The sequence below is a fragment of the Barbus barbus genome (genome assembly GCF_936440315.1).
Source record: "Barbus barbus genome assembly, chromosome: 7".
In the NCBI taxonomy this organism is placed as follows: domain Eukaryota; kingdom Metazoa; phylum Chordata; class Actinopteri; order Cypriniformes; family Cyprinidae; genus Barbus; species Barbus barbus.
Genome location: NC_136735.1, coordinates 13,205,774 through 13,277,862, shown reverse-complemented (window position 1 = coordinate 13,277,862; position 72,089 = coordinate 13,205,774). Strand labels below are relative to the sequence as shown.

The following is a 72,089-nucleotide window of genomic DNA, read 5'->3' as shown; positions in this document are numbered from 1 at the left end:
GGAGTTGGTGGTCCAGGTGAGATCCTCTGTGATGTGCACCCCCAGGAATTTAGTGCTGCTGACTCTCTCCACAGTCGAGCTGTCGATGGTCAGTGGGGGGTGGTCAACGGAGTTTCTTCTGAAGTCCATCACAACCGTATACATATATACATACGTATAATACAGTGTAATAATACAGTAATACACTCTATAGTACAGATATAGTACAGTGCAGTTTTTCACATCCCCAAGGATAATTTATGTAATTTATGATTGTTGTGGGTGCATGTGGATGTGTGTGTTTAGAGCTAAAGGACAGTGCATGTGTGGAGAATCTAAACTGGTGTCTGAGCTTGGAAGTAATTGGTCCCAGGGGAGGCAGGCACCTTTTTCTTTTGTGGATGTCCTCTACCATTATTTGTCCTCCAGTGTAGTGATTTAACACTGCCTATTTAAGCAGATGCATATCTTAGTCGTCTTTGGGATGTTTGCATATGTGTACACACTTGTCTATGCAGATATTTGTGCCTAACTATGTGTGTAAGAAAAGTACGACAGACTATTTTCTATGCTGTTTATCATTCATAACCTTGTCCTCAAAAGAAAACTATCACAATTCCGTGTTTATGTGTGTATTTTAAGAATATGCTGATAAAACTGCAACTGTGTTGGACAGTGGAGACCCTTTGAGTTATCTAGTCTGTCTGTGGTCACTTGTCACTGTGAAAATAAAAACTATACTTCCGTTTGCTGAGAGCAGCTGTTGTTTTTTAATTGTATTTGTTTCCTGATGCGTGAAGGATTCCCTGTCCATTCATTGACTACATGCTATTTGTAAGCTGGATTTCATTAAATGTTTCTTTTATTAAATTTCTCTCTTATTATTTATTTGTTTATATTTGGAGTTCATTATTGCAGACACTTTTCTGTTTAAAAATGTCACAATTAAAATGATCCCCTAAATGTCAAGGGGCTCAATCATGGGCTTTTATTAGGAATATGCCAGCACATTGATGCTGCTGTCCAAATAAATTTGCAGCAGACTGAGTGAACAGTTAACCATTCATGGCACAGCAACTCTCGACCTCTTAAATCATTTCTTGCTATTTTTCATATTGTTAAAAACATATGCACTTTTTGGAGAAAATAATGGCGTAATATTTTATTAAGTAGTTTGTTTCCAGAACAGTTTTAATTTCATTGTCACATCACCCAATTATCTGCTGCTGTACTTTATCAATGAGATATCGCCTTCAACTATTCCATACCTAGTACGTTCTCACTGCTTTAAACACCAAACCTAGAAGCAATTGAGTATGTGTGTGCTGCAGTCGCTTTGATAGGTGTTACATCAGGTTAGAAAATCTCTGCTGTCTTTCTCTTGCTCGCCGGGAGCTGTTTGTACTTCCCTAGGGTAATAACAGATAAACGTCTCCTTCATAAACTTGTAGAGAGATTGAGACCTGGCCCCTACCCTGCAAGTTCCCCAATAAACCTTGATCAAATTCATGCTTGTTTTTTGGCAATCAAATCGCCAGCCAGGCTTGTGTTAATTATATTGACCTTTGGATAATGTCATTGCTATTGAACACTATGAAAAGGTTCCCAAATCAAATCTCAGAAGAGCTGAGCAAATAGGAATGAGAGGAAAAAGATCCAAAGGGGCTTTTCACTCCACCGTGCTTTTACTGGCATTGTAAATGCCTTCTATATTGTGTTCAATATACTATATGAGAAATATTATTTCTAAACTTCAATAAAGCAGATCCCTATATGCCACAAAAATGCCTGTTGGGATTTCACTGGGTTTCTCCTACACGTCTGACATGTCTAAACTGAGAGCGAATGAGTGAATAAAACTAAAACATTTTTGTTCAAATTAATAGGCTGTTGAGTATATGTCAAGAGTTGAGGATGTTCAAGTTTTTGCTAAATTGTATGTATGTGTTTTATGAGTTGCACAATTCGTATGAATTTGTACGAATGACCTACACCTAACCCCGCCCCTAAACCTACCCGTCGCTGGGGTGTAGACAAATCGTACAAAATCATACGAGTGAGGTTGTACGAATTAGCCACCTCGTAAAATATGTGCGAATTGGTCGTGAGATTGCGTTGGATTAATCCTATTTGAAACACAGTTGTCATGTCTTAAACCACAGTTCTAAACTCCAAAACAAAAGGTGACACTAACACACTAAAAAATATTGTCCCATTTACATAAAAAGCAAAATCAGAAATTATTTATGTTGCAGCAATGAGGCAGTTGTCTTAGATTTATGCAGACACAAAGTGACATGGATGAAACATCATGTAAAAGCTTTCAGTTTCCAATTAGTGATGTGGATTCAGTTTAATTATTTAAAACCTTTGAGCTGTTTAACCATAGATACATTCACTTTTTTTTGGCCCTTTTTCAGGTTACATTATTATGCCAGAAGGCCATTTAGAAGTCTTTGTGTACTAAATGAGTCATTGAATAAGTCACTCAACTCATTAGCGGAAAAACCTGATTCATGGTCTTGTTTATTTTATTGGAGAGTAATACATACTGCCTTACAAGATATCTTTAAATGTACACAACATATGTAATGGGTGCATGTATATATGGGCACATTTAGATATGCACATACGTGTGAATGTAGATATATGTGTGCTTATGTATGAGTGTATTCAGATGTGTAATGTGACTGCATCCACCTATTGGAAATGGAGCTTTGCTTTCTGACTTATCCTTCTTTTGCTTTTTGTTTTGGGTTACAGCGTGTTTGACTTTCTTATTCATCTCTGTAGTTTTGTGGTGGGCGGCAGTTTGAATAGTTTGGTGTTTTGAGATTCCATTCCGTTCCGTTGTGAATAGGCCTTTAGTCTGATGCACAGTTTTTACAATGGTTCTATTTTGTTCCTACACAGCAGCAGAGAGGAAGTTATATCGGTGCAGTTGTTAATTAATTCTTGTGTTAATTAAGCTGCTCAGCGGAAGATTAATGGATGGATGATCGCTTGTCCTCAGAGGGTGCATAAGCTATCAGTGTTCTTGTACAGAACAATAGCACATAAAAGAAACCAAACAATCTGCAAACTCAGATAACTCAACAAGTTAAATACTCCAGTCCAATACAATATATATTCATGTTTCTCTCTGCTCTCTCTCATGCATATTCTAATATTCATCTGGTATTCATCTCTCGCGCTGTTTTTCTTCCTCCTCCACTTATTTTCCTCCTACATTTCCCCTTTCCTCATCATTCTTTGTCCGTACCACTCCACCTTTCCTTTTCTTTTCTTTTTTTAATTGTTTCCTCTCCCACTTCCTGTCTCTCTCTTTAGTTTTGAGAGCATAGTGAAGTTAAATTAAGAAGTCAATTATAGCTCTTTGCCATGTGGCAGTCAGAAAAAAAGAGCAGTTAATTATGATTAATTATGTGTAATACAAAGCATAATGTAGTCAGATACATTGTAGGCGAAAGAGAATAAAAGAACAGAGAAGGACTGACGCAAAAGGGACATTTTTCTGTTTCTGACAGTAACAGTGAATATGGTACTTTTCTTCATCTCCTGCTGATTTAATGGGCTTTAATTCTTCTCTCATACAGTTTTTTTGAAGATATGACATTGTTGATGGAGTGAAATGATGCTGTGAAAACAAAATAGTGTGTCCTTTCTGTGAATGATAGAGATTTAAAGGTGCATATTTGTTACAAATATTAAAACCCCAAAGAAATGAATAGTTCTTTTAAACAGTCGGTTAAATTGCATACACTTATTTGAGAAGAAGAGTCATATCAGGGGCCAAATATATATGTCATATCAGCCAGCAAAACATTACTCAGTGCACCCTATAGGTTTAGATCAAGTCATCTGAACCAGCCAATCAAGGTCTTACTAAGCACACTGAAAACTTCAGGAAGGTGCATTGAGGCAAGCTGGAGTTAAACTCTGCAGGACAGTGGCCCTCCAGGACTGAGTTTGGACACCCCTACTATGGGAAGTGAAAGTTATAGAGAAACAGAGAAAATTGAGGTGCAATGATGAAAACTGTGAGATGAATTTGAGAGAGAAAGGAAAATTGCAACAGAAAGCGAAATAATAGGGAAAAGATCATGAAGGCAAAAGAAATGATAATATTCAGATGACAAAATGGAAAAGAGTTCATTGCAAAAGGGAGAGTTGCGCACAAAACTGAGCTGCATATGAATTATTTAAATGTGACTGTCTGTGTACAATTGTAAATAAAATGTTTAGCTACTACTGTAAGAGAGATAGTATTTACCCTCAAGAGTTGTGTACAGGAACTTTATGTGTGCTTAAATACGTCCATGCAATTTAGCTTATACTGTTGCTCTGTGCAATTATGTTCATACCCCTTACTGAATATGCAACATTTACATTTTTTAATAATTCAATTTTATTTTAATTTTTAAATATTTTTTAAATAATTTATATTTATTTAGTACTGCCCTGATAAAGCTATTTGGCGCAACTGACATTTTCATAATTCAGCAGACAAATCAGACATTGTATCTGTTATTTATTTAACTATTTGTTTATTTATTTTTAATTCATTTAAATACTATAGATTCTGTAATAACAGAATGCTTCTATGTAAACTTATAAGCAGAACTGTGGTCATTCCAAGATTTCTCATGGAAGGCAGCCTAATTGTCATTCCTTTGCAGTTTATGCTCCAGCATAAAGTGATTGTATCTGCATTTACATCTCATATATTGCTGGTCGCATGCGTTGTCTACATTTATGATTCTCTCTGCATGGGTTCTACATGGCTTTCACTTGACAATCATTAATGATTAATTCTACTCATAGACACCTGCTGATGCACATAATTTCATTTTTCCTGACAAATTCTCAGTGCAGGATGCCGAGTATGAGAGGACAGGCTAGTGAAAGTTTGGGAGGGACTGACAAATTGCACGGCAGGAAATTCAGATTGGTTTAGTACGCAGCCACATAATAACATAATAGGGTCCCTCCGAGCATCTAACACACACACACAGTTCATTATGACAGACATATGCATATGCTGAAATACAAACACACACACACACACACACACACACACACACACACACTGGCCGTAATAGAGACAGAGATAAGAGTTATTTTGACTGACTCATAGAGCAGAATTTATCAGCTGTGTAATTGATCTATTGCTTGCTTCCACACACTCTCTCTACTTTCTCTTTATAGATACGTGCATATGCCTGCAATGCTATAGATGATATTCTATGTGTCTTTTATACATCTTTCATTTTATGATTGTCCTTTTGAAAGATTCATTAAAGCCACAAAGAATATAATTTTCAGCAGCACAGTAAAGAGCAAATAAATATATATATATATATATATATATATATATATATATATATATATGTGTATATGTGTATATATGTATATATGTGTATATATGTGTATATATGTATATATATATGTATGTATGTATATATATATATATACATATATATATATATATATATATATATATATATATATATACATACATACATATATATATATATATATATATATATATATATATATATATATACATATATATATACATATATATATATATATATATATATATATATATATACATATACATATATATATATATATATATATATATATATATATATATATATATATATATATATATATATATATATATATATATATACATATACATATACATATATACATATACTTTCTGGTTTATTGTTCAGAGAAAATGAGAAGTACTAGTACAGTGATGAATTCTACACAGACCATTTGCATCCACTTCTCTGATTGGCTTCACAGAAAGAATCCCGGAAATCCTTCATTAAAACTAATTATAGTTTCATAATTGTATGATCATAAAATGGATAATAGATAATCAAGCCTTCCTTGAAAAATTCACTTTTTTGGCAAATTTGGCCTTCATCTATTTTGCTTATCATTTGGCATAATGGAGATGCACAGTCACAGCCATGAATACAAACCCTTATATATCTAATGACATAAAAACTATACATCACATCATATCTACCCTATAGATCACATCATATTTATGCTGTACTAGACATCTCACATATACAGTATGTATCACAACTCCATCTCATTAAGTCTATCCAATATACCTCATTTATATACATTATACATCACATTATATTACATATTATCATATTATACATCATATCTACTCTACTCGCCCCGATCCTGTACTCCTCCTTATTCTAGACTCTAAATAATGAAATCATATACAGATGAATAATTAAAAGCACATTCGGTTACTGAAACGGTGCAGCCAGCATTTTTTTTCTCAAGCACCTATTGACCTGTAATATTACATTTTACCATGTGTTTTTATGAAGTGCTCCCTGCTGCACAATACAAAGAGAAGAAAGGTTCCCTTTTTTATTGTAAGCTGCTGTGCTGAAACATCTTCTAATTTTATATGTGCCATTGCCATTTATTTGGATTAGTTGGATTAACTACAGTTTTGCATATTAAAATCTTCTGCAAACAAAATATCTGGCTTGTTGTTGTTGTTGCTGCTGCTGCTGGCATTGCGTTAAGATGAGTAAACAGTAAAGACAGACTATAATTACATAAGATGCATGTTGTCTCCTGGATTTGAAATATGTCTGAGAAAAAAAAAACGTATGGCCTCTTAATCAAGATTAAGAGTGTTAATAGAAGTGTAAAGGCCTCTCTTCTTGACCCCAATAAGAACACAGTGCTGTAATCAGGACACTGTAAATTATACACCGGAGACAGATGTGATTACATAAAGCTTATAACTCTTTCTTTCTCTCTATTTCTTTCTCTGCATTTTGTCCTTGTAGTTTAATTTTAGCTAACGTTGTCTGGCTTAAAGTTTCAATCAAACTAAACATTTAGCATATGTTAATCACTCAAGAATATGTTTCTTCATTACACTTGTCTTTCTGCTTAGTCTAAAAATAGAGACTCATATTTTCTTTTCTCTGCCTGTGAACATAAAAGGCCAAAAGGTTGCATTTACATTTGCATATCTTCTATAGATAAGATATGCTAAGGAAGATAAATTCCCATATACTGATTTAACTCATTCTAGGATTAGCTTGTGTACTTGCTTTTCTGCTAATTTGTTTGTACCTATTACAATTAATATATAACAAAAGACTTCTGAAAATGTGATGTTTTTAAATTTGGGCATTTACCATTTACCTGTTATGTGTTTGATGGGCTTAAATAATTTTACATGCTATGCAGATCAACAGGAGACTGAACGCCCATAAACCGGTCTTTAATTTTCTGTCATTCAAAGGACATTTGAGATGTTTGTCAAACATTGTTTCAATGAATATTTCACACAAGAATCGTGACTGACTCATTGTCCTGACTGTGAGGTTATATTCATGGCATTTGTCTTCACATTGTGAATCATAGTGTGTGAGAACAGTATAGGGATGCACTGCCAGGAAGTTCACTAATTATTATTTGATTATCATAGAACAATGAAAAGATACTAGATACTACATGTCCTGCACACATGCAAAAATACCAGTGCATATAAGAGCCATTTTGTCCAAGAAGACAGAGATTTGTTTACTTTGTTTTAATAAACTGTATGTTAAAATAAATCATAGGCATCACTTCATTTTTGATAGTCAACTTTAGATGTACTAACTCAAATGCAAATACATGGCAAATGATTCTACTAACCCTAACTCTAACCTAACAGTCCACTAATATTCTAATGAGAGTTAATTGACATGTAGTTGCAAATTAATGAAAGTTAGTTGGAAAGTTACTTATAGTTAGTAGAATGTCTAAAGTAGACTATCAAAATAAACTGTAACCAAATCATAATATAGATATTATATAATGCTGCCTTGGTTATTTGCATAGTAAATGACTTTACATTTTGACCTGGAACCCTTATAAAAATTAAATGGAACTGGAACATGAACATGTTTTTTAACATTTTCCACTTCATTTCAGTCCACCACACATACACTACATTACATTTTTTAAAATATTCAAATAGAAAGTAATTTTAAATCGTAATGTACGGTTTTGTAATTGTGCTGCACATTCTATCAAATAAATGCAGGCTTAGAGACCAGAAGGGACTTCTTTAAAAAGAATCTTACTGTTCAAAGGATTTTGACTTAGTGTATTTATGAATACATATTCCTGCATTTATATATAACACAGAAGTACATCCTTTCGCATGCTGTCAGACTCTAAAATGATTGCGACATTTGAAAATGTCACCCACAATGACACTCATAAAGGTAAGCCACTATATCCGCAGACATCAAACGGAGATGGGACTTATTTTATCTTAAATGGGGAGAAACAGGTAAATTGAGCTGTTTTGACAAAAATGGCCCAATTTGCCTGAATCCATCTTATTCATACATAGAATAAAGTCAGTGCTGCTCCTCACTCAGTTAGTCTGGAGACGCACACACACAAACACATATAACTAGAAACAGTGCAATGCAATGATCAGATGTGGGTGTTTAACTCCTAGAGGAATTGAACTACTAGATATGGCCAACCCACAGAATGGCAGCTAACACACGCACAAGAGGCTTACATTTTAATTTACTGATAAAATTGAAAACGAGTGTCTCACCTTTTCATGACTGTGACAAGCTTTGTTATAATTTATAATGATGCCAGTCTTCTACTTGGCTCTTTACAGGGACTTCATTAATTCTGCATAAGCCTGTTTTTTAGCGTGTTTTTGTCAGTTTCCCACCTTTTCGGAGTCAGTTAGTTTTGGTAACTAAGCACTTGTGGGAGATCAAAGGGGCCAACTGGTACTAATTATTTTGCTTCAGAAATGTACCAAGACTTATCCCACTCTCGCTCACTTTTTCTTCTGCACAGGGCAAATTATGAATGATTTAAGCTCTCATCTGTCATGTGGAGACCTGTGTCACGCCACTTGGGGGTGGCTTGAATTCTGCAAGGGGAATTAACACGGTTGTCTCTATGGGTCAGTCTCGACTGCCCCTTCTCAAACCTTTCTCAAGGGCCCTACGTGCTTTTCTTGTGCTTATACATAATAGTATTAGGCTTGACTTTTTTACAACAGTATTAGGGTTTTTTCTCCATGTGAACAAATTCAGACCAACTGATCTCAGTCTAGAAATGGATTTTAAATGGGCTGTCACAGCACAAGACATGGTATAGGCAAATAAGATCACTTTTAATCTGTGATTTTAATGTCAAATCCTATTTCAGTCCTGAATGTTACATTTAATGACTGTTTATCCCTGTGAAGGTTTTAATTCAGCCAGGTTATCATAACATGTTAATTAATGAAGCCACTAAGTTGACAAGAGACAAGCAGAATCTATACTAATCTTCTACCACAGACTGTGTTTATTTGCAAGGTTATCATTGGTATATTTTTGTATTATGTACATTTCTATAATGACAACATGTCAAAGCATGGTAACTGATTTGAAAATGTTTATGTATTTGGTCTTGGCAGAATAGATCTGCTACGCTACGCTGCTGCTGTTGATTTTTGCTGAACTTAATACTGCCAATACATACACTGATACGGTGCTGTGAGTATATAAGACATACTGCTGCTGCAAAAATAGCATAAATAATAACCTGTAGCAGATCTATACAGGTGGATCTGGGAAAGGTGGAGGGTTTCAGAGGAACGCGGAACTCGGAGTTGCTCTAGTGAATGCTAACCAGTCATTCAATGTAAAGCAGCAAGCTCACTGGCTGCGTATGCAACATGAACCAATCATCTTGTACCAAGTAGTTCAACACTGTGAATATTACATTAAGGAACCATCAGCATGCACCTTCTAGAGTTTCATGGCAGAACTTGGCATTTATCTGTGGCAAATTCAAACTATTAAAAACATGCACATTTGTATTGTATTAATTAATTTAATTTTGACTTTGTGTAACTTATAAAATAGTTTATATGGCATTGGAGAGCTGAACCTCTGTGAGACTCTTGTCATCATTTACTCAACCTCATGCTGTCCCAAACCTGTCTGATTAAATTTCTTCAGCAAACACAATGAAAGTCAGTGGGCTCCAAAACAACATTTGACTCAACTGATTTTCATTGTATGGCCAAAAAAACATGTTACAGTCCCTTTAAGGCTTGCTGAATTTCTGTGAGACTTATTTGTTCCATAAATGGATGAAGATAGTGAATGCAATACCCTCTAAAAGTAATGCATAGCTAATGAGCATGCTGAATTCTTTGGCTTTCTTATAAACCATACCAGCACTGTACAGCCTCTTCCTGCCCAACATCTTAATTTAGCGAAAAAGTTTACAGTTTAGCTGTGAAAAGGTAAAAACGTAGCAAAAACCATGCACCTGATGCAAAATAAACTTCTGAACCATGTATAAGCATAAAACATCCAAAGACCACTTTGTAAGCTGTTATTCTGTAACTATTAGTGATGTTGCACTAATAACTACACAATAAACAGCTTACAAAGCAGTTTTTTCTTTTTATAACAACAGTGGAATTTCCCTTTACACAGTTTTGCTTATCTGGATCTTTAACCATATTTGTGCTGTGAGGGATTTCCAAACATATGCATTCAGAATAAATCCATTTCTGCTTGGTTTATTATCATAGGCATTCTTCTGGCTGCACACAGCCAGGAATTTTGCATTGCTTTAATGACTCTTGCAAATATTTTCAACATAATTATGCATTTGTTGTTGACAAAGATTGGCTTGCCCTTATCACCTCATTGCGAAACGAATCTACTAAACAACAATTTATGTAAAAACTCCCTTCATGTCTCACTATCACATGGCATTAAAACAGAAAAGCAACCTGCCAAAAGATGCAAGACTTTGCTGAAAGCCTCTAGCCAGAGCCAGCTGACACATCCACATAAAACACACAAATGTGATAATCAGCCAGTACCAACAGCCTGCTGCTCAGATAGATCCAGACAACACTCAGTGAAAGTGTTCAGCTTTTGAAACACTGATTTCACTGAAAAAAAAAAAAAAAAAAGTTAAAATGAGGAGCAGTGTGTTGTTGCAAAGTAATTAGGTTTGTCTGTGCTGCAAAATGAAGCGTCCCACAAGTGTGGTTTCGTCCTGATGTCTGACTCATAAGATTCATAAACCCAAGAGATATTTAATTGTAATTCAGTTATTCAAATTGACAACAGATGTACAAGACATGACACGTCATTCTGGCTTCTGTTTTCTTTCTTTCTTTTCATTCTTTTTCAACACTTGCTAATGACAATTGCTTACCTTGATGTTGGCCCTCAATGCTGATTGATTCAATAGCTGTGTTTTATTGTCTACTTCACATCATGAATTCACAACTGTATTCATAATATAGCACAGCCTCTCATACCTTATTTCTTACTATAATTTATAGCTTTTGTTTAGCTGTTTTGCTATGCAGATCTTTAACAACTTTAAACTGAAGGTCAATGTTTCATTTAAAGCTATTGCAAGGAGTATCACAAATATATATTGAGCTTTGAACATGAAAGTCTTGTCACTTGTTGAAAGGCTTTGAAATGTCATTAATTATTTTCAGAATGAATTGTTTCTTTTGGGTTACATCATGTTTAGTTTACAGTACTATAGCAACACCTAATTTCTTACTTTCCCTACTCGTTCTACACCATATATTTTCAGATTCCACTAGAGTAAACTAGGCAGTGTGCTTTGCCTTTGAATCCTAGCTGCTCTGAGAGATGAGAAAAGGCGAGTGAAAGAAAGGCCAGTATATAGGACAGTTGGGACAAACAGGCCCTGATTACACCTGGTATTACAGTAATAACTGTCTCTGGATCATGAGAGGGATGTTATAACCCATACGATAACAGTTAATGAGGTTTGTTTTGTTTTGTTTTTTACTGAGTTTTTATTTTTAGTGTTTTGAGTACCTCAGTGGGTGTAAAAATGGCACAGGTTTTTGCATTACTCATATGTTAAGCTATTCTTTTTGGTTCCCGTTTTATGTTTTCACTTTGCCATTTATGTAGAATTAAGGTTCTTAGACAATTGTTCTGGATGATTATCTACATAAGAGCTTTTGACATTTCCATGTTTACTTTGCATCGGCATTGCTCATTATTTAGCACTGAAATGTCTGAAAACTGTGAATTGTAATGGATTATGTGACCGATTGACTTGCCGGTTCATGCTTGGCTGACTGCTTTATCCTGATAAAGATTTGTAGCAACCAACTGATGTAATCCACCATTTCACACTCCATTCCAAAACCCATAAATTGAACACATAAATTTAGCCCCAGAATCAGTCTGGTGACAAATGAAGTTCAACTGAGGGTTACACTAAAAGAATAATCAATTAAATTTGGCACTGACATTTTACAAGAGAGCAGCAGTTCAGCGTAAAGTCACATTTTATCTTTCGCACAGGGTCACATTGAGTTTATTATTCGGTTGTAGCTGAATAAAGGAACAAATATTCAGATTTACCAAATCTGAGTGAACAGAATTCACCAGCTATGAACAAGCTATACTGTAAATCCCAAAGATCGGGCAAGCAGAAATTACTATGTGATGAAAATCAATGCTGAAGTTTGCCATTACAATCCATCAATATCCTGTGCTAGTAAATCCTCTTCTTTCCCATCTATACCCCTTCTGAGATTTAGTACTGAACAATCCATTTTGATTTTTTTTTAGTTGAGAAAAATGCATTATGGTGATCTGGTGCTCCTTAAATCTTCCGGGTGACGCCTTGTCTAACCAAAGACTGTGAGAGAGATATGAATCTGGCATTGGACATCAGCCCAGAACTCCTTTTCTCTTCAAGCTTAATTAATATACTCAATTAATTCTAATGGGTTTTCTCAATCTGTAAATGTAGGTTAAAATGGGGTTGAAATAACCTAATGCAGAGCAAACTGATGCACAGCCAAAGTAGATATACAGTATGGAGGCATAAAATATGATATGCAAGTAAAAATACTGTAAATAAGAAGTTCTTAATGAGACCTGATCTCACAGTTTGACAAACAGGTCATTGCAGGTAAACAGAGTGTTAATCATCTGATTTATTTGTCAGGCTTTCCTTTATGTGGGGATTGATGAATGATTGAAATTTTTTATTGATTTTTTTTTTATCAAAAGGTCAACATTTATGAAAGCCTGTTTCTGCCACTGAATAAAAAATAAAAAAGGTAATTATGACATTTTATCTCACAATTCTGACATTTGTCCTTGCATTTGTGAGCAGTTCTGACTTTTTTTCTCAGAATTGCGTGATATAAACTCGCAGTTGCGAATTATAGTCAGTAGGTTATTGTGTGATATAAACTTGCAATTGCAAGAAAAAAGTCAGAATTGCGAGGAAAGTCTAAAACAGTTTTTATCTCGCAAGTCTGGCTTTATTTCTCGCAATTGCAAGTTTATATCTCAATTTATAAGTCAGAATTGTGAGATGTAAACTCGCAATTACGAGAATAAAAGTCAGAATTGTGACACAAAAACTTGCAATTACGTTTTTTTTTTTTTTTTTTTTATTCAGTGGCAGAAACAGGCTACCAAAATATCTCTTCTTTCAGAGTGAACCATGTTTGAGTAATGATATTTTAAAATGGGTGCTTTGCTGATTCTGTCATCATTTCATTGTGTAGTTAAAATAGTCTCAGAAGTAAGGTGTGCATGGCCATCAATATTTAATCTATTTCCTCATTTCAGATTCAGTGAATGTCCTGTTTAGGGTCACATTAATATTGACACTGAAAGATTTTTTATCAGTCCAGGTTCAGACAAAATTACAAAGTCCTGCCAAGCAAGGACTTTCCTATATAGGCTCAATCTGTAATGCTTTTATTTCAGCAACTGCTACTTAAAATTGGGCATGGGGCAGCTGCACGGCTTTGGGTTTTTGGGTACCAGCATGCTTGAAATGAAAGATGTTGTGGACCATGTGGAGTCATGTCTGCTAAAGCAGCATATCGGCACAGTGCAATTGCGCTCTCTCACTTCCCAACCCCACAAATTAATCACAAAGTCCCCTGTGAATTTTAACAAGGCCAGAAAACTTTTTTCATCATTTAGTGTTTAACAACCCCTTAAAGCACAAACTCATAGCTCTTCTTTGAAGGACAGTGTGGCTATGCTACATTAATACATTCATGTATCACTGTCTTTGTTGTCATTTGCATTTGTTACATGCCATTTGTGCTTTTGAAATGTTGCAGAAGTTTGCCTAAGCACTGAGTCCTGTAGGCTACAAAAGCCATTTATTGTTTCTATTTCACTTCTGACTACTTAGGGCCTGAGGTCAAACATAGGGGAGAGAAATAAGCAGAAAAACAAACAATTTGTTGATGAAACAACAGCCTAAATGAATGAGGTGGAATAATAATTGAAGTTGGACAGCATCTGGTCTGAAAAAAGAGCGTATCTGTATCAAGGCTAGAGGAAAGTTCAAAAGTTCACAATGGGGAAAAAGAGACAACAAGTGTTTAGCCTCTGGTTGTTGGAGTATGGACATTTGTAAGGTCCAATGGCACCTCTGATGATTGGCATCCACTACAGTGGACAAATCTGTAAACGTCCTTTTATCCATTAAGGGTGTGATGATGCATCCAGCCACCATGGTGTGATGGGTGATTACCCTTGACAATTAGCCATAATTCTTTATGACTGTCCTCTTTATTTGTCATAGTGAATTTTATTTACAACAGCATAAATTCCATCCACACCAAGTACCTCTAGGGTATTTACTACTATCTTTTATTGCACAAACGTCTCAGAAACGATATCAAATGCTGTATATCATTATTATAATGGTCATAATTACATTTCAAGATCACAACAATAAAAACTCTTCCAAGCAATGACCAGTGAATATGTTCAGTAAATTGTGCAGAATCACCCATATTCTGAGAACATAACTCTTGTCATAAGCAAAGGAAATGCAAAAAAAATTATATTATTTTATATAATAATTGGATTTTAAAGATAAAAACAGGTCAGAATCAATATTTAAGTCATTACTGATTACAGTTTTTTTCTCTCTCTATCTTTAATGGCAGTTTATATTGACAAAGTTTTGAGTAGCCTGTTCACCATCTGCCTGCTTTCCGAAGTTCACTCGGATCTTCAGAGCACCTTCTGTGCCTGAGTTCATGACTGCAGGGACTGTAGCCAGAGCAGACGCCCCATTACTGAATGTGCAATGCTCCATCCAAGAGACATCATGACACTGAAGCATCTCATACTCTGAAATATTCAATGCCAGCAGCTAGGAAGATTCTTTTATTAAGAGGAAAGAGTCCAGCTAATGAAAATGTGCATGCACGCATGTATGTGTCAGTGTATAGCTGTGCATCTCTGTATGTTAGTCTGTTGAGGTTATTGGTGCATTTGAACTTCCCAAATAACATTTTGAGAGGGAACCAAAATTTCAGAGGTATCTAAATGCAACTCAGTCTCTATCAGCTTAGAGACTCCCTCTCATAAATTCATCACAGCCTCTTCTTTTCTCTTTAATCTTTAAGCATTTTGTCTCTCTAATCATCCATCAAAATGAGCAAATGAGCTTTAAAAATAAAAAGAATCATGTTTCATCTTGTTTCTTTTTGATGTCAATCATTTTTGTCAGCCAAATTTCTTAAATCACAGACACACCAGGGCACAATACAATTTGGAGACACCTGTCTGCATCCTCACTCGTGAGCTCAATACAATGTATTTGCGTTCCAGTGAAAGCAAGGCTGGCAGCGAAGAGGACATGAAGGTACAAATTTGCCAGTTTTGATCATGTGATCTTAATAAAAGCTGGAAGTGATTTTTAAAATAGTGACGGTTACTTTGAATAGATTTCATTCTATATGTTCCCTAGCTAGTAGGCCTACTGATGTTCGGTTTGATAGGGTAGGGAAGAAGAAATCAATCTTTAATCAATTAAGCAATGGGACTAAAATGTGTTTTAAAGCACTGTTCCACAATTAATGGGGCACCAGAGCACAGCTCTTTAAATCACACACTGGAGAACTAAACTAATTAAAAACTCTACTAAAACTCATCCTATAGTTCAGTGAGTTGTCACGTAAATCATTCCCACTGAAAAAAATAAAAAATCACTTCAAGACTAAAGCACCAGCTTAAGTCCCATTTACTATAGCTTTAGTTTTCTCAGTTGCCCTAGGGCTGTAGACTCATGGAGCAGTGATGCATGTGGAATACTAAGATGGAAGTAGTAAGAAAGCATTGGACTTCCTGCTGTCCTCTCGGATCAATGTATCCGCGCCCCTCAGGTTTTTGAAGTAGATTTTAAATGCATAAAAATGCAAATATTTTGTATATAAAAAGGCAACTGATCTTGACGGGTATTGATCAGTAATCATTTTATGTGTAAAAAAAGAACATAGCATATTCCATCAATCTATCTAAATGGCTGTGGCAGAAATCACACAGTCCGTCTGAGTTCACTCGCTTTATTATAGCTATCCTTATGGCATTTGAAACATGTTATTTTTTTATTTTTTTTATTATGGTATATGATATTACCCATGACCTAGAGGACAAGCGGTTTGAAGAATGAATGGATGGATGGATAAGTGGAATATGATATCAAATCTGCTCTTTTTTTAATACACAAAAATGCTTAACAATCACTGCCTTTCAAGATCAGTTGCAGTTCATATATATAGTATATCAAAGATATGTGTATTTGAATATCTATGTACATTTGTGTGTGTGCCGTGTGTCTGAATAAATAGCTCATGTGTGCAAGCAAATACACCCCACACATTTCATAGTCGTTCAAGGGCAAACCCGCTTCTTTTTTTTCAGATTCTGTCCTTACTGGCAAAACTGCAGTGTCAATGCTCAAAACTTGACACGGTAACACTCTATACAAAACACACACAAGCACACATACTGTAGGACTTTCTTTCACTCTCACATGAGCGCAGTCACACACACATACTAACACACACAAAGTTCCCATCTGTGCCGTCTGTTTGTGCCGTAGTCATGTGAGCGCATCACAGCAGGTAGCAATGATAGCCGAGTGAGGTGTCAATGTGAGCTATGAAGATATGACAGGTTTTATAAGTTCACTGCCAGACCGTAGACTCATAGGTACCGTCTTGTTTTACTGCCTCGCCACTGAGCTCACCAAACCTTAACCACCGGCATGGCTTTAAAGCTGTACAATGACATTTATTGTAGTAGTTAACGACGGGGCCGCTGCCACATTGGAATATTTTCTTTTTGATTACCTTGACGAAATCCAGTAGTTGTCATGGTGATACGTAGTTTCTCAGGGTGAGCTCACGCAGCATTTTTCACTGTGTTATGCTGACCCGCTCACTCTATGTGACACTGACTTACCTTAGAGCCAGCAGAGTGAGTACCTTGACAAACTGCCAAGCACACACAGACTTTTTCTCTCTATATAGCTGACACTGCTACACCTCAGGCCAACAGAACTGAAACACAGGAAGTCATTCTGTCCAAATGATGCTCGGTTCTTCAGTCAGGAGCACAAAATGCATCTAGTCGTACATGTATCTCCTCAGTGTTACAATTCTCGTGAGACAACAGAGAAGTCCATATAGATTTTGAAAGAGAGGACATAATGTTTCAGAATGGCCCACAATTACCAGTGTAATGAAGCATGTTGCCATGAATTTCTATTTTTCATTTACCTGCAGTGTGTATCACAATCATGACTTTGTTTTCCGTTTAAATTCCCTGTTGTCATTGACGACGTGTTGACTTGTATGAGGATTCCCATTGTAAGGACTCCCACTTCTAGTCAGTAGCTGCCGCCTTATTATTTTGGCATCTTATTGCTTTCCATCTGCTGTAATTGCCTGCACAAGCCAGTGGATTGAAATTTTGTTGGTATTGTGTGTTGACTATGCACTGATATTGTGGAATATGTTATCATGCTCTGCCACAATTTGTGCTCCTGCAGAAAATAAAATGTTAAATTGAAATGGTAATAATTAAACGGTTCCCATAACACTAAAACCATGCATGTCTTATCAACTACAAAGGATTGGATGCAAAAAAATGGTGCTCCATTAAGTACTATTCACATCATTCTCGGTCTTCCCTTAAATAAGTCTTCAGGGGTTAAGATCAGATAACAATTTTGAGTCTATTCGTATAAAACTCAGATAACGGTTTCATTTATTCTCCTATCTTGTTGGTAAATGTCAGGACATCGCAACAAATACTATTTCACAATATACCTGAAAGTGGCCTGAAGTTCTGTTTTCAGTGAGGCTGTCTGTGAGGACAAAGAAAAACAGAAAGATCATCAGTGTGGAGAAGGATTAGCATGTTGCAGAACATAAGGCTTATCTCTACTGCCAACTGCAAAAGTCATAGAAAACTATCTGTCACAGCTGATAAACCAATCAGCTGTGTTCAACCAAATCACTTTAAGTAGATATACTGATGTGATATTCTATATTTATTTTAAATTGTGGGAGGTTTGCTTTTGTTGGTTAGCTCATGAGCAGGTGAGGAAATCATAGTTTGTTTGTTTTTTGTTTTGTTTTTTTGAAGATGACCAAACACCATATTTTCCATCGCTTGCTTTTACTACACAAAATGCCTCATTTTGTGACAAAAAAAGTATGCTTTATTTCATTTGATATACAGAAAGGTGAAAAGTAAGTTGCATTTCATCATCACAAATTTATAGTCAGCTCTATAGTTCATGCACAAATGCACATGCTGAAAGGATGAATGTTCTGTTCATATTGTGAATAACAGAAAGCTTTCTGCCATGGTGTATAGTACTTTTAATGAAAATACATTTTGTACACAAAATGCTGATTTTGAATTAGATTTATTTTGTCCACACAAGTGCATTTTGTATAAAAAGTTTGTGCATTGAGCATGAAAATTAATGCATTTTGTGGAGAAAAAAGGTATTGTACAATTTTTGTATTTTGAAAAACACTGACATTAAGGGTTAGTTCATTAATTACTCACTCTCACGTTGTTCCAAACCTGTAAGACCTTCACTCATCTTTGCAACACAAATTAAGATATTTATGATAAAATCCGAGAGCTCTCTGACCCTCCCATAGACAGCAAGGGTCCTAACACGATCAAGGTCCAGAAACGTAGCAAGGACATTGGTAAAATAATCCATGTGACATCAAGGTTTCAACCATAATTTTAGGAAGCTACGAGAATACCTTTTGTGGCAAAAGAAAACAAAAATAATGATTTTATTCAACAATTCACCAGCTGGATCACCAGCTTTCTGACAGATAGGCAGCAACTAGTGAGACTGGGGAACAGCTGCTCCACCAACACTGGTGCCTCTCAGGGCTGTGTTCTCTCCCCATTGCTCTTCTCCCTCTACACCAACGACTGCACCTCTAAAGACCCCTCTGTCAAGCTCCTGAAGTTTGCAGACAACACCACACTCATCGGCCTCATCCAGGACAGCAACGAGTCTGCTTACAGACAGGAGGTTGAGCAGCTGATTGTCTGGTGCAGTCTTAACAACCTGGAGCTCAACACGCTCAAAACAGTGGAAATGATCGTGGACTTCAGGAGAAACCTCCCTGCTCTCCCCCCACTCACCATCATGAACAGCACTGTGACTGCAGTGGAGACATTCAAGTTCCTGGGGTCCATCATCTCTCAGGACCTGAATTGGGACACTCACATCAACTCCACTGTAAAAAAAAAAAGAAAAAAAAAAGCCCAACAAAGTTTGTACTTCCTTCGCCAGCTGAGGAAGTTTAACCTGCCACAGGAGCTGCTGAGACAGTTCTACTCAGCCGTCATCGAGTCTGTGGCGGCAAAATCTCCAAAATTACGGTCGAACCCCTGATGTCACATAGACTATTTTACCAATGTCCTTGCAACGTTTCTGGACCTTGATCGTGTTAGGACCCTTGCTGTCTATGGGAAGGTCCAACGTTATCTCACAACCAATTCGTACGTATTTTACTAGGTGGCTAATTCAAATGAATTCATACCACCTCTCTCATATGATTTTGTGTGATTTGTCTAGACGTCAGTGATGGGTAGGTTTAGGGGCGGGGTTAGGTGTAGGTCATTTGTACAAATTCTTATGAATTGTGCAACTTGTAAAATACGCATGATTAAGCAAAAACCGTATGAACTTGTAGGAATGAGGCCATACGGATTAGCCACCTCGTACAATATGTACAAATTGCCATGAGATCAGGCTGGAGGATCAGAGAGGTCTCAGATTTCAACAAAAATATCTTAATTTGTGTTTCGAAGATGAATGACACGAGAGTGAGTAATAAATGACAGAATTTTCATTTTTTGGTGAACTATCCCTTTAAGTACTTTTATGGTAGTTCTATCAGTCTTTGTTGTTATAATGTGGAAACAAGTATCAGAATGATTCAGAATTTGTGTTTTACAATGATAAGGGATTTGAAAAACATAAGTAAATACTGTTTACAATTTTTGGATGAACTATTGTTGCAAATAGGAAAGCCACACAAAAATTTTCTCTTTTTTTAATTTTATCTGTTTTATTGGTCTGATTGTTGGTTTGTAGTGCGCTTGAGCAATAAACAACAATTGATCTGGCTTGAGATACTGCTTTTGAGCAACTATTCGTGCTCAGACAACATTTCACCTTCTCTCTGTCTTTCTCACTCTCGCTTTTTCTCAATTCTCCACTTCACTCTCTCCTACACCTTGGTGACAGTGGACTACAGATGAGGCTGGTGGGACGTGTACTCTTTTGACTCAACTCATACTGCATGCTGATAAGTTTATCAGATTTATTCATGTATGCATACATAGTCTTTTTCTTCACTAATACATAAAAAATAATGCAATAATTTAAAATAACCTGTGTATATGTATAGTCATTTAAATATTCCTTGGTTAAAAATAAAAGTGTGATGTTCAAGCTCATGAATCATGCCTAATGGCTATTTACAGATAGGCAGTATGATCTAATATCTTTTATACGTAAAGATGAATGATGTGCTCTGGGAAGAATCTTATGGGTTTTATTTATATCCCCATATAAGACCTAGAAACTCCATTATGAAAATGATTGGATTACATTTATATGCAAATATCAGGATGAATGTTGTGGGCAAAAGTTTTTCACTTTTTTGTATTCACACATACAGTACAACATATATGTAAGAATAGATGTCAACTTTCGATTTGAAAGCTGCGCCGTGGAGAGTTATTGGGTTACTTTTCCTCTAAGAACTCTCTGTTCTGTTCTTAAACGGCTCTCCTGTACTTTCTTTCCTCTTTTATTCTCTCACTTCTGAGGTACTTAAGCCATCTCCAGGGCCAGAGCCCTTAGCCTGTCGCTTATTGATTCCTTCAACAACCCTCCTGTTCCTGTTGGGCTGAAATTGAGCAATTTTACATCTTCCCTGTTTTACTTTGCCCTTGCAATCAGTACCTAGTCAAGCAGAAAGTATCAAGCCCTGGCGGTAGTGATTAAGGAAGAGGACATGATGATGAAGATTATTGCAACACCTGGAAAATTCTCCTGTCATTGTCGTAATGCTCATCACCAAGGGACCTTCTGGGATGAGGGTTGTCTTGTTAAAATGTTGGCAATGTGAATTTTAGTGCTCAGCGAGCCGTAGTGTAGTGTCCTTTCATTTGCGTAGCCCTTTAAAAGATCACTGCATCAGGACTTTGAGAGAGCACCCTGGAGATTCAGCTTTGGTGAACTGGCTTCAGGTTCCACATAAACAATTGATGAGAGAAAGGAAGAGGAAGATGATAGAGAGCAGGTAGCAGCTTTATGCTAAAGAATTGAACTCTGGACTCATGCTCAATTTTCTACATTTATGCAGGAGGTTTTGTTGTTGTTGTTAAGAAATTATCTACTTTTCTATATAATGCTGGGTCTGTTTAAACACATATAGCTGTTATCTGTGTCGTCAGATACTATCTTCTTCCTTTTGCAAGTAAATAGGTTTAAATTACGAAATGGTGCTGAATGAACTATGGATCACTTGTCTGTGTGCTAAAGTGTACTGTTGCTGATATTTCTGTTTTAAGCTGAGCGTGTTGTCTTTTTTTATTTAAACTCATCGTCTGTGTGAGACTGAGACATTCAGTTAGCCGGCATGATGCAATGAATAAAAGATGAACGGTTTCTCTCTTTCTCTGTCTCTTTGCTTAAGGTGTTATTGCCTGTTCTTTGTTCAGAGAGGATATTTTGCATAATTACAGCCATCAGACTGCCAATCCACCCATACAGTTGAAGTGACCTCTATGGCTTTACACAGTTTTACTGTAATAGCCTAATTGGTGCAGTCGCAAATATCAGAAGTAGCATTTTTCCTTTTCCTTGACTAGGTTACATAAAATAATGAAATTTACAAATATAGTTAAGAAAGTTCAGGAGAATGCAGCATAAATGCCTTTACATGAGAATCACAACTGAAGAAAAAGAAAGAAAGAGAGATTTCATTTTGCCGCTGTATTGTCATTATTGCTCATTGAAATTACCAAAGCTGCAGATGCCAATAGATTTATATGCAATTATGCAGAAATCTTTCTACTCATTGAATACCATGTCTTTTGCCTTTGGAGTTACCGTTTGACACAATTCTCTCATTAGAAATGCATTCACTCACTCATTTAAATTGGACAGCAGTTCATTATTGTTCATTAATTCTGCTAGCATTGGTCATAGACATGATTATTACCAGTTCATGTACACATTGTTCTTTTAAAAAATTGAAGGAGCTTATAGTGAATTGTGAATGAGCAAGATGACAGTAAATCAAGGATCAAAGATTACCTTGGTTTGCTTGGACCAAACTACCATGGATACCAATTCATCTTCAGTGAAAACCAAATAACAGACTGAAGAACTATTATCAAGGCTATATAAGCTGATTCTGCAAGCCACTCAGGTGTAACAGTCTCTTTGCATTAACAAATGCGGTTCATTGTCAAGTAGTACTTTTGTAAGAACACTGAATAGAAAGGATGAATCAATAGAAAGGATAAATCAGAATCATGGGCCTGTACTTTATTTTCAAAAACATTTTAAAAGCACCAACAAATAATCTGGGTTTTGGATCTGAATTTAGTTCTCATATTCCATGCTTTATTTCTGCAGGGTGCAACTTCACAGACGTCCTATTTTCGTCATTCCTCTGCCCAATTGGCTGTGACGGACCACCACCGCGAACCAATCAATACTATCAATACACAGGGCAAGCAGCAGCAATGTGCCTCTGCTTGCCTCCCTTATCTCAATAAACAAGTAAAACTTTGTATAGACCGTGAGATCAGGTGTACTTATCTATTCAATGCAGGGCCTTGAATGCACGACAGTTGGTGTGTTAAATGTTTTTGTCAGTGGAAATCTTCTTACATATCACCTTGAAAAGTTTCCTATTTTGAAAAATACTCTTACAAGGACAATTCCATAATCTAGTTTCTGGGAACATATATTTATTTATTTTTACTTGTTAGATCATGCAATATGCTCTTATGAAGGAAACGTGTTGTTTTGAAGGTTAATACAGGTATATTACATTGTATAGTTGTGTCTTTCAATTACTGCCTGCCTGGTGAAATGAAATTCATTGTCTGTGAATATTTATTTAGTCGTCCAGCTCCCTGCTGTGCTTAAACCCTCTTTCTTTCTCATTCTGTTATATGTACTCTTTTGCATAAGTTTCCCTTTTTTGTTCACTTCACAGAACAATGAGCAGTCACTTCAATACTTTGAGACTACAGGATAAAGGTTTCAGTTCCATCTATTGAATTTTAACCACCCATAAGACAGAAAATTGTACTAAGCTAACAGCCTCCAGTTTTGACAAAATAAACAATAATTATTGCAAATAATATTGCCTATCATATACTTGCACATATTACACAAATATATGACAGTGTTGACAAAACGTGGCAAGATTTGTGTAACCTTATTAAAGGTATATTAGTAATAGTATTTGCATATACAGTATATACGAACTATGATCTCACTATTTGTTTGATACATATCTGTGAGGGATAATGTAATGTCATAAAAGAAACTAAAAGCCATGGAATAGAACAAATGGATAAAATAAATAGAAAACCAATTTTTTCAAGACTTTCCCAGCAATTTTCAAGTGGAAAAGTTGCTATTTTAAAAACTACTGAAGAGTTACTTGTGGGTCATGTTTTGTTCTATGAATCAGTGTTAATTTCTTCAAAACAAGGCTATATTTTTAAAAAAGTAGGTATATTATTACAATTGGAGATTTATTGTTCCCCTTCGCCATCCACTGCCACCGCAGGAAAGAAAGGAGCGATAAAGGTTGCACAAGACTGTGCCTGAGGCATACGAGCAAAACATTGTTTGGTGAAAATTACCTGCTATCATTGAATCAAACAGCATATCATGGTGAGGACAGGAGTGCAGCATAAAGGTCACTGGAGAAGGAGACTGTCAGATGATTATTGAATAAAGGATAGACATTTAAAACACCCTTTAGGGTAGCCTACTAACAGCATTTATTTCTTGCTTCTTTACTTAAGATTTGATCCATGTGTAAATATGCAGTTTGCAATCCAATATAACGTGTCAGTGGAATCAACTGGAAGGATTCGTATTGATGGAACTACTGAATAACTTTCTGAGCTGCAGTTTATTGGAGTCTCTGATGTGAAAATACTGATTTGGCTATAGTTGGTTGTGTGTGTGTGCGTGCGCGCATCTGGCTGTCAATGCCAGACACCTGTAAACAACATTAACACTCCTCCTAGACAAGAGCGTGCTGAGTCTTCTTGTAGTTGACTTATGTGCTTTGTCTTTCACTTTCTCTCCTCTTCTTTCTCGCTCTCTCTCTCTCTCTTGATTGAAAGGAAACTTCAGCACCATCTACAGGTGATGAATAATAGACCAAGTTCAGAGATGTTAAGAATAGCGACAGCTCTTCATTTTGCTATAAACCAAGGACACAAAGGGGTAGGGCTACGTAACATCTTTCTAAACTCATGTAGGCAGGGTTATCAGACAGCATGACAGTCTTTCTTAAGTAATAGGAGGCTCTACCCTGCTGAAATGACCAATTTAGACCAGCATAAATTTAATATGTTCTTAAAAATAAAGGTTCTAATAATAAAAGTGGGAGGTTTCATAGCAGTGCCATTGAAAAAAAAAAAACATTTTGGGTTCTTCAAAGAAGCTTTCAATGATCACTTCTTAATTTTTTTTCTTAGTGTGAAGAACACATTAATAATCTGAAGAACTTTCTCTGGTTCACTTTTAAAAATAAAGGGTCTTAATTGGCATTTATGATTCCATGAAGTACCTTTAACATCCATGGAAACTTTTCATTGCACAAAAAGTTTTTATGTATTTAAATAATCTAAAGAACCATCTACTATATATCACACAAAGAAAGAAAATTGTTCTCTTAAAGGGATAGTACACCCTAAATTAAAATTCTGTCATTAATTACTCACCCTCGTGTCATTCCAAAACCATAAGACCTTCGTTCATCTTCGGAACACAAATTAAGATATTTTTGATGAAATCTGAGAGCTTTCTGACCCTCCATAGACAGCAATGTAACACGTTACGTAACATTACATAGCTCTCAGATTTCATCAAAAATATCTTAATTTGTGTTCCGAAGATGAACGAAGGTCTTACGGGTATGGAACAACATGAGGGTGAGTAATTAATGACAGAATTTTCATTTATATGTGAACTATCCCTTTTAGAACTGTTCACTGAAAGACAATTTGGGGAACTCAAAATGGTACCTATATGCCGTGTTGCCAAGTTTTAGCATTTGGGCTGGTTTTGTTTCGCAGACCTGGCAACCCTGCTCCTATGGTATCACTGCGGGAGGAAAAAAACACTTTTGGATTCTTTATTTTCATGAGTGTTGTGCAATGGAAAGGTTCCATGGATGTCAAAGGTTCTTCCTGCAACCATCAATGTACTTAAAGAACCTTTATTTTTTAAGAGTGCACGTAAGCTGGTTTGTTCCAGTTTGGTGTTGGTCTAGCTGGTGGCTCAGCATAAACATGTCTAGCCTTTCTGATAAAGCTGGTTAAGGTAGCCTGGTAAGGACACCAGCTTTGAAAACACTGTATGTGTTTCATTAAATCTCCAGAAGAAAACATTAAAGATCTAGTCTCTGCCTTGTGGTGTGGATCCTCAGGGTTGAACTGGAAGATTTATGGCTTGATATCTTAGAAACTCTGTGTGAATATTCTGCCTAAAAGATACGGAGAATAAAACTGAGAAGCTGTTAAAAAGCAGTGGTCATTAGTGTGTGCTGTATTCTGATAGCAGTGTGAACTAGTGAGCGGCTGATCCCCCATCACCTCTTACATCTGTATAATGACAATGTTCAAAAAAGAAGTGGACGACTTGTCCGAAAATCCTCCCTAACCTGTTTAAATAAAGATGAATGGATGGAGCAGAACGTCCTTAAATGTGATGTTTGCTCGCTTAATGATGGTGTTTGTTCCCGTTGTCTGTGATTGAGTGTATTCATTAGGCTTGATGCGCCCACAGACGTCTCTGGCAGTGAAACACAAAGGCCTTTGACCATCACTGTTGCACGTTAATGGAATCTGAACTACATTAAAGGTCGAGAAACCGAGAACAGCATCAAACTTTATGTAATGGAATCGCTTTAGGCTCCGGTTTCCTTGCTCAGTGTCCTTTGCTTGTATTCATTAATAATACTATACATGAAAAAATACAACATTAGGGGAGAGAAGTGTTCAATTTAGAGCAACATGAAAGATAATGAAGATTTCAATCTTAACTGGTCTGATAAAACGACCAAAAAGAAATAACTAAATTACATGATTTTACACAATTGGTTGAGGGCCCTACACGAATTACAGCTACATTTCGAAACTTACTAGATCTCATCTTTACTAATAAACCAGACAGAATTACAAAAACTTTAAATTTTTTAACTGGAATATGAGATCACAATTTAATACTTGTTCCCTATCCGTCGGACACTACGAGTTATGTCGTGACGACATTAGGGGATTCACCTGGGAGCCTGATAAGAGCTTTTCTGATAAGAGAAAATGCCAATGAAATTGGCTAGTGGATTTTGTATACCTGAGCCACTCCCCGTGCATACGGGTATAAAAGGGCAACAGGTGCATCCACTCATCAGATTTTTGCTTCGGAGCCGAGTGGATGAGAAGAGTGCTGATCTCCACAAATCCTTTCCACCTCTTTATTTTGTTCCCGGTTGGCGTTACGGTGCAATCAGCGGAGTCCCTCGCAGCAGCGATTCCCCTGGGCACTTTTTAAACAAATTTTAAAAGAGCAAATCACGGACGGCTCGCGTCTTTTTCAAGATGCCGTTCCGTCCGTGTCCTCTTGGTTGCGGTTGTTACCTGTCTGCGGATGACGGACACGATCGTTGTCTTCAGTGTCTGGGCATCCAACACGCTGAAGAAGAGTTCATGAATGATTCATGCGCCTGGGTGTATGAACATGACGGCGCTGCGATCTCACCTTTCTTTTCTGAAAAGATTGGCACCCTCTGCCGCCACCCACCCCGGTCTTTCTGAATCGAGCAGAGGACCGTCGGCTGGCACTCTGGGAGATCTGAGGTTCACAGTAAGAGCTTCTCCGCCTGGTACGTCCCCACTGACCTCTTACTCCTCATGCAGCGATCGTCCTGTCTGATTGCTAGGTGATTTCGCTGGTCCGTCCCACGGGACCGCCAGCATTTCATTCGGCGCGCCGCCCGAGGATCAGATGTTGATCGCAGCATCAGGGGATAAGCTTTAGTCCTCTGAGGATGAAAGTTTGGCGGGGCTGCCCCCCTTGGGTGTGGTCGCCACTACCGAACCGAACCCGGAGCTGATGGACATGCTTGCCCGGGCAGCCGCGGGGATCGGGTTGGAGGTCAACAGACCGCCCAGGCCCAAGCCCTCGTGGCTGACTGATTGGTTTATCGGTGCGGGACGCGGCTCACAACCGCGTTCTGCCCTGGTGCCTTTCTTCCCAGAGGTGTATGAGGAGCTGACGAGCACGTGGACGGCCCCTTTCACCGCCAGAAGCTGCTCGTCTGCCTCCTCCGTCCCCACTACCCTCGAGGGTAGGTCAGCCAGGGGGTACGAGGACATTCCCCAGGTGGAGAGAGCGCTTGTGCCTGCAAAACGCCGCCACTTGGAGGAACCGTCCGCGTCTCCCATTCAAAGCCTGTAAGCTGACAGCCGCTCTCGCGGCCAAAGTTTACAGTGCTGCGGGCCAGGCCGCCTGCCATGGCTATCCCTGCAGGTTCACCAAGCCAAGGCTCTAAAACAAATGCACGAGGGTAGTTCCAACCCTGGGTTGATGCAGAAAGTAAGTAAAAAAGTCGTGACGTATTGTCAAGTATGGTGACCCATACTCGAAATTGGTGCTCTGCGTTTAACCCATCCAAGTGCACACACACAGCAGTGAGTAGTGAACAAATGCACACACACACACACACACACACCGTGAACACACACCCGGAGCAGTGGGCAGCCATGCTGCAGCCTTGCATGGCTGCCCCCTGAATTGGGGGTTCGGTGCCTTGCTCAAGGGCACCTCAGTCGTGGTATTGAGGGTGGAGAGAGCGCTGTACATTCACTCCCCCCACCTACAATTCCTGCCGGCCGGGGACTCGAACCCGCAACCTTTCGATTACGAGTCCGACTCTCTAACCATTAGGCCACGACTTCCCCACAGCTGCACACGGCGACTCGACATTGTGGTCCAAGAACGCCATCTCTGGCTCAACCTGGCAGAGATGAAGGACATTGAAACAGCATGCTTTCTCGACGCTCCCATCTCCCAGGCGGGGCTCTTCGGCGACACTGTCAGCAGTTCTCGGCAGTGCAGAAGCAGACTGAGGCGATCCAACACATCCTGCCCCGGCGTGATGCACCGTCAGCCACTGCTGCCCCGAGGGCCAGGCCTCAGTCTGATTGTTGCCGTGGGTGCCCTCCTGTGTCCTCCAGAGCCGCTCCGTCCCGTGCCGAATCAACACCTAGGCCGGGGCGTCGAGCCTCTCGCAGGAGTGCGGCGTCCCCCGCGCCTCAGCCGGCCCCCAAGTCCTCCAGGAAGATGACGAGGCGGCCCTGACGCTGGCAACCCGGAGATGTGGAATTTTTCTCTTTCCCAGGAGACACGAGGACAGCGTCGCTCCATCCCCTGGAGGAGGGCCGGGTGGAGAATCCTGTGTTTCTTTTTGTTTCTGTTCCACCTTATCCTCCGGGTTCTCGGGTTCGCGGGCTGACAGAGTGTGACGCGCTGCCTCCTCACTCTCGCCCACAACCCATCTTGCCAGCTGCCAAGAGAGTGCAATTGGGGTACACAGTGCCTCCCCACGCACCTCTAGCCAGTCCCTCCAGGGACTCAGGGAGTTTGGCGAGGATGAGTCAGAATGCAGAGCCTTCTGTACCATCCCAACTCGCTCCCCTTCGCTGCACCACTGCGGGTACATCGATTGTTCCTTTGGTGCCACTTGCATGGTATCTGGGGGTGTGGCTTGCACTGCCCAACCCGTCTCGCTGGCTCATTCACATAATTCGACTTGGCTACGCGATTCAGTTCGCCAAGCGACCTCCCAGGTTCCGTTTTCGAGACTTCAGTGGCAGTCCGAGACGCACCTGGCAAAGGATGCAATCGAGCCAGTACCTCCAGCCGAGATGAGGCAGGGGCTTTACAGCCCCTACTTCATCGTACCCAAGAAAGGCGGAGGCCTTCGATCAATCCTGGATCTGCGAGTCTTGAATTGGGCCCTGCACAAGCTTTCATTCAAGATGTTGACGCAGAAGCACATTATCCACAGCCATATCACCCTGCATCCCAAGATCGGTTGCCCACTGAAGCTAAGCAGGGTTGAGCCTGGTCAGTACCTAGATGGGAGACCTCCGGTGAAAACTAGGTTGCTGTTGGAAGAGGTGTTAGTGAGGCCAGCAGGGGGTGCTCACCCTGTGGTCTGTGTGGGTCCTAACGTCCCGGTATAGTGACGGGGACACTATACTGTCAAAAAGCACCGTCTTTCGGTTGAGATGTTAAACCGAGGTCCTGACTCTCTGTGGTCATTAAAAAAATCCCATGGCACTTCTCGTAAAGAGTAGGGGTGTAACCCCGGTGTCCTGGCCAAATTCCCTCTACTGGCCCTTGTCTATCATGGCCTCCTAATAATCCCCATACACTTGATTGGCTCAATGACTCTCTCTCGTCTCCACCTGTAGCTGGTGTGTGGTGAGCGCACTGGCGCCGTTGTGCTGTGGCTGCCGTCGCATCATCCAAGTGGATGCTGCACGTTGGTGGTGGTTGAGGAGAGACCCCCGACACATGATTGTAAAGCGATTTGGGTGCACATCAATACACAATAAAAGCGCTATATAAATGCATCATTCATTCATTCATTCGTTCATCAAATGCATCCAGCCCTGGGATTGGTTTGCAGCGATCGACCTGAAGGACGCTTACTTTCATGTCTCGATCCTTCCTCGACACAGACCGTTCCTACGGTTTGCGTTCGAGGGTCAGGCATGGCAGTACAGGGTCCTTCCCTTCGGGCTCTCCCTGTCACCCCATGTCTTCACGAATATCACGGAGGGTGCTGTTACCCTGCTACGGGAAGTGGGCGTCAGGATCTCGATGACTGGCTCATTCTGGCCCGGTCTCCAGAACAGTTGTGAGGTCACAGGGACCTGGTGGTCCAGCACCTCAGCCGGTTGGGGCTTCGGGTCAACTGGGAAAATAGCAAGCTCTCCCCTGTGCAGAGAATCTCGTTTCTCAGTGTGGAGTTAGACTCGGTGAGTATGACGGCGCGTCTCACGGACGAGCGTGCCCAATCAGAGCTGAACTGCCTGAGTTCCTTCAGAGGCAGGATGGTGGTTCCACTGAAACTGTTTCAGAGGCTCCTGGGGCATATGGCATCCGTAGCCACAGTCACGCCGCTCAGGTTGCTTCATATGAGACCACTTCAGCACTGGTTACACTCACGAGTCCCGAGATGGGCATGGCGCCGCGGAACACATCGCGTAACCATCACGCAGTCGTGTCGCGGCTCTTTCAGCCCCTGGTCAGACCTTGCTTTTCTACGGGTCGGCGTGCCCTTAGAACAAGTGTCCCGGCATGTGGTTGTCACAACAGATGCCTCCAGCACAGGTTGGGGCGCTACATGCAACGGGCAGGCAGCCTCATGGCTCTGGACGGGGCCTCGACTGTTTTAGCACATCAACTGCCTAGAGCTGCTGGCAGTGCACTTAGCCTTGCGGCAGTTCCGGCCACTGCTGTTAGGCAAGCACGTCTTGGTCCATACGGACAACACTGCGGCTGTTTCGTACATCAACCGGCAGGGAGGTCTACGATCACGCCGCATGTCACAGCTAGCCCGCCATCTCCTCCTCTGGAGTCAGACACAGCTCAAGTCGTTGTGCGCCATCCACATTCTGGGGGAACTCAATCGTGCAGCCAATGCGCTCTCACAACAGCTCACGTTCCCCCGGAGAGTGGCGACTCCATCCCGAGACGATCCGGCTGATTTGGAGTCAATTCGGGGAAGCTCAGGTAGACCTGTTCGCTTCCCGCGAGTCCTCCCACTGCCAGCTGTACTACTCCCTGACCGAGGTCCCCTCGGCACGGACGCACTGGTTCACAGCTGGCCTCAGGCTCTACGCAAGTATGCGTTTCCCCCAGTTCAAGTTCAAGTTTATTTGTATAGCGCTTTTTATGATACAAATCGTTGCAAAGCAGCTCTACAGGACATTAAGTTTCCACAATATACTACCTCCTTTAGTGGAAAAGTCCAGAGTCTTGCGACCTTATGGAGTGGGTTGGATTGTAGCGTGGTAGAAGACAAGTTAGGTACGCAGGAGCTAAACCATTTAGGGCCTTATAGGCAAGTAATAATATGGAACTTAATAGGTAGCCAGTGCAGAGACTGTAAAATTGGGGTAATATGATCATATTTTCTTGACCTGGTAAGAACAGTAGCCGCTGCATTTTGGACTATCTGTAGCTTGTTTATTGAAGATGCAGGACAACCAGCTAGCACTGCATTACAATAGTCCAGTCTAGAGGTCATGAATGCATGAACTAGCTTTTCTGCATCAGAAACAGGTAGCATGTTTCGAAGCTTGGAAATATTTCTAAGATGGAAGAATGCTGTTTTTGTAACATGGGAAATATGATTTTCAAAGGACAAGTTGCTGTCTAATATAACACTCAGATTTTTTACTTTAGAGGACGTAAAAGTGCATCCATCTAGTTGTAAATTGTAATCCAAGAGATTCTGTGTAATGTTTTTTGGTCCAATAAGTAATATCTCTGTCTTATCTGAATGTAATAGGAGGAAATTATTGGTCATCCAATCTTTTACATTTTTTACACAATCTATTAGCTTAGATAGTTTAGAAGTTTCATCTGGTCTTGTTGAGATATATAGTTGAGTATCATCAGCATAACAATGAAAATGAATCCCTTATTTTCTAATAATATTACCAAGAGGCAACATGTATATTGAAAATAGCAGAGGACCTTGGACAGATCCTTGTGGTACTCTATACTTTACTGGTGATAATTGAGATGACTCCCCATTTAAATGAACAAAGTGGTAGCGATCGGACAGATAGGATCTACACCATCTTAAGGCGAGACACGGCAGGCAAAAACATCGTTTTTTTTTTTATTGGTCAATTTTGAGATTTTTGGATATTTGTCTTCAATAACATGTCTTCTTTCAGACTTGTGGTGAAAAAAGTCCGAAATACACATTTAGGTCTTTATTTTACTGCACTTTGTCTGTTTGCGTCTGTAGATTTCTCATAAATTCAACAAAAGTTGGCGTTCTAAATCAACATGCTGCTCCGCGATCTCTGCCTGTACCCAGTCATCACGTATACTGCTGGAAAGCTCTCTCTCTTCTCTACAATGCTGTCGGATCCAAATATGGTTATTTCCTTTCTATCAGCAACCAATCGTGAAAGTAAAAGAGGGGATTTAACTCTAAATGCGCAATCTCATTGGCTGAAGACAATTTCTGACAACGTGATTCGTTCAGAATCGTCACATGACATGGTATGCGTTGACGCTTCCTTGTTTGGTTAAGCTTTCCGCGGGATCTTTTGAGTGAATTAATGAAAATGACTTCGCGTCAATCATCGAAAAGAGTACAGCAGTTGTCACTTGCAAGGGGGAAAAGGCAAATTAGTGATGGATTACCCAGTGAAATGCCCGCCTCGGGAAGCGCATCTGAACGTAAGCTGTCGATGGGAGGTTTAGAATTTCTAATGTCAGAAATAGCCCAATACGTGTGGCTGTTACCACCTTCTAACATATTATAACATTACTGTAACAATATTTGTTTTGTATGGATGAAATATTTATTTATTTATAAGAATAGAATAAAGTGCCATCTCATTCATTATGTTGTGGTGGTCAGTTTTACTTTTACAGTACAGATTTCTGTGTGCTGTATCTATAAAAACAAAACAAATGAACAGTTATTGATACAATACACATTTCATTTTAGCGGCATAAATTGAGAGAGGTCTTGAGTCACTTCACAGGACCAGGGAGCAGGTCAGGCAGGCTTATGCAGATATTGATGCAGATGTGGCAGAGTTGCTGAGAGAGGATGCAGATGCGGTGATAGATATCAGTGTGTCTTTTGATGGCACTTGGCAGAAAAGAGGGTTCACATCACACTATGGGATCGGGGTGTGCATCCATATTTTTACGGGACTGGTGATCGACTTTGAGGTTCTATCCTCCTATTGCCGTGCTTGTGCCCTTAAAGAAGCTGCCAGGCATGAGGGAAAGATTACAGATGAGGAAATTGACAGCTGGAGAGAAACGCATGACTGTGCACAAAATTTTAGGGGCTCAAGCAAGGCTATGGAGCAGGAGGCAGCGAAGAGGATGTGGGCCAGGTCTGTGAGTCGCCACCAGCTGAGATACATTCAGATGCTGTCAGATGGGGACAGTGCTGCATTCAGGGAGGTGGTATCCCTCAACCCATACCCTGGGCATGAGGTAGTAAAATTAGAATGCATCAACCATGCCCATAAGCGTATGGGCACAGCACTACGAAAATTAAGTGCTGAACGCAAATTGGGGGGGAAAGGTCTGGGAAAATTAACGGCCAAAAAATGTAAAACATTACAAAATTATTACAGGGGGGCAATTTTAAATAACCAGGGTTCCATAGAGAAAATGAAAAATGAGATCTGGGCTGATCTCCTCCATAGCATGTCCTGTGACGAAGTCCCCTTGCACACCAGGTGCAACCTGTCCTGGTGTTGGTATAGGAGAGCGGAGGAAAATGGAGAAACTCCAGAGAGCCACAGGCTCCATGCAGGAAACTTTTTGTCTTGGGAGGTATACCTGTATACCACCGCATGTCAAGTGACAGCCTGCTGCAGCGCATGCAGCATGGTGGCACTCAAAATGCGAATGAGTGCCTCAACTCCGTCATTTGGGCCCGCTGTCCAAAAACAGTGTTTGTAGGTAAGAGTAGAGTTGAGGCAGCTGCAAGTATGGCCATTTCAACTTTTAATGAGGGGGCCTCTGCCATGCTTGCCATTATGGATAAGCTTTGGCTGGAAAGCACTGTCGTTACCGTCACCACCATCAGGGAAACCGACATGCTGAGGATCACAAAAGCCGAATCCATCCGGTCTGAGAGTGTAAAACGTTGCAGAAAGACTCTGAGCACAGCTAAAAAGCTGAAAAGGCATCAGCAAGAGAGAGGTGAGGGGCCTACATGTGGTGCAGGCATGGAGAGCTAGGCTCTCAACCCTCATGGGTGAACTTTGTGTTCCGATGGACATAGATGACTAGAGTTGCAGTTCTGATGATAAGTTTGTGTCTGTATTTGTGCTTCTCTGTGGTTAGTTGAAGGTCTTTTTTGGCAATGTTGTTTTATTCAGTTGTCATTGTTCATGGTCTACATTGTTATAAACAATTACTTGGCCAGTTGTTTTGCTTGTTAGCAATGTTTTCATATAAAAATGTGTGGATTTTTACAATATAAATCTTTAAAGCCCGTTTTCTCAAAATGACTTTTCTCTCATACTCCAAGTCCGAAATCTCCACTTCAGTAGCACCTGTATACACCAAACTTTCCAGTCTTGTACCTAGTTATATTATGAAGACAATTACAGAGGGATTTGTAAATATATTATTCCTAGCCTGATTTATATAACATTTTATTCCAAAAAACATGGCGAAAATACATTTTTTAAGGCTATTGACAGTATATTCTGATTTACAGGATAACAAAAGTAGATATCCATAAATCCCTCTGTAATTTTTTTCCCATCTCATATGTGAACACAATGAAAAAAGAATTTTGAACCTGGCTTTATCCAATTCTGAGATTTCGTTTTTTTAAATATATGCAAATTAGCGCATATTTAATTAGATAATGACTAATTTGCATATTTAAACATAAAATTACAGAAACTTTGTAATACATTTTTTTCTCATCTTAATGTAGGTAATCAACTGGGAAAGTTTCATGGTGATATCTGCTAGTTAAAAATTTTACCCTATTCACCTGTAGTGTCTCGCCTTAAAGCCTGCCCTTGAATACCAGTATAGTTTTGTAATCGATCTATGAGTATGTCATGGTCTATAGTGTCGAACGCAGCACTAAGATCAAGTAATACTAGCAATGAGATGCAGGCTTGGTGTGGAGCAAGAAGCAAGTCATTTGTAATTTTAACAAGTGCAGTTTCTGTACTATGGTGAGGCCTGAAACCTGACTGAAATTCTTCATAGAGATCTTTTTTTTTTGCAAGAAGGAGCACAATTGAGCAGACACAACTTTTTCTAAAATTTTAGACATAAACAGAAGATTTGAAATGGGTCTGTAATTTGCCAGTTCATTAGAATCTAGTTGTGGTTTCTTAATTAGAGGCTTAATAACCGCCAGCTTGAATGGTTTTGTGATGTGACCTAAAGATAACGATGAGTTAATAATATTGAGAAGCGGTTCTTCTGCTACAGGTAACAACTCTTTCAGTAGTTTAGTGGGTACAGGATCGAATAAACATGTTGTTGGTTTAGATGCACTGATAAGTTTATTTAGCTCTTCCTGTCCTATAGTTGTAAAGCACTGCAGTTTTTCTTTGGGTGCGATGAATGAAGCTGAAATACTAGATGCAGTAGAATCTACATTTGATATTGTATTTCTGATGTTATCTATTTTATCAGTAAAGAAATTAATAAAATCAGACAGAATGAAGTTTTTTGAAAATCTAAAAATGCAGAAAGCTTTCTGTGAGAAGTAAATTTAGGAGTAGAGTTAGGGAAAGGGAATAAAAAATAGGCCTACAGTTTGTACAATATAAAAATCACTACACCTATGCAATGTCCCCATAAAACATAGAAACGTGTGTGTGTGTGTGTGTGCGTGTGCGTGTACACAAGCAAGCTTTTGCAATATGTCAACATAGGACAAGATAGTCTGTAAAAGAGAGAGAGAGGAGTCAATCAATATGAATTTGTCTACAAAAGGTCCCCTAGAGAGCTGGTGTTATAAAGATGATGACACCTTGGATAGATATTACAGGCATTATGGATTTTATGTCAATTTGGTTAGATAATGTAAGCATATTTCTTAATGTGATGGGATAACAAGAATGATCAACTAGCTCTGATACAAGTAGGCCTATGTTGTAGAAGTACAAAGTTTTGAAAAATTGAAGTCCCAAGCTCTCTCTCAGTAACACTTGAAGTTGCTGTTCAATAAATATAACAATTTGTGTTTCATAAATTTATCCAGTTATTTTATGATAAAAAAATAAATGGATTAACCACGCCATTATGTTGTGTTATTTCTTATTAAGATAAAGATGTCATTAAATATCCTGTAGCCTATATTAGGTTATTTTTTTTAGGTGTATTTAATCCTTCAGTAGCTATAGCGTTGGAGACACAATTTGATACAAACATATAAACGTGTAGTGTCCTGATAATTCAGTCATTTTATAGTAGCCTTTATGAGGAATCTCAGTTGGTCTCATCTTGTTTGCTATATCAATCATTGTATTATCTCCAGTCACTGAAGCAGTTAGTACTAATACTAGCATTCAAACTGGGAAAATTGGCAGAGACAAATTACAATTTAGGTAGCAGGCTTGACCAAGACAGATTGCAAAATTGTTCCCACCTCTGATAACCCTGTTAGAGCTGATAATAATGGGTGAATTTTGCATCCCAGGCATTGGATTTTATTTATTTTATTTGAAATCCAACAGATGGGCTAACACCCGGGAATTAAAAAGTAGTATTAGCCATTTGAGATGTCTGTGTTTATGAACTAATGAGATATAAAATCTAATCTTGTGGGCAGTTTCAATAAGCAGATGGCTGCAAGTGGGCTTCGCTTCATTCCCAGTGCGTGGATTGATCTCATTTGCTCGAAGCCCCTCTACGAGTTGTTACTAGGTAACGAGCAAGCAGCGCTGTGTGGGATTTGAAGTCTTTAAACGTTCAGTCACTCGCTCCAAAGCGCGAATGTCTAAGAAATGTAAAACTACAAGACCCATGATGCAATGCGCAGTGGCATGTGAAAGCCATATGATTGTCGTAGCGCTTCCTGAATAGTGCTGCAGATGCTCAAGAAAACATTACACACTTTCATACCTTTTGTAACTAATTTGCTTCTTGTGTGTCAAAATGAAATTGCAGATTCTGATTTTGGTTTCTTTGTTTGTTGTCGGAGCAATGGCGGGGAAGTACTCAAAAGAACAAAAAATATCTGATAATAACAACAATCAGGTGGAATTCAGGATTGCCAAACTAAATCAGGCTTGGGAAAAGGCGATAAGAGTAAGTAATGTGACAGATTAAACATATACAATATATAATAAATATACAATAATTCATTTTGGCCAATGTTGTGGGATATTCTGCTTGTCCTTTTATCATTGTGTTTAAATCTCTGTACTATAGTATTTCATGACTGCTCAGATTTTATAACATGGTTTCTTTTGAACATTATATATAACATAATGTGTATAACTGTCCATCTCCATCTCTGCTTCAGATGCAGCTTGCACCGGTACGACTCTCAGAACTGCACAGTGACTTGAAGATCCAAGAGAAAGATGAACTTCAGTGGAAAAAACTGAAAGCAGAAGGGATGGATGAGGACGGAGAGAGAGAAGCCAAGCTCAGACGCAATTTTAATAGTAGGATTGTTTTGTGGGATATGATATTCAAAGAACTCATGAAAAAGATTGACAAATAGTTTTCTTTCATTTTGTTGACATTTCCTATTGCTATTGGCAGGGACAGGCCATATTAAAGAGAAAATGCTATTGTGTTTATGATATGAAGCAAACAGGTAACTAAAATGACTGTATCTTTCATATAATAAATAACGTTTGTTTGCTCAGTTATTTTAGCAAAGTATGGAATGGATGGGAAAAAAGACACCCGGACACTGGACAGCAACAGACTGAAAGATCATGATGTTAAAGAGGGAGACACATTTGATGACCCAAGGCTGGACAAGCTGTGGAACAAGGTAACTGATGGGACGAAATAACTACTAGAGTATGAATGTGTAACTCATTTGCAGGTTTACAGATTTGTTCACTCATTTACCAACTTTGCTTAAATGTTCGCTTCGACCTTTGGTCCTCAGGCCAAGACTTCTGGAAAGTTCTCTGACGAGGAGCTCCAGACCTTGCAGAGAGAATTCCAGCACCACAAAGACAGAATCAATGAGTACAACATTGTCATGGACACTGTCAGTCGGACCGAAGGTTAGAGTTTGATCGTGTTTAGTGCCAAGATGTCATGTAGGATCTGTAATAGTATGAAGTTCTAAGAAGATAAAAGATCCCTGAAAGGCTATAGGAGGCAAGACTATTTCTAATAAGTTGTTTTTTGCCAGTGTTGATGAACACAATGAGAATTTAATTATATACTGTAGTATGATGTTTTATTAGAGCTAACTAATCACAACTGTTTCCCGAAAACATAGTAGCATGGTCAAACCTCTGTTTAAATAATGTTGGTTTAACAATAAAGGACTCACATTAATAATGTCAAATGCAAGTGGTGGAGTAATAGCTGCTAACTAATTAATTTGAGAACATAAGTAATATTAAGTTATTGTTGTTTCTGAGATGTTGCTGTAACGAACATGGCATCTAAGGACTAATTCAGTGTTTTTATTCCCTGTCATTTTGCTTCAAAGTTTAATTCATTGCGGGTTCCTTCTTACGCCTATGCTGGTAATAACAGACCTTGCGACCATAGTTGGCTAACGATGCTTTTGGGAAGTTTAATAATGGGGCTGTTTAAATTCTAACCTCCTGAGCAGAATCTCACAATCTTTTTCTTAGAATTTCAGAACCTGCTGAATAAATGCTTCTTGCACTGTTCTTTCCATCAGAGATCCATAAGAACGTAATCAGTCCTCTGGAGGGTGACATGAAGGAACATGTTCTTCATCAGAAACACGCAGATCTGAAGCAGAGGATGAAGGACCTGAACCAAGGCTTTGAACGACTCCGCAAGATCACCCATGAGGGTTACAGTGCTGACAGTGGTGGGGACCTTTGCTAAGGTTGAATTCATGTTTCATAAATGAATTGCCTCATGACATTCTAATGCTCTCGTTGTCTATGGCAGAATTTAAGGAGCCACGAGTCATAGAACTTTGGGAGATGGCAAAAAGATCTAATCTCAGTGAAGACGAACTTGACTCTCTTAAAGTAAGCTTTGCTTATGTCGTAACGTGAATACCATTCAGATTTTTACTGCATTTTATTAAATATTATTATATAATATATATTAAATATTGCATTTGAGTTTCATTTTAATATGCATAGGCTTTATATTGGTATAAGGATTATTTTCAAAACTTCTGAAGTCTCTTTATTTATTTTTCTGCTGTCCTTTAGGAGGAACTTAGACACTTTGAAACAAAGGTGGAGAAGCACCAGCACTATCAGGAGCAGCTGGAACTGTCTCATCAGAAACTGAAGCATGTGGAGGCCCTGGGAGACAAAGATCACATAATGAGAAACAAAGAGAAATACAACACTCTTGCTGAGAAAGCACGAGAAATGGGATACAAGGTAGAACTGCAAACTAGGTTTTAGAATAAGAATTTTTTTGGTCATTGTACTTTGTGGATTTTGTCAGGCATATCATGCAAATATAATTTCTTTTAACATAGTCATTAAGAAAAGATGCGTCATGGAGCGAATTTTAAAATCTGTAATAACACTGTCACACTTTTTTTTCTTTAGATGAAGAAACACTTGCAGGACTTGATGAATAAGATTTCCCGAAATGGATTGCAGCACAATGAACTCTGAATACCATTTTTGTCACGATGACAGCACTACTGTTAGCTATAATTGTTTCACATGCTGTATTCCAAAATGTTATCCAACACAGATGGGCCAGGGTTATAAAGGTAGGGCCTATTGTACATTAATTTAATATTTCCATTGGGAAACCAGACTACATGATCATTTTTTTAAACGGTACTAATAAAATAAAATGTGTAGCATCCCACAAACGTGGGTGCAAAAGAATTCAACATTTCTCCACAACATGAGCACAGAGAACACATGAAAAAAAGCTCTCTAGGGTTTTCAGTATAAACAGTTAAAGCTTTCATTTCAGTAATTCTCCTGGGTTTTTTTTTCTTTCTTAAGCCCCAGTCCTGAACATCCTAAGATTTAAACTGAATAATACTCATTCATGAACAACTGTGCTACCCCTGTACAGGCGTGATTTATATTAGGATAATAGCAAAGCCTGACAGATTCAGGAAAATAGTGTGCTTCTGTGAAAAAGGCTAAAAAGGCTGGAGTGTAATGGAGAAAGCCGAAACAGAAAAAAAAGCCAAGCTCAGGCACTTAAATAGCTGGATTTGGCAAGGCAGACCTTGAGACAACTATGATATTGACTGAATCTCCAAATAGCATTGGATACAAAGCCCATTACCATGATTGACAGTGTTGTCCGAAGATAGACTTGAATCAACATCCTAACTGTTTAAACCGTTCCATCAGTTAGATTTTTGAGATTTGCCATAAATCTAATATAAACTGTGCACTATTTTTTTTTAATTCTACTGTTATTACTAACCGGTTTGTGACTTAAAATCCTCATATTCATACAAATATGGTAATCCAGCATTGAAATGAATTATCATGAATGTGATCGCCATAAATAATAGGATCGCTTTTGTACAAGTCCACGTTCTGCTCATTTCATGTTACACTTTTCATAAAACAAACTTCCAAAGCCTTGTGTTTTCTATGATGTCAAATGGTCGCTATGCTGAGCTGTAGACAATTACATCAAGCATTTAAGAATGAGCAACGCTAGTCACTGATGTATCATTTTTATTACTACTGCTATAGTCAACATAGAAATTTCAGAAAATATTTGAAAAAAAGTTTATGAACTATTTAAATGTGTAAATGTACAGAACAAAATTGGTCACCAATTAAAGTATATATTTACAGTCAACAGTTGTTACATTTGGGATCTGCTTTCAGATTTATAACCTTTTAATTCCACATGAATTTTAACCATGGAAAATAATACATTCGTACACAAAGTAGTACATAATATACAATGCAGCAATACACAAAGGGATAGTTCACTGCGTGTGATTTACTCACCCTCAAGCCTCATTTATAAAGTTTTAAATATGGATATTCTTTTTAAACAAATGCATAGATTTGCTTCTTTGCCTTTATTAACCCCCCAAAGCTGTGTTGAGCATATGTTATAATAGATGGATGCACTTTTTTGGGCTTTAAACCCCAAGAACCAGAGTCTTAACGTCTGAGAGACCACTGCCTAAAATTATTCTAATATGCATTTCTCTGCATAACAATTTGAGTTAAGCTGAATAAAAAAAAAAAATTTTTTTAAAAGTTGAATGAATTGAAGAATCTACAGGTGCATCTCTAAATTAGAATATCGTGGAAAAGTTCATTTTTTCTTGTAACATTTCAAAAAGTGAAACATTCATATATTTTAGATTCATTACATGTAAAGTAACAAAAGTTTTTCTGTTTAATTTTGATGATTAGAGCTTACAGCTGATGAAAGTCAAAAATCAGTATCTCAAAATATTATATTTACATTTGAGTTTCAATTAATGACCATCCCTACAGTATAAATTCAAAGGAGCCCCTACCAAGTATTGAGTACATATACAGTAAATGAACATACTTTCCAGAAGGCCAACAATTCACTAAAAATGTTTTTCTATTGGTCTTATGAAGTATTCTAATTTGTTGAGATAGTGAATTGGTGTGTTTTTATTAAATATGAGCCTAAATCATCACAATTAAAAGAACCAAAGACTTAAACTACTTCATTCTGTGTGCACTGAATTTATTTAATACACGAGTTTCACAATTTGAGTTGAATTACTGAAATAAATGAACTTTTCCACGACATTCTAATTTATTGAGATGCACCTGTATTAACATTTGCTGTCTCTCTTTGTTGCTTTAAAAATGACAAATGGCATGTGAGCTGCATGAACTCCAAACGTTTGTGTAAAACCTGATGATGAACGTTTTGTGCTTCAGTGGATGCAAGAAAATTATTAAAAGTTGTTTTCAAAATAGTGCTCAAAATTCACAAAAGTGTTCTAAGTGACATATGACACCATCTTAAAATATTATATTAAATATATAAACATTTTTAAAACGCACAAACCCGGTTTTAAAAAATCTGATACGTCTCATACGTTTTGACTCCACTTCATTATATTTTCAGGTGAGTGTTCCTCTCCTCTTCTGTTCTAGTTCCTGTAGTCTCTCCTCTCGGCTCTGTGCATGCTGGGCTCCCACCCTCTGTGCTGTCTCAGTCGCAGTGATGTCAATGTGGGCGTATTTAGTGCTGGAGCCGGCTGCTGTTCATAAACACACACAAACTGATGTATATAAAACTTTATTTATTTATGTGCAATAGCCTTTAAATATTTTAGAATAATCTCAACAGCTGGAGAGTCATTTGTTTTCGAGCCCAAAATAGACAAAATTATAGATACTAATAGATTAAATTACTGATAACTAAGATTTTTTTAATTGACAGAAATTAATTTTATTTAATTTTATTGTATTCACAAGGATGCATACATTAGTTAAAACTTAGGTTATACATTGTTGCAAAAAATTTTTTTAAATAATTGCTGTTTTTATGCATTAAAAATATTAAAATCTTTGGGTGGAAAAAAGTATCAGTTTTCACAAAAAAAAATATTAAGCAGCACTGCTGTTTTAACTCTGATAATTACTTGAGCAGGAATTCAGCATATTAGAATGATTTCTGAAGGATCATTGTTACATTGAGGACTGGAGAAGTGATGCTGAAAATTCAGCTTTGCCATCACAGGAATAAGTGATATTTTCCATTTTATTAAAATAGAAAAGTTACTTTTAATTGTAATAATATTTCACAATATCACCGTTTTTACTGCATTTTTGATCAAATAAAGGCCATTTTGGTGCGCACACACAGCGTTTTTTTAAGGTTGGAGCCATAATCAAATATGTGTAGTATATATATGAGAGGAACAAAGTGTACCTCTGACAGTGTGGCTTGACTCTGGACGGTCCTGCAGATCTAACTCCATATAGTGCAGCTGGCGTTTAGATGTGGGACTGATGGGGATATTCACATAGTTAACAGAATCACCTTGAAGTTTGTCAATAACTGTCAGTCCCGCCTCTCCTGCAAGACCAGAGCACAAATCCAATTCATGCGGAGTTACCAATGAAAGCAAGCGAAAGAAATGCAGTGATCAGATGGCGATATACTGTATAAGAGGGGCATCTCAATTACCATATTCTCCAGCTCTGAACTGTGGCCACCTGGATGCATCAGTCATGAATTCCATCTGCTCATAATTGCCTTTTGGATCAGCTGAGAAGGACAAAAAAAACCAAGAATGAATCACAAGTAAGCCATTCATTTAGAATCAAAACACACGGCTTCATTTATGCTCAGAAATCATGAAATTGTTAATCAGCAGAAAACCATCTGACTTGGCATATTGCACACACAAACATAAGATATCCAGTGACAACAAAGCATCACAATTTCTCCTCATGGTTACTATGTTTAGCTATAACATGTCGATGCTGAGACTAGAATCACTTTATCCGTTCGATACAGACGTGGAGGTCTGGTTGAAAGCTTTATGTACTTGGGGATGATGCACTTCCTATTGAAATAACATACAAGTATCATTACCTGACTGAAGGACAGTGTCCTCAGACGCCTTAACCATCATTATCATTTCAGAACCAGGGGCCTCATTTGTAAAATGTTGCGCAGAAACCATCCTAAATTTGATCTTTCGATCATCTCTCAAATATGCGTACAGTATGCGTGATTCATAGAATGAACATACACACAGAAAATATATGTACGCCTCTCTTTCAGATGTGACATATGAATTGCAAATGATCTTCAACTTGCACGCAGCACAACCAAAGACTATAGAATACCCTCTTAAAGGGGTCATCGGATGCCCATTTTCCACAAGTCGATATGATTCTTTAGGGTCTTAATGAAAAGTCTATAACATACTTGGTTAAAATTTCTCAATGGTAGTGTAAAACAACACCCTTTTTACCTTGTCAAAATCAGCTCTGTTTTCGTTTTAGTGCATGTTCCTTTAAATGCTAATGAGCTCGGGTGATGAGCCGTTCTCATGAGACTGTTTACTTTAGGCGCAAAACTTGCTAACTAGCATGTTATTAGGAAAGGCAATTTGCAAAGATTCATAAAAGAACCTTATAATCACTTCTTCTGTAGGTGAGGCTGGATCACGAATGATTTGTGTGAACATGAACACATTTAGGTAGATCAGGGGGCGCATTCCCTTCACAAACAAAAGTAATCTACTGCTTCTTCAGTGGCTCAGACGTCGCAAGTAAATAATGACTGCTATGTTCATCATTACATCCAACAACAAAACACCTCAATCACTTAGGAGACATTCTTGTCTACACCTGCTCCGGCATCGAAACAATGGCGGACTGATGACAGTTCACTCAGGGCGGGTCTAAGGTTAAATGCTAGTGTCAATCAACTATCGTGAGAGGGGCCTGGGTCTGTGTGACGCATTTCACATCCGATGACCCCTTTAAAGGGACTTTGGCGCAACTGAATGGTTTCAGCTATCTGCCTTGTAAATGACTCCTAATTAATGCCATTAACATATAAAAGATCACCAGTCATCGTCCAAATCCTTTAATTTAAAACAGCGAGCAGCAAGAACAGCTTACATTTCCAAAAACCTGCAGTACTCGAACAAGAAAAAGTGTGTACGTCTGCTCAGACCCGACGTGACGCTAAGCACTTTTCCACGTCAAAGGCAGTTTTTACAAATATCCTCCTGACTACCAGGAAAAAAAAGTTTTGTGAATTTAGTATTTTTTCATGTTAATACATTGTTTAAAGCATAAGAAAAAAAAAATCTAAATGATATTTTATCCATATGTTATGCTATGTCCTCTGTAGAGGACATCAGGACTTAAAAAATTCCTCCTTTTAAAAAATAAAAAGACATGAATGGACATGAAAAGACAAAAACAGTGGGACTTTTGTTTTGATCACAAATCAATTTTCATTTTTTATACCAAAATTTATATAAAAATTATTCTCAACTATGTTACAAAAGATATTTTAAAAAACATTTTTCTTTATGCAAAATGAGTGTAAAATGGCCATAAATGGGGTTTCCCATTATATACAATGTATCTAACCTGTATCTAATTTGCATATTGATGTGTTTTTGGGGCAACATAGACTGAAAAAATAAGTGCAATAATGGGAGTAATAAATAGCAAGAGTTTCATAATAATATCTAATATTTCATAGGAATATTGTTATATAATTTTTCCCTATTCATTTGTTGTGTCTCCCAAAATGTGTAATAAACACGCTTTAAGTCCTGGTGTCCTCTACAGCATTACAGTCCAATCTTGGTGTCCGGACATGTAAATCAATATCCTGTTTCATAATAGAAAGTCATATTTTGATTTGAAACCCGATAACATTTTCCTGAGATGTTTATTTATGAGAAACAAATGGAAAATTAGTCAGATTTAAATGATAATTACAAAATATTATCATTTTTCTATAAGTGTGTTAAATTTGGTCACTAAATTAATTTCGCCCATTTTTAAAGACCAAGGAGAGGGAGTGGTCATGGTGAAACATCCAATCATTTGGTATCTCTGAAAAGCCCTGAATGTGCTCTGTACAGGACATCAAGACAAAACTGTGACATGTAAGGTCTCAGAGAAATCACTAAAAAATTATGTCAAACCTCCATTGTCAGGAGGATTTGAGCGTTGGCGTGGATTTACGAGCACACACACTCTAAGATCAAATCTGAGCGTACGCACACTTTATAAATGGGGCCCTTTAAAACTGTATGATGCTCACCGTCAGACTTTTGCTCCTCAGAACTGCTTCTCATCTCACACCTGCTCCTCTCCTCCACCTACAAGAAACACAGAAGTGATTCAGAAATCCCAAAGCAGCTGCAGACTTGTTTAATGGTGTATTTATCTTCTTTATCTGACTAAACTAGCTATTTCTGCTTCTTCTGCTGTTGTACAAATCACCAAAATATTTCAAAATCACTGTCAATTGTCAACCAAACAATTGTGGAAAATATATTATCGGATCATATTTCTTACCGCTTTAGCTGTTGTTTAGCTGTTGTTACTTCTATAAATGTAATTTTACAACTAGCATCGACCGACTACACCAACACCCAGTACAAGCCTGAAGATGTGCTTCTGGCCACAATAAGCAACTGAAAATTTACCACTATTGTACAAAAAAGTATTGAATGCTTTAAGCCACAGTGCTGAGAGTGAAATGTTTTTTAGTGTGAAATATTGATTGTCCTGAATAGAAAAACGTTAGGATGTTTGGTCAAAGCTGGTTGTTTTAATAGCTTTTTATTGCATTCTCAGATCAACTTGGAGCGTGTGGCAAGATGACAAGCACATTTAAATTCATTCTGCAAACTGATTGTGCCTCCCCACTCATGCATCAACGTGATGGCTGAGTATGATCCAGAGACACAGACGGCTGGAACAGTCTTTGGATTTGTGCTGGAACGCTGGATTCTGCGATTAGAGGAGTGCATAACGAAAAACTGATGCTCAATCAACACTGCCCTGATCTGTTGCAGAAGTCTGATTTTGTTGGTAAAGTTTTAGTCCAAATCTAGAGAACAGTTTGTCCGCATATTTTGACAAAAGATGCATTTAGACTCAGAAATAGCTGAGCAGTTATCCGGTTTAATCAAAGCACATTTGTTTGGGAGTTAGAAGCTTCACTGATTTGCATTGTTTGCTGTATAATTTCTTTACATCCAAGTTCACTAGGTTTCCATAGGCATATGGAAGCTAAAATGTTATTTATAAAGACCATTTAGAGTAAAGAATGTAACCTTTCTGGTTACAATTCCTCTAAGCAATTCTGGTTCTGTATGGTTCCATTAATGATACTTTTAGTAGTGCTACACCTCCTCTAGAGTTAAACAGTTGAGCTATAGCTGGGGACTACTTTCAGGCGCTTCTTAATATCATTGCCTGCTGCACCCATGGTACGGCAGCAAAGTTCCTTGATTATTACGCCGCAATGAGAGTATAGTTCCTAGCCATATCGACCCATATAGCAACTTTTCATTTTTTGTCGGTCTTAGTACACGATGTAACTACAGAAGAGTCAAGCTTTAAATAGGAAAATTATTGAAGCTCTTTGGTCATTTTTGATGATCAAATGCTAACGGTCTAATCCGATTCAATTATTTATGCTAAGCTAAGCTAAAAGTGCTAACGCCAGACCCGGAGATCAGCTGAATGGATTCAAAAACGGTAAAACTCAACTGTTTAACTCTAGGGGAGTCTATTTACTAAAAAAGTGGAGTGTTCCTTTAAAGATTAAAAGGACAAACTAAATGCCATTGTATTTGTGAAGAAGGTGTGTTTACACAGTCCTTTAAGAAGTGACATTAATGCAATCCTATTAAATTAAACAAAATGTGGTAACAAACTGCTGTTCAAATGTCTTGTGCCAGTAATTTTTATTGAGCAAGGAGGCATTACATTGATAAAAAGTTGCATTTATAAAGAGACTTCTATTTCAAATAAATGCTTTTCTTCTGAACTTTCAAATCAAAGAATCCTGAAAGAAATGCATCACGGTATCCACAAAAATATTAAATAATCAGCACAACTGTTTTTAACATTGATAATAATAAGAAATGTGTCTTGAGCACTAAATTAGCATATTGGAATGATTTCTTAAGGATCATGTGACACTAAAGACTGGAGTAATGATTGCTGAAAAATCTGCTTTTCCAACACAGAAATAAATTACCTTTTAAAATATATTAAAATAGAAAACAGTTATTTTAAATTGTAATAAAAATTTCACAATGTTATTATATACTATGGTATGTTACTTATAATACAACGGTGTTATACTTGTGGTTAAATAAGCACTGCAGCATTTGGTGGGCATATCTTTCAAAAACATAAACAAATAAAATGTGTCTGTTGTCATATTAACAACTAGTCAGAACTACACGGATTTAAACTTGATTAACTAAAAAAAAAAGCTGACTTTTTAGAGTCATTCATTCTGGGATCAACTTACACTGTTTGCGCTGTATGTTTTCTGATTCAGTAAAAAGAATCGGTTCATATGAGTGATTCTTTCTGAAATCGGATTATGCTGTTCTGTTTCATGCAGTTGATTCTGTGGGGGTTTACTTAAGTAATACAGAAACTCTTAAAAGAAAATTTTAGTATGGTGTTCCATCGAAATCAGCTGAAAAATCTGGAACCGCTCACAAAAACAGAAAATCAACAAGAAAACAAATCTTTTTACCTTTCCTCCCCCACAGTCAGGACAGATGGCAGGCTGTAATTGCAGTGTAGTGGAATCTTCAGAGGGCGCTGCTACTTCACCACCCCAGTTGGATCTCTGTAGGACAGTTTGTTTGGAGGTGGCATCTGCAGGGACGCCCTCAGGTCCTAGAGCTCCCCATTCAGGTCGCTGCCCCTGGCTTGCAGCAGTCAAAAACTGCTCCTGATGTTTTAGGAGCCTGCGGGGGATGTCGTAATGCTGCAGAGGTGGAGTGGGAACCTGGTACATTTGAGCAGCCTCTCTGAGTGGACACACACACGGTTGGTGCTCAGGAATTAGTGGAATCGTCCGTACTGGAGTGTTGATAAGAGAGATAGAGTTTGAATTGAGGTTTTGAGGGAGGCTTGTTAAGGATCCAAACTCATCAGTCTCTCCATGCCCAATATCCACACTACCAGTGTATGAGGAGAAGCTTCCAGAATATGAAGAGTGGCTTCCGGTGGCAATACCACTGTCTGTTGAGCTCTGGCGTCCTGCCTCTTGAAGGCCTCTAGGGTGAGGAGGCTTAGATGGGGGACGGAGCCCTCCCATCATTGCTCCATATAGACGCTCGTCACTGGACATGCTGACAGAACAGGCTGTACTCTCCCTAGATCCCGCAACCCCTAACAGGGATGATAATGATGATGATGATGGTGGTGGTTCGACAGGGGTGGGGTGTCTGACCGGCTCAGGCCATATCGTCAGGCGGCTGCCCAGGCTGTTATCAGAATGGCTGGCCTCAGAGGAGGAGCTGGAGATGCTCCGATCATCTCCTGCCAAGGAGGCGCCATAACTGAAGGTGGAGGCTGACCAATTATGACAAAGAGAGGATGGGATTAACATATGATTGCCTGGAGACTGGCTTCTTGTTAGCATTGTACATGAATTTCAATAAGGTGTTGACAAAAAAACAATTACGATTTAATTTATACAATGTTTTTTTGGTGATTTTTTTGGTGGAACACAAAGGAGAATTTTTTAAAGAATCTTTGCACCGCATATTAGAATGTCTGTAAAGTCTTTTAAAGCCATATGATCTGCGAGACAGACTAAACTTTAAATCTATTACTACGTTTTTTTCTGGAAAACTTTATTCTGGTTGGCCAATCGCTGCATTCTGAGGTCAAGTATTTTTGAATGACCTGACAACCAACATGGCTAGTTTCAGTTCTTTTGCATCACTTTGTGCTCGCTTTTATATATATATACACAGGTCAAAAAATTAGCATATTGTGATAAAGTTCATTATTTTCTGTAATGTACTGATAAACATTAGACTTTCATATATTTTAGATTCATTACAACACAACTGAAGTAGTTCAAGCCTTTTATTGTTTTAATATTGATGATTTTGGCATACAGCTCATGAAAACCTCAAAAAATTAGCATATCATGAAAAGGTTCTCTAAACGAGCTATTAACCTAATCATCTGAATCAACTAATTAACTCTAAACACCTGCAAAAGATTCCTGAGGCTTTTAAAAACTCCCAGCCTGGTTCATTACTCAAAACCGCAATCATGCATAAGACTGCCGACCTGACTGCTGTCCAGAAGGCCATCATTGACACCCTCAAGCAAGAGGGTAAGACACAGGAAGAAATTTCTGAACGAATAGGCTGTTCCCAGAGTGCTGTATCAAGGCACCTCAGTGGGAAGTCTGTGGGAAGGAAAAAGTGTGGCAGAAAACGCAGCACAAGGAGAAGAGGTGACCGGACCCTGAGGAAGATTGTGGAGAAGGACCGATTCCAGACCTTGGGGGACCTGCGGAAGCAGTGGACGTAGTCTGGAGTAGAAACATCCAGAGCCACCGTGTACAGGCGTGTGCAGGAAATGGGCTACAGGTGCCGCATTCCCCAGGTCAAGCCACTTTTGAACAGAGAAGCAGCACTGGACTGTTGCTCAGTGGTCCAAAGTACTTTTTTCGGATGAAAGCAAATTTTGCATGTCATTCGGAAATCAAGGTGCCAGAGTCTGGAGGAAGACTGGGGAGAGGGAAATGCCAAAATGCCTGAAGTCCAGTGTCAAGTACCCACAGTCAGTGATGCTGGTGTTGGTCCACTGTGTTTTATCAAGGGCAGGGTCAATGCAGCTAGCTATCAGGAGATTTTAGAGCACTTCATGCTTCCATCTGCTGAAAAGCTTTATGGAGATGATTTCATTTTTTAGCACGACCTGGCACCTGCTCACAGTGCCAAAACCACTGGTAAATGGTTTACTGACCATGGTATTACTGTGCTCAATTGGCCTGCCAACTCTCCTGACCTGAACCCCATAGAGAATCTGTGGGATATTGTGAAGAGAAAGTTGAGAGACGCAAGACCCAACACTCTGGATGAGCTTAAGGCTGCTAACGAAGCATCCTGGGCCTCCATAACACCTCAGCAGTGCCACAGGCTGATTGCCTCCATGCCACGCCACATTGAAGCAGTCATTTCTGCAAAAGGATTCCCGAGCAAGTATTGAGTGCATAACTGAACATAATTATTTGAAGGTTGACTTTTTTTGTATTAAAAACACTTTTCTTTTATTGGTCGGATGAAATATGCTAATTCTTTGAGATAGGAATTTTGGGTTTTCATGAGCTGTATGCCAAAATCATCAATATTAAAACAATAAAAGGCTTGAACTACTTCAGTTGTGTTGTAATGAATCTAAAATATATGAAAGTCTAATGTTTATCAGTACATTACAGAAAATAATGAACTTTATCACAATATGCTAATTTTTTTAAAAGGACCTGTATGTATATATATATATATATGAATGATCAAATATGGTAACACTTTAGGGACCAATTCTCAGTATTAACTAGTTGCTTATTAGCATGCATATTATTAACATATTGGCTGTTTATTAGTACTTAAAAAGCTTTTATCTGCATGACCATATTCTACATCCCTAATCCTACCCAATACCTAAACTTAACAACTACCTTGCCAACTATTAATAAGCAGCAAATGAGTTGCTAATTGTGAGAATTGGACCTTAAAATAAAGTGTGACCTAAAATAATTCAATATTTCTAAACGGATTCAAAATAAGCAGTAGTATAAAGTCAGTCGGTCATCAAATGAATCTCTTCAGAAGATGTTTCAGGCTTTAGTTTGACTACAATCTCCCTTACAAAACCTTGCCCTTTGACATATAACGATAATAGCGAATAACAACTTCAATTTCCGTCTTTTTTCCACACAAAGCATATAAGTGGGTTTTATGTGAAGGCTTTTATGGTCCTTTTGGAGCTTGACAGACATTGCTGTATAAAATATGTAAAGACACTTCGAAAAATAAAAAAATAAAACAGCCAACTTTGTGTATATTTCATGTATGGCTTCTTGTAATACCTGCACTATTGTGGTGACTACAAATGGACAGCATACTGAGCCGTTTCTCAAGCTCACTGGCCTCCTGGTTAATCCTGTCTTCTATAGATAATGGGTTAGCACTGGGGTCTATGGAGACAGAATCTCATTAAATTGTAATTAAACTAATACAGTGAACATTCATCATTCATACGCACATGCACCAACATATATCCTTATGATCACACAAACATGCACCAGACAGCACTGATTTGTTTCTGAGCATTAAGTCATATATAATCCATCACTGTTGTATCACTGTCTCTGCTGGCAGAATTACTGGAGCCACTGGCCGCATTTATCAATTTCTACTGGTACATCACAGACAAAACCTCACAGCAATAATCTCTCTCACAAGCACTCATACACACGTGTATCCACACTCACACACAGGATGCTTTGAGACCTCCTTTTGAATATGGCAGAAGGTTGGCAATAATTCTCCCTCACAATAAAATAAATCAGGGCACTGAACACAAAGTGCTCAAATGAGACAATAAATCAGTCAGGGGAGAACAAATAAATAACGAGTCTCGAAAAAAGCACAACTGGAACAAAACAAGAGGAAAGTAACCGCTGAATATAGCATAGAACAGTTGATATGGAGGCATAAAGACTTTGCACAGTTTAGTGGTAGATATTTTTGGAAATCTTATTAGCATGAAAAGTCAATTTCAAGCTGGTCTAACAGTGCAACAAGCATTCAAGCAATGCTACGGGCAACAAATAGACTGAAAAGTCAATATTTCACAAGCAAAAACAAAATCGCAAGTTGCTTCTATACAGCAGCTCTTTAAACAACTGCACAATATATTTGAGTTAAAATACTTATACAGTTTGAATAAGCTGCTCCTTTTTGTGCATGTGCAGCTGAAGAACAGTACTGAGAATGTGAAGATAAAAGGCTAAAAGAGCCTTTGCTTTTTGCACATTTAAAGAGGTTTGTCAATGTACAATTTATCTGCTCTGTGAAATTCCTCCGCAGAATACAGAATAAAGTGAGAGAAGCTGAAACAGAAGAGTGACTTGGATATCAATAACCTGTACACCTTGTTTATCACTGGCAAACTCTTGCACAACCTTCATTAAATGTCAAAGTTTAAAATGCATCAAGTGCACTTAATTAATGACACATAATGACAGCAAGAACTACTGCCCTGGCATCTCAGTGTGATGGACAACAGATGAGAACTTAATGCAATGTGGCTTTACATTAATCTGTGAATTCAAAGAATGTGTTGTCATAAACATCGAAATAAACTAACTTTAAGGCTTTTGATTTATATATTCATACTATCCTACAGCAATCATTGAGGAAAAGAAATACTGGGAAAATGTTCAACATGATTACAAAGCAAGCTATTATCATCATCATCATCAAAACAGTGCTGAAAAACATTGTGTTGTCTTCATTGTTGGTCCACAGAGAAATACAAAAAGATCTTTACCAATTTTGAATAATCATATTTTTAAGGCTGTGGTACACAACATCAATGTAATGAAGGGGGAAAAAATTACACCTGTCAAAACATAAGTTTACAAAGCATAGATCAACTCTGTAAATGGGTCTATGTAAATGAGGAGTCATTTAACACACACTTTTTTTCCAGAGCAACACGGTACATTTTTTACAAGGAACAGACCAGGAGCACCCTGGGCATAATATCGAAGCCTTGCGGATCAATCTTTGTAGGGTTTGAACTATTCTACATGCTCTCTGAATATGTAGAAATCCATTTAGCTTTAAGCCACTTCCTATCCATATCCTTCTTACATGTTACTGACCGTGTGTCAGCTCTCCACAGGTTTCGGTTCACACAAATCATGGCAGCACACAACCTTTCTGCTGTATCATTTTAGCTCAATATCACTGGCTCAGCAGCTCAATTAAACGATTCTCTGTGTTCCAGTGTGGTGGGTTGATCTATAAAATGATATGTCAAACTCATTAAGGTTTAATATACTATTATGCTTAATACGTGGTAAATCTATCTAGAATCGATCAATAACTAAATGTAAATCTTACATTGATTTTCAGGACAATAATTCAGTATTCGGGAAGTCATGTTAGGTTCCATTAAAAAGATATGCACCACATAGATATTATTATCCTCCGTCAAGATGGAGCCATTGAGATTCAAAAAGCGACTGCCATTACAAAGTAAGACTCATTGAAGTTCATTAAACTTAATAAACATGATTTACTATGGCATCCTGCTACAGCTAGATGTAGAAATCTGGCAGTGTCTTTTCAGTAACAAAAATATTACTTTATAGCTACTGATAACTGTGACACAGTCACAGAATTAACCTAATAAAAACAATAGAACAAATGTGCAATTGCTATACAAGTTTATTAAAGTTTTATACAAGTACATTTTACTAATTTAAATGAGTAAGCGTACTACACTTCATAATTCATTATGAAACCTGAAACTAGGGACATAAATTCATTATACAGTTTCGGAATAATTTATTACCTCTCATGTTCTGTTTGGGGTCTCAGAGACTCAGGAATATTTTAAAACTCAAAAACATATTTAACATCAAATTGACTTAAATATGAGAGCTGATTATGAACAAAATTTCAATTTGATAACGTTTCAAATGCCTTGTCACATTAAAAATTTTACATTACTTGCAGTGTGTTGGAGATCTCAGGGAATCCAATTTAAAAAATAATGCAATGCTTTTACATAATAAAGTTCTGAATCAGTACACTAATTTCACATTTCTGAGAAGTGTATGCCTACTGCTTGGCAGATATTCAATAATACAATATTCTTATTATTATTGCATATACATAATTGGAGTCTCTGGGACTCCAAACACTGTGCAAGTAGTCGATCTGAGCATAAAACCAGTCCAGTCAATCTGAGCAGAACATGAGTGTTCTGGGAGAGATAACGAGAGAGAGGGAAACTTGACATCACATATCAATCGTACATAGAGCTTAGACACAGATATGCGCGCACAGCTGACAGCTCATGCACATGAAGCTAATGAGGCCAGCAGTGAGGACATGGCAACTGTGAAATCTTTGAACTGAGATCTTACATCACACACCTCCACAAATATGAACTCACCTGGCAGGACTGGACGCAGTCCAAACGGCCCCCTGCTTGGCGATATGCCACGAACGATGCAATCGAACAAAAAACTGATCTGTTCTCCTTCTGCACATGCAAGGAAGAAAACACCAGCCCCTATAGAGACAGCGAGAAGAGAAATAGCGCCTTAAATGTCTTGAGCCTGTTTTATTCGAAAGACATAATGCACCGAATTCAGATTGATATTAATTGTCCATAGCACTGAATCGAAGATTAGTTAATTCAGTAATGACCACAAGATTATAACAAATGGGGAACATCAAGCTATTCCTCTCTGAGCAGATGAGAACATTCACATTTCACTGATTCAGAATAAATGAATTAAATAGACTAATTCATGACAATGGAACCAAGAAAAACTCTATGATTTCATACATCATAAATGCATCAGACATTCAAAGTTTATTGTAAAGGGTAATTGAAACGATGATTTATCACTAAAGAAGACTGAGCATTTTTGTTTATGTGTGTTCTGTGGAATTAATGGAAGTACTCCCTCTGAGATGAGAAAAAATGTTAGGAAATTAAACTTTATTTTTGTACTTTTAATTGAGCATAATTTATTATTAATAAAATAAGAAGAGTATAGTGAAAATCTGCTTTGGTGCCCACACCTCCTCCATACAAACTTCAATAGCATCTACAAAGCCAGCAACACCTTTCAAACTAAAATAAGTGCTGGCAAAAGCATGGTTGAATGCTACTGAAAAACATAAGCTATTAAAGAGCCTTAAGGCTTCAAGAACAATGTGCGGTAACAAAGGCCTTACTTGCTGCAAGATGCATTAATGATTCATCCACAGTCCGATTATGACTGTTTTTCTTTGTAGGACATGAGGAAAGAGACTTAGGCAGTCTTTCGTGGAGGTAAATATAGTCCTGTCAAATCCCTCAGTGTCACTGTGGAGACGGTAGGCAGTATAGGAGTGACAGTCCTTTATAAAAATAACCATAACACCCTTAGCTCTTGGTTTCATAAATCATAAACACACTGGCAGGCTATTAAAACTTGAGGCATGTGGCCATGTCTGTGGCTATTTACCATGTCCAAATTTTAGGAGAATAAAAAGACCTACATCTGCTTTTAGCTACAGGGTTTTTCACCATCACCATTCATGAAAAATTGTAAAAAGTCTTGTAAAATCCTGTCCCGCAATGCAAAGCGGTTCACCTTTCATTTCCATCATTACAAATTAATTCTAAGTATCAGCTTTGTTTCTTATATTTTCTTGACTTTTTAATCTGCCAAATGTTTTACACAGACTTTATACAACTACTGTTTGAAACATTTATCATTGCACAATGCATTGTTTCACATATTATTTTTTTAAATAGCAAGCCATATATTATGCAGTATTCCATAAAGCAGCCATGTATTACAGTCTAAACATGTATTTTCTAATACACTTTAAGAATTTTTAATGCAATATATAAAGTTGTGTAACTAAATGTATGGCTCACATACAACAACTCTAATCAGGTTAAGCTCAAACACTTTCAGAAGCATGTAATTAGAATTGCATTGTCAGTTTCAACTTGTTTTAAATCTCATGACGGTTTTTTTTTCCTTGTTGATGCCAGCCAAATTGTTACACGAATGCCCTACCTGACAACAGGGAAAACCGTGATCTACAATCTGTCCAAGTCTGTTGACAAACTAAGCCAGTGAACATACTCGCACACTGAAATCAAATGAGACAGCTGACACGCTCACTAATTGCACTGCCAGTATCTGTTTTGTCACCGCATGTGGCCTGTGACATTGAATGGCTCTAGAAACAGCAACAAGGCCATATTTTCAATTTAATTCACTCTGTCCCAGAGCAACCAACTGCTGAATTACACTAATGGCAGTGGGAGGGACATGACCTCTGTGTGGCTGTCAAACTGTAATGAGGTGAAGCACTGGCTAACAGATATATGCTCCAGACAACAGAATTATTTTACTGTGTGTATCTAAATGTGAACTTGGCTGTCTTTGTATGCATTTTCATATCTGTTTTTATGGATTTCCATACATTTTTAGAATGTATAAGGTGTTAGTAGTGGTTTTAATGATCTTTTGATCTTTTGCTTTGCATTTTCTGCACTGATTTTGAAGGAACATTTTTAAATTTCCTAATTGGTATGGCATCTGCAAACATCATTTTAAAACATTTAAAAAATACTTTTACATCTTGAGGTATGTAATTTAATTATTAATATTTTAAAGAAATATTTATTGTTTTTTAATCTTTACATTTTTATTCTTAATATAATATTTAAATATTGTTAGATTTTCTATATTTAACATTATATGTAACATTATTTTAATATTATATTTAACATAAAAAAATTATATATATATAAAAAAAATATAAATATACCGTGTATATATATATATATATATATATATATATATATATATATATATATATATATATATATATATATATATATATATATATATATATATATATATATATATATACATATATATTCAGGCATAATATAAAACTAATTTCAATATTAATATTTAAATAATAGAAATATTAGTACGAATATGCATGTATTGTGTAACTTTCTAAATGATAGAGTTATTTTGGTGATTTACAGCTTTTTGTGAAGTTCTGCAGGTGTAGTTTTTGTGCAGAACTAGACGTGACTTAGGTTGCACTAATGTACTACTACAGCAATAAGAAGTACGTTTGGAGTCTGGTGTCTGATTTGAGCACCCCTGCCCCCTCAAGTTCCTCCACTTGGCAGGAGACCTTTCACATGCCGCCTTACCATCTAAACACATAAAACTGCCCAGAGTTCCCTGCATAGCACATTCAAACATCATCTAACCAACACCCTGAATACCATTAGAAGTGACAGATTAATTACCCTGATTATAACTGCGATAAAACACACCTTTTCTGTTGTTCCATTGTAAGGAAGTTTCATATAAGATGGAGCATTAAAGCTGCTGAAGCTACAGAACAGCTGCAGATGGTTTTGCCAGAGAGGCAGCTGGTGGGTTTCACTGGTGCTAACGCAACATCTTATACTGAAGCACATCACACATTACCACAATCTGTGTGTGGGTGCACAAACGTAATGTGTACTGTTTCTGTAAGTATGAGGGAGCAAGAAAAAGAGAGAGGGGGGGTGGGGGGGGGGGGGGGGGGGGGTTTGAGTGTGAGGTTATCTGATTTTCACATTTACTATTGGCAAACACCTCTGTGCTACTTCCACCGCAGGGAATATCACTAAGACTAAGTGAAAAAGAGGCAGAGAAGGAGACAACACAATCATCAAGGGATTCTTCTCAATGAATAAAAAGCAGTAATCTGCCAAAATAAAATAAGAGAGATGTCCAAGAATCTCTTCGCATCTCAGAAAGATCAAGTGACAAATGATAAATTCAACAAAGAACAAAAAAGAACAGCACTGAATGAACAAAGGAACAATAATATGAACTTACAGTAGCCACATCGTGTCCCTCCCTCAAAGACAAATCCGTTAGGAACGGCACCATAACGCCTTAAGTCTGAGAGTTTCCATTGGCCAATGACAGTCGGAGGGAGGTCTCTGGCAATGACAAGCAAGTTGTTGCACAAATGCAGCGAGGCTGGGCCACTTTCTAGTTTGGTGCCAGGCTGGACGTTGACGTTGAACCTGTGGACTGAAAGAGAGACCAGTTTAAGAGGAGGTTATTAGCTTTCAAATTAGAGCATGTTGACTGCAATTAAAGCAAAGCAGTGGTTTTCGAGACATTCTGGAAAGGCCTAATTTTATCCCGTCAGCTATATTGTATTTAAAAATCCAAAAACTTATCATTGTACATAAAAGTAAAAAAAAAAAAAAGAAATTATATATTATATATATATATATATATATATATATATATATATATATATATATATATATATATATATATACATACGTGTATATATATATATATACGTGTATATATATATATACACGTATATATATATATATACACACGTATATATATATATATATATATATATATATATATATATATACACGTATATATATATATATATATATATATATATATATATATATATATATATATATATATATATATATATATTTATTTCTACAGTTTCAGTAAATTTCTTAATTCATGTTTTAAATAAATGTAGTAGATGAATGAATTTTTTTAAACAAGCATATTTTGCAATCTGGTAATATTGGTTTAATCTGCCAATGAATCATTAAAATAAAATTATTTCAAATAACTGACTCAAGAGTTCAAGTCATAATCAAATCGAACTACATTATGAATTGCGAGCAAGTTTTACTTTTACTTTTTACAAAAGTAAAACTTTTTTTTTTTACTTTATCATCTTGTTGATAATACATTTGATAATACAATAAAGATTGTGAGATTAATTGAATCAATCAAAAACAAGTCCTAAATAGATCACCAGTGCATTTTTATAGGCTGGATATTTATTTGTCTTTTTTGGCACTCACAACTTTGTAAATTTATTAGTACATTTATTTCAAGTTCAATACATAATTTATGGGCCTGATTAACCAACACAGGTGTGAATACAGACTCCAAATTATTAGGAAAAATACCACAATTTATCATAATAGAAACAAGCAATAATACAATCCTAGCAAGCATAATTATGCATACGTGTGCGTATCTCGCATCAGCAATGGGATTAATGTCATTTTTACTTCATAAATCCAATTCCATCGCGTACCTTGTTTCGTGTTATACACACAATTATCATAAGATATGTTTTGGGCCTATATTATAGGATTTATCAGCTCAGCAAACACACATTTTTATTGACAGTCAACAAAAGCTAGGCACTGATGCGTCATGAGCAACTTGCTACAGAACAGTATGTTAAGTTAGTTTAGAAGGAAACTAATAAAAGCAACAGAGCGGAATTAAACATCAGCACCATCTATCATCGTTCTGATTGCCTTAAAGCAAAACAAAAAAACAAACATGGGACCTGAAAATCAAGGAGGCATCAGAGCGAACACAACACATGCATTCAGAATTGTCAGCAAAACAGCTGCCAAACAAGAGCTGAAAACAGTAATAAAAAAAAATAGGAGAGAAACATCGGTCACAAACAAGACTATTTCATTGTCATTCAACATTTTAGATGCATAAATGGAAATGAAAACTTTCATTTGAAATTACCTCAAGTCATCTGAACGAAGTTCAAAAAAACGTTTTATGTGTTACTCTGTCAAGCGCATGTTCGAGAAAAACCCAAGCGACCTTATAGAGTACCACACATCACAGGGTCCCAATTATAACTTCGCTGCTTTCTCAAAGGGCACGACTTGAGAGTGTATGTGTACTTGTGAGAGTCAGCCGTCTGGGTGTAGGTGTATGTCTGTACGTGTCTTTCAAGGGTGTCTGGGATTAACAGAACCAACAGCGATGGTCACTCATAGTGCCCTAAGCAAGATCAAATGTTAGTTCCCATGGTCCACCACCTACCCAAAATTATTTATGTACTGATTAGATATGTTTGCTAAAACACAATAAACCAAAATTACATACTGAAGAGTAAGAATTAAAGACAGAGGTTTTAAATAGTTAAATTATAAAACTATAAAAATTCATATATATATTTTTTTTAATTTATAAAATCTTCATATTAATTTCACCTATATTGGTGAAAAGTGTGAAAGCAGGTTGAGAATTATTGAACAGGGATCTACTCAAAAAAGTTTCCTGCTAAATCACAATGTGAGACTGAGGGGGCATTCATTCAAAAAAGTGCTGTAGAAATTCAATATGTAAGAAGTAAGAATTATGTAAAAATATGTAAGAAATAAGAATTAAAGAGAGAAGACGTACATAATAAAGTTATAAATATTAATGTTCATATTGAGCTGCTAAAATAAATAAGTGTGTGTGTGTGTGTGTGTGTGTGTGTTTGTTTTGGTGTTATTCTTGTCCTTTTGGGAGCTTGACAGCTCTCAGTCACTTTGAACATTGTCATTGGATGGCTATGATGTGATTCCCCCCCCCAAAAAAATCTAATTTTGTAATCCACATAAAAGTAACAGCATGCAGGTTTGGAACGACATAAGGATGAGTAAATAATGACAGAATTTTAACTAATGGCCATTTTCATCTGATTAGTGTTCACACACACTCTCTTCTCTCACCCTCTCCAAGGCTGCAGCGGATACGAGCATCCCAGGCCAGAAGAGACACTTTGTTGTCGAAGCCCAGCATGACAGACTGGCTCAGGCAGAGCAGACCGAGTGCGTAATTCACTCCATCAAACCCCTGAAGAGCCTCCAGTCCACAGATATCCCTCAGCGTGGCCTGATTCCTCTCCCGCTGTCCTTTACTCTTCTTTCCACGCTCCTTATACACCAGCAAGGTCAGGCAGTCTGAGACAGAGTCAAGATTACAGATTCATGAACCATCAGAAATGCATCTTAGAGTAACAAAAACTACCACAAATTAAAGTAGTAATACAAATGTTTTTAGATGTTTACTGTGACAGTATCATCAAAGCACTTTATACTTCCATAAAAATATCACTGTACATTAGTCACTGCCATGGTGTAAGTACCATCTAATACCATTAATGTACCATGGTACCATTCATGTCAAATAAAATCATTCAGATGCTATTTCTATAAGGCAATAAAAAGTGTACTTTTCGTTTCACTACTATGTTGCACTACAATTTCAGCAGTTGATATCATAATTTGTATAATCAACAGGTATTACAATTGACCAAATAACAGATGCATGGAATGCAATTACTGAGCCATGAAATATAAACTTTAATATAAATATATCTCTTTCCATAAACTAGTGTTGCATGTGTGACAGCATCAAGCTATAGTCTCTATAGCCTCCACTTTTTGGTTGTTTTGAAAATATGGTGATATATTTCAGACTTCTAAAACAGTATGCGAGGAGTCAAGCAGCTGTCATAACACACATCAAAAGACACAGTGATCCATGAAAGCAACTGGAGACTAACCTATTAAACAATGACAGCTCCAGGTGACAGGGATCCAAAAATGACCTATCCGCTAGCCAAGTTCACCTAAAGAAGTTATGTAAGTGTATGACTTGCATTATGAATGCTGATGCATATCATAGATATGTCGTGTTTTTAACTCCAGACTGTGAATATTTCTCAAGGGAAGTTTATTTTTAAAATGTATAGATGCATACCTTTAAGTTCTATTTACCAAAATGCTTTTGAACATTTCTACTATTATTATCCTGGAAAAATGTAATTGAACAACACGTTGGTTCCATTCTAAGATCAAACCCTGTTACTGCAATACACTAAATTGAAAGCAAGTATAAAAAGCAAAAGTTGTTTTTGGGGAGCTTAAATTGAGTTATTGCCTTCTCTATACAAATGGCATTAATAAATGTTAAAATGCATGGGTCAACATATGTTGTCAAAAATATGATAATATTGCTTTGTTGGATTTTTACGGTGCCCGGGAGGGCCCGTCTTCGGTTCACTTAGTTTTGTCGTGGCCACGAGATGTTATGTTGGGGGTTATTTCTTGTGGCCACCATGAGTTTAATGTGTAAACAAACCTACGTGACCATAGCAACCCGGGATTATCAGGGATTCATTAATATATATATATATTTTTTTTTAATTAAGAAATTATGTTAATTATTTTTTTTAATTATTACATGTGATTGAATTCAAATGATTATATTGACCATAGGCTACTGGACTGTAGGCAATGGCACGCGATGTAACCAGCATTTGAATTATGTTACATGAAGTACATAAAATAAAATAGACTTACAAGAAAAAAATTTTTATCCATCCCATAGTTTAGCTGTGTGTCCACTGTGTCCAACTGATCGTCTTTTTCCGTAATATTTGTATATTATTATTAGCTATTATTATTATTATATTTTTATATTCTTTCCCCTTCATTTCATCTCTTTACATAACGTTTTGACCAGTTTTGCCTGTAAATGCTGGACATAAAGCTTTGTTTATGCTGACTTGAATTTATAGCAGTTTAAAGGTTGAATTTAATATATATATATTTGTTTTCTTTTTTTTCTGTGAATCAATAATTATTAATATTATAGCCTACTGCCTATAGTGTTTCGTTGAGGAATTAATCATTCACACGCTCATTTATCATGCACGGGCATACATAGCCTACAATCATAAAGTATTGTCATAAGTGTCAGGCCTTTACAGTATCTGCAAAATATATGGTAGCAAATAGCATAATTATACAGAACGTTAATTAGGTAAAGCGATACACGAATTGAAAGGGGAAAAAATAAAATATTCTATTTATATGAAATGAATATAAAATATAGCCCTAACAAGTTAATATAACCTAATAATAATAATAATAAATATAGCTGCAAGCAGCAATTGCGGGGCCAAGCACATCAGCAGCAAAACGAGGAGCAAAGCATAGCACGGAGCATCAGACCAACTGCAGAAATGGGAAATTGAAGCCATTTTAAGATTATTGTAGTCGAAATGGCTGAAAAATCATTTAAAAGTAGCAGTAATAGGATTGATTGACTTTTTACTTTTGACCAACAGGTGGCACCGTCAACAAATCGATGTGATGTGTTCTGTGTGATGTGACAATGACACACACAACATCATTTGGTATCAATATGCCAAAGCATTGTAGAGATACAGCCTCAAGTGTGATTTTGGCATCATCCCTCAAATTCGTTGTTGTGGTATGTGAAAACCAGATAACTGACCATGGCAACGTTGGTATAACTGTTCTCAGCATGACCCAAGGAATCTATTAATAACAGTCTCCATTATAGTCAATGACAATTTCATGTTTTGTTCAATTATAGCGCCACCAAGAGGCACAATCCCACCTAATTTTTTAAGTGTCCTTAGAGTGTGCCCATACATATGCGTGTCAAATTTGGTGAATATAGCTCATTTTGTTTTGGAGTTATAGACATATTTGTGTGTAAGTAGATAAAAAATGACTGACTGTTGACTTTGTTTGCATTTTTGTGCCACTTACGATCAAAATTTTGGCAATTGGTCAATGGATAAAATTACCGGGACGCTAAGTTTCCGAACTTCCTACGGTGGTTTCGTGTCGATCGGAGTAACGGTTTCTACGATATTGCCAGATGTTTTTTAAGCGCAAAAATGCTACGTAGCGCAAACCATAAGGCTAAACCTGACAAATTTGGTAACAATGGACTCGGCTACGATTCAGGAGTCTAAAATGGTGACTGCTGTGAAAATATGTGAACCCCACCCAAAGTGATAAGCATGTGAAAATTTGATTTTACCACTAGGTGGCGCTGCTTCGAAACTTCTCAGGCTCCTTCAGGGCGTCGTGCTAATGACCCATACCAAGTTTCGTAACGATACGTTAATTCGTTCGTAAAATATAGCATTTTACTTCAAAATTCAACATGGCCGACGCCTAAAATGGCTTACATGGTAAAATTTGATATCATTGGACTCGGCATGATGATCTGAATCCAATGAGACCTGTTTTGTGATTTTTGGCCAAATCATTCACAAGTTATAAGCAAAAATATGAATTTTTCATATCTCCTGACCACTAGGTGGCACAGTGCCGAATCACTGCACGTAGCCTTAGGTCATGCTTGGTATAACATACACCAAGTTTCGTGTCAATTCGCCAAACCCTTGCGGAGATATAGCCTCAGATCCATTTTTGCGTGCTTTTCGGCAAATTCGTTAGTGTGGTATTCGAAAACGCTTGGACGAATCTACATTAATTGCATAACTTTTGCCCTCCATGGTCTGTAGATGATCTGAGCCAATTTTGGTGAGAATCGGACAAATCGTCTAGGACGAGTTTGACAAAGTAGGTTTTACGAACAATTGAATATAGCGAAAAAACTAAACCTTACGAATTTTGAATTTTGGACATGAGTCGACTCGGCTTGAGCCAATGATTCAGAGGAATTTTAATTTTAATTTTGTGGCTTACGGATCAAACGTTATTAGCATTTCAAAATTGAATATTTGGACAAGTGGTGGCGCTAGAGAGTTTGAGTTAGAGACTCCAAATTTGGTGTGATTAGTATTTACAGTATCATCTATCAGTGTGCCAAATTGTACAACTTTCCCGCAATTGGTTCTATGGGCTGCCATTGACTTTGCGGCGGAAGAAGAATAATAATAATAATAATAATAATAATAAGAATTCTAACGATTACAATAGGTGCCTAAGCACCTTCGGTGCTTGGCCCCTAAATATAGCTGCAAGCAGCAATGACGGGGCCAAGCACATCAGCGGCAAAACGAGAAGCAAAGCATAGCATGGAGCATCAGAACTGCAAAAATGAGTAATTGAAGCCATTTTAAGATTATTGCAGTCCAAATGAGTGAAAAATCATTTAAAACTACTAGTAATATGATAGACTGACTTTTTACTTTTGACCAACAGGTGGCAACGTCAACAAATCAATGTGATGTGTTCTGTGTGATGTGACAATGACACACACAAAGTTTGGTATCAATATGCCAAAGCATTGTAGAGATACGGCCTCAAGTGTCATTTTGGCGTCATACCTCAAATTCGTTGTTGGGGTATGTGAAAACCAGATAACTGACTATGGCAACGTTGGTATGACTGTTCTCAGCATGACCCAAGGAATCTATTAATAACAGTCTCGTCACAATAGGTAAAATTCACAGAAAGATATAAGCACTTTTTTGCCATTTCATTATAAATTTTGACCACAAGATGGCACGACCCAAGGAATCAAACATTTTGAGTACTTTCAGGTTGTGGTCTCCATGATACATATAAAGTTTCGGAATGGTACACCAATGCATTCGTAAGATAGTCAATCACAATTTCATGTTTTGTTCAGTTATAGCGCCACCAAGAGGCACAATCCCACCTAATTTTTTTAAGTGTCCTTAGAGTGTGCCCATACATATGCGTGTCAAATTTGGTGAAAATATCTCATTTAGTTTTGGAGTTATAGACATATCTGTGCGTAAGTAGATAAAAAATGACTGACTGTTGACTTTGTTTGCATTTTTGTGCCGCTTACTATCAAAATTTTGGCAATTGGTCAAGGAATAAAATTACCGGGACGCTAAGTTTCCGAACTTCCTATGGTGGTTTCGTGTCGATCGGAGTAACGGTTTCTACGATATTGGCAGATGTTTTTTAAGCGCAAAAATGCAACGTAGCGCAAACCATAAGGCTAAACCTGACAAATTTGGTATCAATGGACTCGGCTACGATTCGGGAGTGTAAAAAGGTGAGTGCTGTGAAAATATGTGAACCCCACCCAAAGTGATAAGCATGTGAAAATGTGATTTTACCACTAGGTGGCGCTGCTTCGAAACTTCGCAGGCTCCTTCAGGGCGTCGTGCTAATGACCCATACCAAGTTTCGTAACGATACGTTAATTCGTTCGTAAAATATAGCACTTTATTACAAAATTCAACATGGCCGACGCCTAAAATGGCTGACATGGGAAAATTGGATATGGTTGGACTCGGCGTGATGTTCCGAATCCAATGAGACCAGTTTGTTGATTTTTGGCCGAACCATTCACAAGTTATAAGCAAAAATATGAATTTTTCATATCTCCTGACCACTAGGTGGCATAGCGCTGAATCACTGCACGTAGCCTCAGCTCATGCTTGGTATAACATACACCAAGTTTCGTGTCAATACGCCAAACCCTTGCGGAGATATAGCCTCAGATCCATTTTTGCGTGCTTTTCGGCAAATTCGTTAGTGTGGTATTCGAGAACGCTTGGACGAATCGACTTGAATTGCATAACTTTTGCCCTCCATGGTCTGTAGATGATCTGAGCCAATTTTGGTGAGTATTGGACAAATCGTCTAGGACGAGTTCGATGAAGTAGGTTTTACGAACAATTGAATATAGCGAAAAAACTAAACCTTACGAATTTTGAATTTTTGACATGAGTCGACTCGGCTTGAGCCAATGATTCAGAGGAATTTTAATTTGAATTTTGTGGCTTACGGATCAAACGTTATTAGCATTTCAAAATTGAATATTTGGACAAGTGGTGGCGCTAGAGAGTTTGAGTTAGAGACTCCAAATTTGGTGTGATTAGTATTTACAGTATCCTCTATCAGTGTGCCAATTTGTACAACTTTCCCGCAATTGGTTCTATGGGCTGCCATTGACTTTGCGGCGGAAGAAGAATAATAATAATAATAATAATAAGAAGAATTCTAACGATTACAATAGGTGCCTAAGCACCTTCGGTGCTTGGCCCCTAATAATAATAGGAATTCTAACAATAACAATAGGTGCCTAAGCACCTTCGGTGCTTGGCCCCTAAATATAGCTGCAAGCAGCAATTGCGGGGCCAAGCACATCAGCAGCAAAATGAGGAGCAAAGCATAGCACGGAACATCAGACCAACTGCAGAAATGAGAAATTGAAGCCATTTTAAGATTATTGCAGTCCAAATGAGTGAAAAATCATTTAAAACTAGCAGTAATAGGATTGATTGACTTTTTACTTTTGACCAACAGGTGGCACCATCAACAAATCGATTTGATGTGTTCTGTGTGATGTGACAATGACACACACAACATCATTTGGTATCAATATGCCAAAGCATTGTAGAGATACAGCCTCAAGTGTGATTTTGGCATCATACCTCAAATTCGTTGTTGTGGTATGTGAAAACCAGATAACTGACTATGGCAACGTTGGTATAACTGTTCTCAGCATGACCCAAGGAATCTATTAATAACCATCTCCATTATAGTCAATGACAATTTCATGTTTTGTTCAATTATAGCGCCACCAAGAGGCACAATCCCACCTAATTTTGTAAGTGTCCTTAGAGTGTGCCCATACATATGCGTGTCAAATTTGGTGAATATATCTCATTTTGTTTTGGAGTTATAGACATATTTGTGTGTAAGTAGATAAAAAATGACTGACTGTTGACTTTGTTTGCATTTTTGTGCAACTTACGATCAAAATTTTGGCAATTGGTCAATGGATAAAATTACCGGGACGCTAAGTTTCCGAACTTCCTACGGTGGTTTCGTGTCGATCGGAGTAACGGTTTCTACGATATTGCCAGATGTTTTTTAAGCGCAAAAATGCTACGTAGCGCAAACCATAAGGCTAAACCTGACAAATTTGGTAACAATGGACTCGGCTACGATTCAGGAGTCTAAAATGGTGACTGCTGTGAAAATATGTGAACCCCACTCAAAGTTATAAGCATGTGAAAATGTGATTTTACCACTAGGTGGCGCTGCTTCGAAACTTCGCAGGCTCCTTCAAGGAGTCGTGCTAATGACCCATACCAAGTTTTGTAACGATACGTTAATTCGTTCGTAAAATATAGCACTTTATTACAAAATTCAACATGGCCGACGCCTAAAATGGCTGACATGGGAAAATTGGATAAGGTTGGACTCGGCATGATGTTCCGAATCCAATGAGACCAGTTTGTTGATTTTTGGCCGAACCATTCACAAGTTATAAGCAAAAATAGGAATTTTTCATATCTCCTGACCACTAGGTGGCACAGCGCTGAATCACTGCACGTAGCCTCAGCTCATGCTTGGTATAAGATACACCAAGTTTCGTGTCAATACGCCAAACCCTTGCGGAGATATAGCCTCAGATCCATTTTTGCGTGCTTTTCGGCAAATTCGTTAGTGTGGTATTCGAGAACGCTTGGACGAATCGACTTGAATTGCATAACTTTTGCCCTCCATGGTCTGTAGATGATCTGAGCCAATTTTGGTGAGAATTGGACAAATCGTCTAGGACGAGTTCGATGAAGTAGGTTTTACGAACAATTGAATATAGCGAAAAAACTAAACCTTACGAATTTTGAATTTTGGACATGAGTCGACTCGGCTTGAGCCAATGATTCAGAGGAATTTTAATTTGAATTTTGTGGCTTACGAATTAAACGTTATTAGCATTTCAAAATTGAATATTTGGACAAGTGGTGGCGCTAGAGAGTTTGAGTTAGAGACTCCAAATTTGGTGTGATTAGTATATACAGTATCATCTATTAGTGTGCCAAATTGTACAACTTTCCCGCAATTGGTTCTATGGGCTGCCATTGACTTTGCGGCGGAAGAAGAATAATAATAATAATAATAATAATAATAAGAATTCTAACGATTACAATAGGTGCCTAAGCACCTTCGGTGCTTGGCCCCTAATAATAATAATAATATACAAATATTAAATGAAATGTTTAATGTTAATAAAAATGTTTTATCCATCTCTGATAATCCCGGGTTGCTATGGTCACGTAGGTTTGTTTACAAATTAAACTCTTGGCCACAAGAAATAAATGTTGTTCCCTCAACATAACATCTCTCGAGGCCACGACTTAATATCACCTTCCCACGACTTAATATCTCGTGGCCACGACAAAGCTAAGTGACCCGAAGACGGGCCCTCCCGGCACCGCAGATTTTAGCTTGAAGGACAGATTTCACTAAATGTTTGGAAAACATACATACAAAACTATAGATTTGTCTAAAACATTTGTTTAACTGGAAAAGGTCAGTGATAGCTATTGTGACAAGTAGCCACTGTCTCGGATATAAACTTAAAAAACTTTTTGTACCACACTTTTGAAGTTTGCATTGTACCTGTTGGTCCTAAAAACAGCTCGAGCCAGAGTGAATTGCGACACGTGCAGCGAGAGTGTTCATAACGACCATGCCAATACCTCACATACCGTCACGGGGAAAAACAACTGTGACAGCGCTATGTCAGGTCTTTGCTAAGCAGAAAGTACGTTTATGGGGGACAGCTATTTAGATTCATTTTTATCATCTTAACACTAAAACAGCAGCGTAAAAAAAGTTTTCCGAGTATTTACCTGCAACCGGCGAAGGTTTCCGAAGAATCACCCATCTGTTTTTCCACTGTTAACGCATGGAAACAAATCAACAAACAAAAATACTGTTCGTATATGCAAACAAACAAAAATATAAGTTTTTGAAAAACACTGAAAGATACAGTAAAAGTAGTTTGCGTTGCTTTTAAGCACCTTTTTCCCCTCTCGAAGTCTGACTTGTCCCTCTACGACAACCGTATCCGTCATCTTGTGTCATGGTTCCCGACAGCTGTGAGCGGTCCGCGGCAGTGAGGGGGGTCACTTTAAAATAACCTCCAGAACACAAACTCTCTCTCACCCACATAACTCAAACATGCATTGGCCCACCCTCTGAACATAGACCTACACTACAAGACAAAGGTTTTTACAGTTGTTCAGTGGGTCAAGGTGTCAAGTTAAATGGTGCCAAATTAATTTATAACACCTGGACAAGCGATGCAAGCATTCCTGCAAGGTTCAGACAGTCAAGTATGTGCTTTAAGAGACATGTCAACAAACATGGCATTATGTGAACTGCTAAAATAATAGTGAATACCACATAAATAAAACTGGCTACCAACTTTTTCTTCAGCATGAAAGTAAGCCTATGATTAAGACTTACGGTTCATTAGCTGCTATTGGGAAATGATGAGAAGAATAACAACGTGCAGTAAATGGCAAAACTGTTTGCACTACAAACCAATCTGTTCACAATCAAGATAATACATTTGGGCCCGGTTTCACAAACAGGGCTTAAACTAAGCCAGGATTAGGCCATTGTTCAATTAGGACCTTTAAGTAATTTTTATAAATGTACTTTGGAAAAAAAAACAAAAAAACATTACTGGTGTGCATCTTAAGGCAAAACAAAGGCAATGTTATATTTTAAGATCAGTCAGAGCAAGTTTCTTTCAGTTGAAACAGCTCAGACTTAGATTTTAGTCTAGGACTAGGCTTAAGCCTTGTCTGTGAAACCAGGGGAAAATAATATGGTAAGACACACCCATTTTCAATATCAAGCAGCAAAACGAATTGTTTGGACAGCTAAAAATAGCTGGACGCAGATGAGACCGGAAACCATAGAATGTACAAATGGCCGTGCCCATTTTTATGGGAAGAAATAGGTGGATGGGAATCCTTCTACAGGATGTAGCGCTCAGAGGGATCTCATACTGTATGCCAACTGGGTTCACAGTGGGGGAGTAACTGGGGAATACAGTTAGCACTTAACACAAGTGAAATGGGACAGCACCATGAAGCATTTTGAATCTCAATTAAGTGTCTAGCCTTAAGGCACAACACCAGTTTTCCTTACTGGAGGAATCAGTTCACATCCCTGATGTCTGATACCATTCGGATTCCCGCAAAGAGCATTTTTGTCTACAGTAATATAATATCTCTGCAAATGACATGACTGTTTAGAGGCCTTCCTAAACGCATTTACTTGAAATAACCTGATAGCAAAACAATATTCATGAAATTACATTTATATTATGTATGTCCATAAGAGAAGCTTTCTTTCTAAAGTGATCACAAGTGCGTTTATCATGTAAATGGAAATTACTGAAACAGGCAGCTAAAAGCTGCAGCATTTTAGGGCCTTAATCAAATAAGCAAATTTGTGACAACGACTATATTAGTGCATATTTGTACAAAATGTCCAATGTTTCCGCTTCTATTGAAGCACAAGATACTCTTTGGAGCATTTTCGTTATGCTGGATAAAGTGGATCATGAGGTTTTACTCCTTTGAACATGATTGAAAAGAGTAGTGTTAAACTAGAAAAATGCAAAATAGTAGCATTTCCAAGGGTTCGTGAGTTTCAGACCTCACTATATTTAAATATTTTTGGATTTATGAAAGGTGAATGTGGATGAAGGAGAAGATCACTCTAAAA

The 72,089-nt window shown here is 37.8% G+C and overlaps 2 protein-coding genes across 2 annotated transcripts; one reads left to right on the top strand and one right to left on the bottom strand.

The window, feature by feature from the left end:
• The first annotated feature begins 37,489 nt into the window (after positions 1-37,489).
• LOC306872753 (alpha-2-macroglobulin receptor-associated protein-like) lies at positions 37,490-42,565 on the top strand. Its single transcript, XM_079421512.1, has 8 exons — positions 37,490-37,767; positions 37,985-38,129; positions 38,337-38,467; positions 38,588-38,708; positions 39,344-39,499; positions 39,583-39,665; positions 39,855-40,031; positions 40,206-42,565. Exons 1-8 carry the CDS (start codon positions 37,615-37,617, stop codon positions 40,272-40,274), a joined length of 1,035 nt encoding a protein of 344 aa, XP_079277638.1. The 5' UTR covers positions 37,490-37,614; the 3' UTR covers positions 40,275-42,565.
• A 142-nt stretch (positions 42,566-42,707) lies between these two features.
• LOC306872752 (protein Dok-7-like) lies at positions 42,708-70,420 on the bottom strand (the record flags this gene model as incomplete). The annotated part of the gene is made up of 11 exons (XM_079421511.1): positions 42,708-42,847; positions 43,522-43,668; positions 43,780-43,860; positions 46,396-46,453; positions 48,862-49,688; positions 52,228-52,335; positions 55,332-55,451; positions 58,804-59,004; positions 61,503-61,733; positions 70,196-70,241; positions 70,367-70,420. 11 exons carry the CDS (start codon positions 70,418-70,420, stop codon positions 42,708-42,710), a joined length of 2,013 nt encoding a protein of 670 aa, XP_079277637.1.
• Positions 70,421-72,089: the final 1,669 nt, after the last annotated feature.

Bases quoted from the DNA above. Each gene is read 5' to 3' on its own strand.
- LOC306872753 (XM_079421512.1), top strand. From the start codon at position 37,615: ATGAAATTGCAGATTCTGATTTTGGTTTCTTTGTTTGTTGTCGGAGCA. The intron at 39,500-39,582 runs GTGGGGACCTTT...TGTCTATGGCAG, and splicing joins GGGTTACAGTGCTGACAGTG to AATTTAAGGAGCCACGAGTC. The intron at 40,032-40,205 runs GTAGAACTGCAA...TTTTTTCTTTAG, and splicing joins CACGAGAAATGGGATACAAG to ATGAAGAAACACTTGCAGGA.